Source organism: Musa acuminata, chromosome BXJ3-11 (assembly GCF_036884655.1).
Source record: "Musa acuminata AAA Group cultivar baxijiao chromosome BXJ3-11, Cavendish_Baxijiao_AAA, whole genome shotgun sequence".
NCBI lineage: Eukaryota > Viridiplantae > Streptophyta > Magnoliopsida > Zingiberales > Musaceae > Musa > Musa acuminata.
This window is the reverse complement of record NC_088359.1, coordinates 3,251,873-3,323,335: the sequence shown is the minus strand read 5'-3', so window position 1 is coordinate 3,323,335 and position 71,463 is coordinate 3,251,873. Positions and strand designations below refer to the sequence as shown.

Below are 71,463 nucleotides of genomic sequence, written 5' to 3'. Positions count from 1 at the left end.
AACGTAAAACATTCATCCAATCATCTAGAATTCGAGCTATCAATTTATTTTTGCTTCTTTCTCTTATCTTAGATATTTAAAGATGTATGTTAAGTATTGAAGGACTCTATTAAATATATTTTCAACATTAGTCTTTGGAGAATATGAAATCTAAATTAGTTATGAAGTTGTCATACCCCCATAGTCTCTCGATGTTAGTCTTCGCTTGTATTGCATAAGAAGGTTTCAAAGTTATAAGAAGAATATAAAGTTTGACTCGAAGAAGAAATATTTTTAAGTGAATCAAATGATGAAGCTGGAAGAATGTATTATTGCATTATTAGGTTAGATTTCAGAGTTTCAAGGAGTATATAAAGTTTGGATAAAGAAGAAATATTTTTAAGCGACTGAAAAGATGAAGCTCAAAGGATGTATTATTGCATTATTAGCTTATAAAACACCTCGATTCGATCTAATTAGTTGGGTATGGAGACCAAATATCTAATTTACGTATGAGTCATTATCCAACTAGACTCGAGTCTTACGACCTATGTCACCATGATTCGGTGGCTCTGTACGTCAACCAAATCTTTTATTGTAGATGCATGTCTCATTCCCTCGTTGCTCAAATCTTTTATTGTAAATGCATGTCTCATTCCCTCGTTGCTCTATCATCCATTCAAGTTCATGCATGCTGAGTCAGAGCACTTCACATGAGGCCAACAATTAACAATGACTTGCACCAAGTCTATTCGAAGACTTTGACCTTAAGAGATATTGATTCAAGGTTGCATGAGAGGCAAAAAGATTGTCCTAATATTTGATTTGGATTAGTTTCTAACCTAACTAAAATAACGTATTATCTTATGATTGCAAAGAAAGATACAAAACAATGCATATGCTTGTGGTTTGATCACTTTAATATCTTAATTACCTTAGCTTAGTGACTTTTAGTGGACTTGTCGTTAGGATTCCTAACATGGAACTATTAGGGGTGCCACTTTTAACTGCTAAATATTATTCTACGTCAAGTGCGATCGGACCATAGGCATCATCTTTCGCAAAGGAGGATTGTGAGTTAATTGTGAATATATAATCTTCCGGTTAAGAGTCAAAATCTTTATAAATCAAGTTCTCTGAGTCATTTAATAAAATATATTAAAATATAATATAGAAATAAAGATATGATCGATACTTTAGCATCTTGTGTATGATACCTCAATATCACACGATTGACACGATACATCAATGTCACATAATTAACACCTATTTGATACTTAAGGTTAAAACGATTGACACATTCAAAAAACCTTTGTGTCATATGGATGATTCTTCGACTTCGAATGGATGAGTCGGTGGAACAGTTATCCATTAAGCATAGTAGAATTGTGATCATGCTTGAGAGAAAAGACAACTAAAAGGATGACTCTAATGCTTGTTTGCTTATTTGATGGCCAATGTATAAAAAGATAAAGTTGGGCGCCTCATCCAATCCCTTCGATACTCAAATTAAGATTAAAATAAAAAGTGAAATCATAAGTAAATAGTAATTGATATTGATAATAGTAAATTGAAGAACTTGTGGGACTTAGGTGTCTATCATATGACATAGGTTTGTTCTTTGTGCTGAGCTAATAGTCATGTGATATATGATTGAGGTGGGTTCTCCCTACTAATTTCACTTGAAATTGATGATAACTTGTAATTTTATTATGAAATTATAAATTTGTATATTGAATTTTGATTTTTGGGGAATTTAACCATATTACTATACATATAACATATATAAAAGTAATAAATAAATATTTTTATAATAAAAATAAAAAAAAAACTTATGACAAGTCTATAGTTGTAAATCCATCTTCATCATAGAACAAATTTTAAAAGCTTGACGAAAAGGAAAAAAATAAATGTAATTGAACAATAAATTGTGACATCAAACTTTAAAATAATAATAATAATAATAATAATAATAATAATAATAATAATAATAATAATAATAACCACCGAAAGAGTTGATGACAATAAAAACATGTAGCAGAGCAGTTGCATAATATATATTTGAAGAATACATTCATTATATTTCCAAATAAAATAAATATCCTAAAAAAATTAAATAAAAATAGTAATAATATAAAAATATTATAGTTGATACAGAAAAAAAATCCAAATTAGACATAAAAGATATTCTAAATTCCTTTCATATAATAAAAAAAAGTATTTATGAAGGATTAATTATGTTTTTTTTTTTAAGTGCAACATAAGTATAGGCACACAGTTGTTAATAATTGATAATTCTATACATTAAATCCTTGTTATCTTTTATGCACCATTTAATATTATGTCGGTTCTAAATTATTGAAGTCTGGATAATGATTCAGATATTTAAGATTTTCTAAATATATTAGTGCATCATTGTACTAATGATAAGTTTTAGATCTGAATCCAGTGTTTTTAAATAAATACATCATTAATATGTATGAGATATAATGTTCCACAAAACTCTCATAAATCATCTGTAACAACAAAACCAAAGTTAATAATGATTAAAGTTACAGATTTACTATATACCGTGGAACAAAATACATAAAAGCAAATTACATTCTGAAAATAAGATAAAGTAACTTTAAAAGATGATAAAGGATAAACCATATAAGAATAATGATAGATCATATTATTCTATTATTTGACATATTTAATATATAAACAAACACTAAATAATTTACAATAAGAACTACTCCAAAGATAATTATCATCAACGCGCCCACCACAATCTTCGCGCAGATGGCAACGGCCCTTGTGGGGCCCCCCTGACTTTCTCCTTCTCCATCATTCTTCTTCCAGCATCCACCTTTGCGCAACAAGTATCTGATCGCTCTAAAGCACACCCAAATCATGAAGAGACTGAGAATTCCGAACCAACTCATGAGAAGGATGACAGTGCAGAGCTGATAGGAAAATATTCGCACAATGGCGGTCGAGAATGCTAATGCCGTCGAGAACACCGCCAGCCATAGAATCCACTTTAGGATTCCCGTCACCATTTTAGTCTGTCTGGGCACACAACATATCAACAAGAGGATGATGCTCAAGGATGCAAACAACCCGAACATGTCGAACAGCAGGAATAACTCGAGATCATATTTTAGAACTGCCTCCCCTTCACTTGAACTCTCATCAAAGTTGACTTCTGCATTGGGGGGAGTCGCCCCACCATCATCTTTCTGCTTAAACCCACCAGGGGGGTTCAGCCCAGCTGCGAATGTGATGGTGGCGATCAACGTCGCCACCACCATTAGTGTTTCTGGTTTGTTGTTGTACTTTTCTTTAGGTTCAGAACGATTTGGTCGGCTTCTGTGTGACGCGACAGTGGCAGAGGCTCTGGCATCACCCGGTGACGATTTCGGCCGAGTCTTCCCTTCTTCGGCGGTGGTTCTTCCACCTGCTGCTCGAATCAGTTCTCCCAACAACAGATCTCCATGCTGGCAGGGTGAATCCAGTAGCATATCAAGGACGGTGTCGCCTCTCATGTTTGTGGCGTTAACTTCGATACCTCGCCTTCCCAGAAGCAACTTCACGGTCTGCATTCAATCGTATTACCAGAGCTATGAACAGGAAGTTCCTCGGTATTTCCATTTGCTTTTTTTTGATTGAAATGCAAAGAGTATTTATCTTTTGTTGTGGGAAAGCTCTCGTATCAGGAGGTGCAGAGATGCATAAACACCTGGTGAAAAGAAGAAGACAAATTCATTTCCTCTAATTGGGATCAGGAATACCTACCTGGAGCTGTTTTCTGGCCACAGCAAGGTGCAGGACGGTGTTGCCTTTCGCATCTCCGGAGTTGAGCAGCTCATCGTTTTCATCTGTTCTGTTCAGCAAGAACTGCACGGTCTCGAAGCTGTTCGATTTCACCGTAAGATGAAGGATGGAGTCACCTTGCGATGTCACAGCTCGCAAGGACTCCGGGCACGCATCCAGTAACACTGTCAATACATCAAGCCTGCCTCGTAAGGCTGCAGTGTGGGCGGGCATGAAGCCATCGTTGTCGGTCGCCAAGCAGAGATTGGCAGCGGCTGCGTACTGCAGCAGCTCGTTCACCACGGATAAGTGGCCTTGGGCAGCGGCCAGGTGCAAGGCGGAAAGGCCTTCGCGGTTGCGGCCATGCGCGAGCTCCGGGTTTACGGTAAGGATCTCCCGGACCAGGTCGGAGTGGCCGTGCGATGCAGCGATGTGGAGGGGGCTGTCCGACAGGTGAGCCGCGGCGATGGCTTGCCTGTGGAGCAGGAGCCGGTCTTCTTGTAGCAAACGCCGCAACAAAGTGAGGTCTCCCGCATAAGCTGCTTCCTCTAGTCTCGGATCCATGCTTAGTTACACACACACACACTCTCTCTCTCTCTCGATTTGGTCACAAACAACTCGAAGTTAGGACGCCTATATATAGGCTAAAAATCTCTAACGATTCCTCCCGCTCGGTCTTCTTGTTCCTGTCTACATCAAGACGCCGGCCTTGTTGAAGAAGTCGTCTCCAAAACGTAAGTTGCTTCCTCTGGACTTGCACCCCATTAGTCTGGACTTGGTAGAATACTTTTTCTCAGCTTGCTTTCTCGTTCGCCGAAACTATCTAGAGAATGAAGTGAAGGTGGGACAGTCGATGTGCGGTATTTGTGTTTGAGAATGTTGATGAAACATGATGGACTTATGATATAGCTTTTCCTAACTTTTCTTCACGTAGAAAATGACAGACACGACCTGTCTGCTATCTGATACATATGAATGGTTAACTAACATTGATTTGATCTCTTACACAGAATGCTTAATTCCATTGGAATTCTGCCACTTGTACCATCCAAGTATTCACAATAAATGAAAGATTTCGACTGCTAATATATTGATAAACATTGCTTCAGCGGATCCTTGAAATGGAGACGTCCTGTGCAGATTTTTTGTTCCCACTCCCATTTTTCTTTCGCTGAAACTAGTTGGAAAGTGATGATGGAGCGAGCCATGTCGGCTTGTCCCAAAGCGTGGATGATTTTTTTTTGTTCTTTTGAAAAGTAAAGAAGATTATATTAGATCAGCTAAAGCTGCAAAATCGGAAGAGGTCAAAGTCGTCCAACGAAGACGAGAAAAAAAAAAAAGGTGATTATTCATCCAAAAAAAATTAGCATCGTCATGAGCTACGAGATCGAGAAAGCGATCAAAATATCGCACGCTGTTGCTATCCCACTCGCCGTTCGGCTTTCGTCTCCCTCGCTGCGTTTGCACCGCATCGATTTCATGGGATAAGATGCTTCAAAGGGACTGCAGTGGCCACTGTGAGCTCGATGACCCAGTCGTCTCTTTGGCGTCTGGTGGAGAGGCTCAACAAGAAGGAGGAACTGCTCCAATCACAAGCCTAAAATGGACTGCAGTGGCCTCGGATCCATGCTTAGTTACACACACACACACACACTCTCTCTCTCTCTCTCTCTCTCTCGATTTGGTCACAAACAACTCGAAGTTAGGACGCCTATATATAGGCTAAAAATCTCTAACGATTCCTCCCGCTCGGTCTTCTTGGTCCTGTCTCCATCAAGACACCAGCTTAGTTTGGCAAGTCCCATAGTACATCGGGAAAATCAGATTTTTTGAAACTATAAATAAGGATCTGGGCTTTGAAGTCAGAAGTACCACAGGCAATATAAGAGGCACCACAAGAAGACGCTTCACTAATGCAGCAAAGCTCACCTTTGGGTTCAACTTCTCCATCGGTAACAAAGAAGATAGAAGGAAACGAAAGCAAGAAAAAGAAATCTTTGGGGGATAACTTATGGTGGGGGCAAGCAACGCAGAGGACGGATGACTCTGCATTCATGGGGCGGACAAACCTGCTTGCTTTCTTGTCACCAGCTTATTCTCGGGCCAAACAACGGAGACGTAAAGCATGTTGTTGATGCGTATGGCTCGCAAGCGATCGATTCAGGTACAGAAAGGTAGGTTTATTTTAGGCGCTGTGCTTTGAGAGCCACTGTAGCGGATTCCTCCATTCGTTCTTTTAAGGCACCACGACCTTTTATCTTATTGGGCTTTGCCAGATGGGCTGAGACATAACTGTCACGTTTCATGGACTTGACCAGTGGAGTGGGTTCCACGTGTATATATATATATATATATATATATATATATATATATATATATATATATATATATATATATATATATATATATATATGAGGTGTCATGTTATTTATATAAATATATGATTGATGTGATACTATGTGATAAAAAGTATCGACCCAATGGTCATAATCAGCAAACACATTAGTGCAAACATGGAGCCTATGGTACTTCACGTCGACATGGCACCTCCGAGTCGGGTGGGCGATCACCCCTTCCCGCACCATCCAAAGTTGTACAAGACAACATCGCATAATACAAAGTGACTTCGAAAAGTTCGAAATGACGTCGCGCGACGTAGATCTATACGGGTCGATCGGTACTCGTACAAAAGTATAAGCCGATCGCTTGAGGAGTCGGCTACCATAATCAGATCACTATGACCCTCGCTTGTAAGTATAAAAGCTAACCTCTTAATCAACGTTAGAAGAAGAAAGAATTCCCAAAACTCCATTCAATACTTGACTTCAGAGGAGTCAAGTTGGGAAAAACCCCTCTCGACTTCGATTTATGTGTAGGAACCCGATGAAACACATTGCCATCGACTTCCACTTCGTGCGAGATTAAGTTGTCAGACATCAACTTTGTGTTTCTCACGTACATACAGCTAATCAACATGCAGACTCACTCACAAAGTCTTTTACCCTCAAACTATTTTCATCTCATCGGTCCAAGATCGACATCCTTGATGAAAGCTTAATCTTGCAGGGGGCTTTGAGGAAATCTCTAAGCAGTTGAGAAAAACCTTTCTGACTTAGCGTGTGGGGGTTCTCCCCTTGCCGACCCGGCTATAATGCGACGTGGCATCAATTGTGACATATCTTGGACCCAAAATATATCTTATTATTATGTAAATATTCCTACATTCTAAACCTAAAACTGTGATGATTGATGGCTAGGAAATGAGTAATGTTGATAACGATGCGGTCCAATTTGTGACTCAACCATGCATCACGATTCCGATTCCGAACTTACACTTGTATTGAGGTCCAATTTGTTAGGTATGATGTTGCTGCACTCGTCCTCTCACCACGTCATGATATTGTACGTATGTGATGATACATGGACAGCATCATGTATTGCGCCTTTGCCATATTGCCGATGACGCGTCTTTTGGACTCATGTGGAATCTTATGATGAGTGTTGACCCGATTTATTCCGACACGTAACGTATATATATATATATATATATATATATATATATAAGTATTGTGTAAAAATATTTCATAAAATAAAAATTACTGTATTTTTACAAAAGTATAGTGCCTTTTTAACCCTCTCGAATCGAAATGGCAAAAAAAAATTTCAACCAAAAGGGTTCAAATTAGTTTCTTGTAATTTAAAAAAAAATATCTTTTATAACAAATACTTATACTCGTGTGGAATTATTCATTTTAAGAGAATTCCTACAATTTGATGACCAAAAGGTATTCTAAAGATAGATGGTGACACTAGTAGCTTATAAGGTATTGATTTATCTATTTTCTTAATTGATGTAAGGCTAAATGTATTTATCAATATCCATGAACCATCAATTTAATATTAAAATGATGGGATTGATTATGGATGATGTTTCAATTAGTTTGACGCGGTGTTAGGCCACCTGTGTAAGGAGTTCAAAGATAACTAAAAGGATGACTCTAATGCTTGTTTGCTCATTTGATGGTCAATGTATAAAAAGGATAAAGTGGAACGTCTCGTCTAATCCCTTTGATGTTTAAATTAAGATTGAAATAAAAAATAAAATCATGAGTAAACAGTAATTGATATTGATAATAGTAAATTGAAGAATCTTTATATTAAACTTTTTTGTGTGGGACTTAGGTGTCTATTATATGACATAGGTCTGCTCTTTGTGCCAAGCTAATAGTCATGTGATCTATGATTGAGGTGAGTTCTTCCTACTCATTTCAATTGAAATTGATGATAACTTGTAATTTTATTATGAAATCATAAATTCATATATTGAATTTTGATTTTTGGGGAAGTTAACCATATTACTATACATATAACATATATAAAAATAATAAATACTTATTTTTATAAAAAAAAAAAAAAACATATGACAAGTCTATAGTTGTAAATCCATCTTCATTATAGAACAAATTTTAAAAGCTTGATGAAAAAGAAAAAGAAAATGTAATCGAACAATAAATTGTGACACTAGACTTTAAGAGAAAAAAATAATAATAAGCGAAAGAGTGGATGACAATAAAAACATGTAGCAGAGGGGTTGCATAATGCATATTTGAAGAATACATTCATTATTTTTCCAAATAAAATAAATATCCTAAAAGATTAAAATTAAAACTAATAATATTATTAAAAAATATTATAGTTGATACAGAAAAAAAATCCAAATTAGACATAAAAGATATTCTAAATTCCTTTCATATAATAAAAAAAGTATTTATGAAGGATTAATTACGTTTTTTTTTTAAGTGCAACATAAGTACAGGCACACGCCCTACCTTATATCACACAGTTGTTAATAAGTGATAATTCTATACATTAGATTATTGTTATCTTTTATGCACCATTTAATATTATGTCGGTTCTAATTGATTCAAGTCTGGATAATGATTCAGATATTTAAGATTTTATGAATATATTAGTGCATCATTGAACTATTGATAAGTTTTAGATCTGCTGAATCCAGTGTTTTTAAATAAATACATCATTAATATGTAAGAGATATAATGTTCCACAAAACTCTCATAAATCATCTGTAACAACAAAACCAAAGTTAATAATGATTAAAGTTACAGATTTACTAACTATATACCGTGGAACAAAATACATAAAAGCAAATTACATTCTGAAAATAAGATAAAGTAACTTTAAAAGATGATGAAGGATAAACCATATAAGAATAATGATAGGTCATATTATTCTATTATTGACCTATTTACTGTATAAAAAAAAACACTAATAAATTTACAATAAGAAATCCGCCTAAAAGAATTATTATCAACACCCCCACCACAATCTTCGTGCAGATGGCAACAGCCCTTGTGGGGCCTCCGTGGCTTTCTCCTTCTCCATCTTTCTTCTTCCAGCATCCACCTTTGCGCAACAACCACCTGATCGCTCTAAAGCACACCCAAACCATGAAGAGACTGATGATTCCGAACCAGCTCAGGAGAAGGATGGTAGTGTAGGGCGGATAGAAAAATATTCGCCTAATGGCGCTCAAGAATGCTAACGCCGTCGAGAACACCGCCAGCCATAGAATCCACTTTAGGATTCCCATCACCATTTTCTTCCGTCTTGGCACACAACATATCAACAAAAGAATGATGCTCAAGGATGCAAACAACCCGAACATGTCGAACAGTAGGAATAACTTGAGACTAGAAGTGAAGGGGGACTTCAACTCATCTGGGGGGTTCAACCCAGCTTCGAATGTGATGGTGGCGATCAACGTCGCCACCACCATTAGTGTTGCTGGTTTGTTGTTGTACCTTTCTTTAAGTTCAGACAATACTTTTCGGGGGCTGCGGTCATCCTTAGAAGGTCGAGCCTGGCGTCGGAAGGGGTGCCAACGATTTGGTCGGCTTCCGCGTGAGGCGACAGAGGCTCTGGCGTCGCTCGGTGACGATTTCGGCCGAGTCTTCTCTTCTTCTGCGGTGGTTCTTCCACCTGCTGCCCGAATCAGTTCTCCCAACAATAGATCTCCATGTTGGCAGGGTGAATCCAGTAGCATATCAAGGACGGTGTCGCCTCTCATGTTGGTGGCGTTAGCTTCGATACCTCGCCGTCCCAGAAGCAACTTCACGATCTGCATTCAATGGTATTACCAGAGCTATGAACAGGAAGTTCCTTGGTATTTCCATTTGCTTTTTTTGAATGAAATGCAAAGAGTATTCAACTTTTGTTGTGGGAAAGCTCTCGTCTCAGGAGGTACAGAGATGCATAAACACCTTGTGAAGAAGAAGACATTTAAATCTATTTCCTCTAATCGGGATCAGGAATACCTGCCTGCAGATGTTTTCTGGCCACAGCAAGGTGCAGGACGGTGTTGCCTTTCGCATCTCCAGAGTTGAGTAGCTCATCGTTCTCATCCGTTCTGTCCAGCAAGAACTGCACGGTCTCGAAGCTGTTTGATTTCACAGTAAGATGAAGGATGGAGTCACCTTGAGATGTCACAGCTCGCGAGGACTCCGGGCACGCATCCAGTAACACTGTCAACACATCAAGCCTGCCTTGTAAGGCTGCAGCGTGGGCGGGCATGAAGCCATCGTTGTCGGTCGCCAAGCAGAGATTGGCAGCGGCTGCGTACTGCAGCAGCTCGGTCACCACGGATAAGTGGCCTTGGGCAGCGGCCAGGTGCAAGGCGGAAAGGCCTTCGCGGTTGCGGCCATGCGCGAGCTCCGGGTTTACGGCGAGGATCTCCCGGACCAGGTCGGAGTGGCCGAGCGATGCAGCGATGTGGAGGGGGCTGTCCGACAGGTGAGCCGCGGCGATGCTTTGCCTGTGGAGCAGGAGCCGATCTTCTTGTAGCAAACGCCGCAACAAAGTGAGGTATCCCGCATAAGCTGCTTCCTCTAGTCTCGGATCCATGCAGAGTTACTCTCTCTCTCTCTCTCTCGATTTGGTCACAAACAACTCGAAGTTAGGACGCCTATATATATACTAAAAATGTCGAACGATTCCTCCCGGTCGGTCTTCTTGGTCCTGTCTCCATCAAGACGCCGGCCTTGTTGAAGAAGCCGTCTCCAAAACGGAAGTTGCTCCCTCTAGTCATGCATCCCATTGGTCTGGACTCCATCGAATACGTTTTCTCAGCTTGCTTTCTCGTTCGCCGAAACTACCAAGAGAATGAAGTGAAGCTGGGACAGTCGATGTGCGGTGTTTGTGTTTGAGAATGTTGATGAAACATGAATGACTTATAATGATATAGCTTTTTCTAACTTTTCTTCACGTAGAAAATGACAGACACGACCGATCCATATGATGATAGTGTCCCTTAATATCCCCACTAACAGAAACCCGAGTAAAGGGCAAAGTTAATAGATTGTGGTGTGAAATCGTTGCAATCACCTAAGTTAATAGAACTTAGGTCAAAATTCATAAACTATATAATTTTATCTCATTAAGTAAGATATATCATAGATTTAATTAGATTTTAATTATAATTATTGATGAATAAAAAAGTTTGATTATTCTAAAATCTCTTAAGAGACTCTTTTGATGTGAAGGATTCTTATAATTATAATAATATCTTCTTGCGAAGAAACATAATATTATTTTTTATGCTTACAAACATAATATGATTTCATATCTTCACTTAAATTATTAAGTAGTTTCAGCGAAACAGACCTCATCAACACCCTACTTCACTCTGACTGATACGTTAGGAGGGATGGATGAATGAAAGCAAGCTGAGCAAAAATATTCTACAAAGTCCAGAGCAATGGCTATCATCTCTTGAATCCATCGAATACTAGTACTAATTTCAAGCGTGCATTTAGACTTTTGTAGCTCCCTAATCCAGATGTCAACAATAGTTCTAGGATGTAACTTCACTTTTTTTAGTAGTTTCAATGAAAGAAAGAAAGAGAAGGAATTCTACAAGTCCATATATCTTGAATTGGGCTAGCAGAGCTTACTAATTCGAATGTACAATAGGGTTGTCGTTGACTTGGATTTATTTTTCTTGTAATCCTCATTTAATGATGATGTTACTTGGGAAGGAAACTTGATTTCCAAGTTTGCTGGGTCAACAAGCAAAGGACTCTAATTGGGCCAACACCCTGGCTGATACGTCACCAAGGATCTGATTTTTCTATGTTACTAAAGTGACATCGACAAGGATATATTGACTCAAAGTCATTTAGTTAATATGTAACGTTAATTAGATGATTGACTCGACTTATTGTTATATCATGACCCCCCGAGTTCGACATGGGATCCCATAACTCATCGGTAGTCGGACGATACACAATCATTTTTACCATTCTAGTGATCTCAATCCAATAATTGTCAACTCCATCATAAAAAGGTCCTCTATGTGCATTTTTAGGGAACTTTTGACTAAATATATTTGACTAAACCATCCGAACCCTTTTCAACTTTAAGTATCGTAGGAACCTTATTGAGTATGTCCCAACATAATATTTTATAGTAACTTGGATTCAATCCCCCGGCTTTCCAACACTTGAACTTGGGATGAACTTAAAAATGGATTGCGATAAGATTCGAATCTCATTCACACGTCAGACAATCAAACTCCGACTTAACGAGATCCAACCAACATGCGTCATTCTTTCTTGTCCAGCTGAAAAAATCATTCGATTGCCCACTTCAGGAAATTAACAGTGTTTGACTCTTACCGATGGTCACACGATCGATATGCACAGGTTCATTATACCCCTTAGAAGAGCCATTCGGTTTGAAAAGGCATATTGCTTGATCGTTTAAGTGTATTGTAGTGGTGCAACTCTTTGAGTACATAAGCCACTAAAAAGCTTCCGTCCTTTTAAGTTGCATATTTATTTGTGTTACGTGAACGTTTAATTCCAAATACGAACAAATCCTCAAAGGAAATTTCAGTGCTGTTATACACTCGGCCATTAGAAATATTTTCCTCTAAATGTGTGCTTTCTAATATTTTTTGTGTCAAGTCCTTTCCTAATAGTTTAGACTCTTAGGTTGTGTGGTCATCAATTAATTTTTTGAAGATGGTGCGAGAGTGGACTATGAGTTTGAATCATATATTTATATTTTTTAATATTTAATTAAAAATTATTCGGACAATCACTATTTTTCATTTATGCTTGCACTGTAAACTCGGTTTTTATTCGGACATATCGGACATACATATATTCGGATTTCATTCATTCATATATGAGAGGAGATATTTAAAGTATATATTGAGTTTTTTTTCTAATTATCTAAATTCTTAAGATCTTTGATCATCCAATTCAGTGTTTAAGAATATTACATCGGTATATTGTGTAGTATTTCAAATTTAATCTGAGGTTCTAATTATAAATGTAAAGATTACGGGAATTAAAATATAAAAAGTAAAAAAAAACAAAGGCTAAGTGGGAGCTGTGGGAGATAAAGAAAGACCACAGAGGCAAGGAAGAGAAGAAGAAAAAGAGAAGGGTGAAGAAGAAAGAAATAGGAGAAAGAAAGATGGAAACGGAAACAGAGAAGAACAAAAGAAGAAGAGGTGGGAGAAGGAAAGAGAAAGAGAGGGAGGATCCTGTTTAAGGAGAGAGAGAGAGAGAGAGAGAGAGAGAGAGAGAGAGAGAGAGAGAGGCCATAGATCAAGCTAAGAAAAAGGCTCCTTCTACCCGTCCACGTAGAAATATAATTTTTCTTATCTGATTGGTAGAATTTATCTTTTTCATTCCACGTTGAAATATAATTTTTCTTATCTGATTGGTAGAATTTATCTTATTCATTCCACGTTGAAATATAATTTTTCTTATTTGATTGGTAGACCACGAATTCATAGATTATAGAAAGAGGACAATTACAAATGTCTTATTTCTAGGTCATAAAACACTGAAAATATTTAACTATAAGCCCAAATTATTTAACTAAGTGTGGACTTAAACCCAAAACAAACACTTATGTTTTCTTGTGATGCTTCTTGTGGTACATCTGATTACAATGCCCAGACCTTTATTTATAGTTTAAACAGGAGATACCAAACTTGATTTTCTTGATATGGGACTATATGGGACTTCTAAATTAATAGTATCGGCTGTGAGAATCGAAAAGAGAGAATGAAAGAAAAAGAAGAATAAGAATAAGAAGAACAATGGAAGGAAGGAAAAAATAAAAATAAAAAATCAAGGACTCTGTTTGATTGATATCAGATGAATTCAGATAACTACAGAAAATATTATAGTAAGTATGATTTTGAAATCTCTTATATTCTTATTAATTATATTTGTGTTTTGAATTATAGATTGATACATCCTGATGTACTTAGTTAATTAAATATTTATGTTGTGAGGAAATAAAAGGAGAAAAATTATTATATTAAAAAAATAAGAGAAAAAAGGGAAAGATGAGAGCTATATGTTTGTATAAGGACATGCTATCTAATAAATAATTTTTTTTCTTTCTCCCAAAATATGTATGTTAGGATTGATGTTGAATTGCAAATTTTGTAATCCTCATTTAATGATAATATGTTAATTGAGAAGAAACTTGAATTGTAAGTTTGCTGGGTCAACAAGAATCTTGATCATTTAGGAAGAAGGATTTCTTGCAAATATGGAGTGCAACTTTTAGTACTTTGTGTCTTCTGAAAGATGAAAGAATTCTTTCCTTGTCTCTTGGATGTGTAAGTAGTCAATGTGTGTTTAGAAAGATCAACAAGCTCGGGATGAAATATCCTTGTCCTGATAATTTATTTATTTATTTATTATTATTATATAATCTAATTATTTATAATTTATTGATAATATAGGGCTATTAATCTATCTATAAACATAAATTTTGTTTTTTTTAAATTTTTTCCTATATAAATAGAGAAAAAAATAAATGAATAAATATTATAATAATCTAGTTATTGATCATATCTAATTATACAATCAATACTATGATATGAGAGACATGACCCGTAGGCAATCATCGAATACATCACTCCCATCAAGCCAATACTCCACTCCCATTTGGTTTATATGTCACAAGGGATTTAATCTTATTAGGTTTTTTTTATATGTGTGTGCTTGAACCATCTAATCGATATATCAATTCGGGATGATCCCATAAGATGAATTATATAGCATTGATCAAAAGGCTAATCCAATGAATTATTACTTCATGCTCCTCTAGTCTATACCATGTTACCACAACTTATTAATAGATGATACGTATGACTGTTATAGGTATTCATTATGATCTAATTTCATTGGTTAGATATCACATTATAAAAAGACCCTCTAGTCTATACATAGGGGTCTTATGGCTTAAGATAATCGATTACTTTAGTACTTCGTAAAATCTTTCAAACTTTTATTAACCCTAAGTATTAAAGGAGTTTTATTGGGGACTTCGTGACTTAATCTTTCGTAAAGTCTTGGTCTCAATCTCCTAACTTCTAGACACCTCAATTAGAGATGAACCTAACTTTGGATCCCATCCACATTTTAGCCAATTGATCAAGATGCAAAATTTGTCGGCTAAGGGTTCAAACGAAAATTTCTTCCTAATTTTTAATTTTTTTATGTAATAAATTTCCTAATAAGTCACTAATATGTGTGAGATATAATGTCCCACAAAATTTGCGTAAATAATCTGTGACAGCAAAACAAAAGTTAATAAAGACTAATGTTACATATTACTACATACAATGTCAAAAAATAGAAAACACACTAAAATGAACATCCATTATTTTTTATATAGAACACGACGTACAAGACCAAGTTTACAGAGAAGCAAATTACATTTTGAAAATAAGATAAAATAAACTTAAAAGAAGACAAATATTAAACCATATACGAACAACGATAGGTCATATTATCCTATCGGAATTTTTATTGACCTTGTCGCTATATAAACAAACAGTAATAAATTTACAATAAGAAAAACTCCTAAAAGAATTATTATCAACGCGCCCACCACAATCTTCGTGCAGATGGCAACGGCCCTTCTGGGGCCTCCCTGGCTTTCTCCTTCTCCATCTTTCTTCTTCCAGCATCCACCTTTGCGCAACAAGCACCTGATCGCTCTAAAGCACACCCAAACCATGAAGAGACTGAGGATTCCGAACCAGCTCAGGAGAAGGATGGTAGTGTAGGGCGGATAGAAAAATATTCGCATAATGGCGGTCGAGAATGCTAATGCTGTCGATAACACCGCCAGCCATAGAATCCACTTTAGGATTCCCATCACCATTTTCGTCTGTCTGGGCACACAACATATCAACAAGAGGATGATGCTCAAGGATGCAAACAACCCGAACATGTCGAACAGCAGGAATAACTTGAGACCATGTTTTAGAACTGCCTCCCCTTCACTTGAACTCCCATCAAAATTGACTTCTGTATTGGGGGGAGTCGGCCCACCATCATCTTTCTGCTTAAACCCACCAGGGGGGTTTAGCCCAGCTTGGAATGTGACGGTGGCGATCAACGTCGCCACCAACATTAGTGTTGCTGGTTTGTTGTTGTACCTTTCTTTAAGTTCAGACAATACTTTTCGGGGGCTGCGGTCATCCTTAGAAGGTCGAGCCTGGCGTCGGAAGGGGTTCCAACGATTTGGTCGGCTTCTGTGTGACGCGACAGTGGCAGAGGCTCTGGCATCACTCGGTGACGATTTCGGCTGAGTCTTCCCTTCTTCTGCGGCGGTTCTTTCACCTGCTGCCCGAATCAGTTCTCCCAACAATAGATCTCCATGTTGGCAGGGTGAATCCAGTAGCATATCAAGGACGGTGTCGCCTCTCATGTTTGTGGCGTTTACTTCGATACCTCGCCTTCCCAGAAGCAACTTCACGGTCTGCATTCATTCGAGCTATGTGTCAGAATTAACGTGGCACACATGACTTTTGATTCTTATGATATTAAAGATCGTATCTATTAACGATACAAGATGTAATTCTCAAATAGATTTGTCTTCCTAATGAATATATATTAATTTCAAATTAATATTTTGATGAAAGACATCTTTTGTCACTATAAATTTTGGAACATGATCCTCTCTTTTCATCCATAGCATATGTCAAAACAAGGGAAACTAGAATTATGTCAAGGTATTTTTTTTCAATTAAAGTTGATTTTCTTAAAAAAAAGCATTAAATCTAAAGATCATGAGATTTATGTTGTGCACAATGATGTTTTAGTTGTGCAAGAATTAAACTATTTAGATATGGTATCAGAGTCATGATTTAATATTTATAACTTTTATTTTTAAATTTGTTTATCTTATTATCGTATCAAATTATGTTTTTATTATTTAATATTTATAATCTAAGAGGTATAGATTTTATTCCCAGAATTGTAAAATAAGTGAGACTGGTGAATCACGAAATATAATTATTTAAAAAATTCAAATAGAGGTAGCTTTACTAGTAACTTCTTGTTCCCCAAACTGTTAAACAATTCGATAATGTTCAAGAGCAATAAATCAATAAATGATCAATCATTCCAATAAATATCAATCGATCTACAATAAGTGAATCACAAAAAATAACATTAAGAATATCTCAAAGATAAAGGAGATCTATTATTTCTAATAATTATGACTTAGTTATATTTGATGGTCCAGTTTTATTTTCATAGGCCAGTTTTTTTTATTTAATCTTCAGAAAAGATTTTTTCAGAATTTTTACGATCATAGTAGCTCGTTATAACTTAGAGTTATACAAAATAGATATGAAAAACACATGATATATAAACTTAAGAAATCAATATATAAATTTATACAAACTTCTCGATAATGATATCTTAAGTTTAATGATACATAAAATCCTTTACATTTATGCAAATACTGTTGATCTATGTACATATATGAAGGTTGGCAGGAGCAAGTTTATATTTTGGATTGTAAATGTTGATGATATTTTGCTTGCTGCTAATGATCTTAGTTTATTATATGAAATAAAAAATATCTTTCTGAAAACTTTGAATTAAAAAAATATGAGAGAGGCAACCCATGTATGTGATAGGAATTAAAATATTTTAAGATCAATCATAAGGATTGTTAGGATTATCTCATAAAAAATATATTAATAAAATTTTAAAATAGTAAAAAAAATATTTAGGAGGTATTATTCCAATTTGGAAAGGGGGTAAATTTATCTTATGCAATGTTCAAAGAATGAATTGGAACAAATGAAAAGAATTCCTTATGTATCTATCCTGGAAAGTTAAATGCATGCCTAAATTTGTATTAGGTCATACATCAGTTTTGCTATTGGAATATTGGGCGGATATCAAAGTAATTCTAGATTTGACTATTAAAAAGCTATAAAGAAAGTTATAAGATATTTATGAGGAATGAAGAATTATATACTCGCTCATAGGAGATCAAATAATCTCGAAGTAATTGGATGTTTAGATTCAGATTTTGCTAGATGTGTTGATATAAAAAAATAACACTTGACTATTTGTACCTTTTAGTTGAGGAGCAATTTTGTGGATGAGGGCAAAGCAGTCCATCGTTGCTACATTCATCATAGAAGTTTAGTTTGTGACATGTTTTAAGGCTACAATTCAAAAGCTCAAATCTCGTTTTCATGATTTACTCTTTAAAAAAATTTAAAACTTTATTATGATAATTTTGTAATAGTATTCTTCTTTAAAAGTGAGTGCTATAAAGATGATAAATATATGAAAATGGAATATTTAGCGGTGAAAAAAGAAAGTTTAGAAATAAATAATATTAATTGAATATATTAGCGTTGTCCGTATGATTACAGATCCATTAACGAAAGGATTATCACCCAAGATATTTATTGAACATGTTAAAAGAATAAGCACTATTAGACATCATTATTAATATTATGTCATATTCATAAATAATTATTTAATATGATATTTTCATCGAGAACTTATTTCAAATAAAGGGGGTAATGGAGAAAAACCAGAATTCTGTTTATCTAAGTTATTTTTTAGGAGATTTAAATTTCTAAAATTATTAAATCTAAATATTATGAGATTTATGTTGTACTATGATGATGTTTTATTTGTGTCTGAATTTAATTTGAACATGTAGCTCCTTACTATTTCCATTTGCTTTTCGTGAATGAAATGCAAAATACTTGTATCTTTTTGCTATGACAAGGCTGTGTCTCAAGATGTACGGGACGCATAAAAACCTTGTGAAGAAGAAGAAGACATTTAAATCTATTTCCTCTAATCGGGATCAGGAATACCTACCTGGAGCTGTTTTCTGGCCACAGCAAGGTGCAGGACGGTGTTGCCTTTCGCATCTCCAGAGTTGAGTAGCTCATCGTTCTCATCCGTTCTGTTCAGCAAGAACTGCACGGTCTCGAAGCTGTTTGATTTCACAGTAAGATGAAGGATGGAGTCACCTTGCGATGTCACAGCTCGCGCGGACTCCGGGCACGCATCCAGTAACACAGTCAATACATCAAGCCTGCCTCGTAAGGCTGCAGTGTGGGCCGGCATTAAGCCATCGTTGTCGGTCGCCAAGCAGAGATTGGCAGCGGCTGCGTACTGCAGCAGCTCGTTCACCACGGATAAGTGGCCTTGGGCAGCGGCCAGGTGCAAGGCGGAAAGTCCTTCGCGGTTGCGGCCATGCGCGAGCTCCGGGTTTACGGCGAGGATCTCCCGGACCAGGTCGGAGTGGCCGAGCGATGCAGCGATGTGGAGGGGGCTGTCCGACAGGTGAGCCGCGGCGATGGCTTGGCTGTGGAGCAGGAGCCGGTCTTCTTGTAGCAAACGCCGCAACAAAGTGAGGTCTCCCGCATAAGCTGCTTCCTCTAGTCTCGGATCCATGCTTAGTTACGCGCACACACACACACACACTCTCTCTCTCGATTTGGTCACTGTTAGTTTGGCAAGTCCCATAGTCCCACATCGGGAAAATCAGACAAGAAAACGTGTTTACGGTTTGGGTTTTTCTTGTTTAGTAAGCTAAAGGTGTTTTATGGCCTAGGAATATCTTCCTAAGGCATTTGTAAGTGTCCCTCTTTTATAGTAGTAATTTGCTCCTCTTTCGTCCGTGGATGAAACCCTAAATCAAATTAGGAGGTATAATTGCTTGTTTTGAGAAAGACAAACTACACCAACGTAGAGAAAAATTATAATAATATCTTAATTCCAAAAAAAAAAAGGAGAAAAAGACAGAAAAAAGATTACTCTCCTTAGTTTTGGAAGAAGCTTTGGCGCATGAGTACATCATATGACATAGGTCCACTTGCAAAAATGAGCAAGTCAAAAAGCAGCTACCATTAATTGAAATCAATGAAGAGGCATCTAACTTTAGGAAATGTGAATTATTAATCATAAGTAAAAGAATCCATGGAAACCACAAGATAGAAAGTTGTTCAGTGGTCCAACTTCCTATTCTAGATGTTCCTCCTCATGTCCTTGCATGATATAGACAATGACCAATAGCTTGTGGTGCCAAATTGGTCTTGTAAGTCCTCACTGTGGCTTTCTATCTAACATCACAAAGTTCTAATCTTTTCTTTCCCAAAAGTTGATGCATGATGGCAACGAAAATGAAAGATGATTTCTTTATGATTTCATATTCTTTTGATTTGTTCCTTTTCTTTGTTTACCAATCATCAACTTTCTTGTTCGACATGGGAGTCAATAGGCTAAGAACAAAAAACATTGTCACGTTACTATGGATTGTAACGTAAAACATTCATCCAATCATCTAGAATTCGAGCTATCAATTTCTTTTTGCTTCTTTCTCTTATCTTAGATATTTAAAGATGTATGTTAAGTATTGAAGGACTCTATTAAATATATTTTCAACATTAGTCTTTTGAGAATATGAAATCTAAATTAGGTATCAAGTTTTCATAGCCCCATAGTCTCTCGATGTTAGTCTTCGCTTGTATTGCATAAGAAGGTTTCAAAGTTATAAGAAGAATATAAAGTTTGACTCAAAGAAGAAACATTTTTAAGTGAATCAAATGATGAAGCTCGAAGAATGTATTATTGCATTATTAGGTTAGATTTCAGAGTTTCAAGGAGTATATAAAGTTTGGATAAAGAAGAAATATTTTTAAGCGACCAAAAAGATGAAGCTCAAAGGATGTATTATTGCATTATTAGCTTATAAAACACCTCGATTCGATCTAATTAGTTGGGTATAGAGACTAAATATCTAATTTACGTATGAGTCATTATCCAACTAGACTCGAGTCTTACGACCTATGTCACCATGATTCGGTGGCTCTTTACGTCAACCAAATCTTTTATTGTAGATGCATGTCTCATTCCCTCGTTGCTCAAATCTTTTATTGTAAATGCATGTCTCATTCCCTCGTTGCTCTATCATCCATTCAAGTTCATGCATGCTGAGTCAGAGCACTTCACATGAGGCCAACAATTAACAATGACTTGCACCAAGTCTATTCGAAGACTTTGACCTTAAGAGATATTGATTCAAGGTTGCATGAGAGGTAAAAAGATTGTCCTAATATTTGATTTGGATTAGTTTCTAACCTAACTAAAATAACGTATTATCTTATGATTGCAAAGAAAGATACGAAACAATGCATATGCTTGTGGTTTGATCACTTTAATATCTTAGTTACCTTAGCTTAGTGACTTTTAGTGGACTTCTCATTAGGATTCCTAACATGGAACTATTAGGGGTGCGACTTTTAACTGCTAAATATTATTCTACGTCAAGTACGATCGGACCATAGGCATCATCTTTCGCAAAGGAGGATATATTTATGGGAAAAAACTCAAGCTTATACTTTTTATATTTTCAATTTTTCCTCCATTCTATTTTTTAAATTGTATTTTTTAAAATATTATGAGATTAAAATATATGAGTTGATTGTGAATATATAATCTTCCGATTAAGAGTCAAAATCTTTATAAATAAAGTTATCTGAGTCATTTAATAAAATATAATATAAGAATAAAGATATGATTGATACTTTAGCATGGATGATACCTTAATATCACACGATTGACACGATACATCAATTCCACATAATTAACACCTATTTGACACTTAAGGTTAAAACGGTTCACACATTCCAAAAACCTTTGTGTCATATGGATGATTCTTCGACTTAGAATGGATGGGTTAGTGAAACTGTTATCGATTAAGCATGGTAGAATTGTGATAGAGAAAAAGACAACTAAAAGGATGACTCTAATGTTTGTTGGCTTATTTGATGATCAATGTATAAAAAGATAAAGTTGGGCACCTCATCCAATCCCTTCGATACTCAAATTAAGATTGAAATAAAAAATGAAATCATAAGTAAATAGTAATTGATATTGATAATAGTAAATTGAAGAACCTTTATAGCAAGCCTTTTTTTGTGGGCCTTAGGTATCTATCATATGACATAGGTTTGTTCTTCATGCTGAGCTAATAGTCATGTGATATATGATTGAGGTGAGTTCTCCCTACTAATTTCACTTGAAATTGATGATAACTTGTAATTTTATTATGAAATTATAAATTTGTATATTGAATTTTGATTTTTGGGGGATTTAACCATATTACTATACATATAACATATATAAAAGTAATAAATACTTATTTTTATAATAAAAATAAAAAAAACTTATGACAAGTCTATAGTTGTAAATCCATCTTCATCATAGAACAAATTTTAAAAGCTTGATTAAAAGGAAAAAAAAAATAAATGTAATTGAACAATAAATTGTGACATCAAACTTAAAAAAAAAAAAAAATAATAATAATAATAATAACCACCGAAAGAGTTGATGACAATAAAAACATGTAGCAGAGGGGTTGCATAATACATATTTGAAGAATACATTCATTATATTTCCAAATAAAGTAAATATCCTAAAACAATTAAATAAAAATAGTAATAATATAAAAATATTATAGTTGATACAGAAAAAAAATCCAAATTAGACATAAAAGATATTCTAAATTCCTTTCATACAATAAAAAAAATATTTATGAAGGATTAATTATGTTTTTTGTTTTTTGAAGTGCAACATAAGTATAGGCACACAGTTGTTAATAATTGATAATTCTATACATAAAATCCTTGTTATCTTTTATGCACCATTTAATATTATGTCGGTTCTAAATTATTCAAGTCTGGATAATGATTCAGATATTTAAGATTTTATAAATATATTAGCGCATCATTGTACTATTGATAAGTTTTAGATCTGCTGAATCCAGTGTTTTTAAATAAATACATCATTAATATGTAAGAGATATAATGTTCCACAAAACTCTCATAAATCATCTGTCACAAAAAAACAAAAGTTAATAATGATTAAAGTTACAGATTTACTATATACCGTGGAACAAAATACATAAAAGCAAATTACATTCTGAAAATAAGACAAAGTAACTTTAAAAGATGATAAAGGATAAACCATATAAGAATAATGATAGATCATATTATTCTATTATTTGACATATTTAATATATAAACAAACACTAAATAATTTACAATAAGAACTACTCCAAAAATAATTATCATCAACGCGCCCACCACAATCTTCGTGCGGATGGCAACGGCCCTTGTGGGGACTCCCTGACTTTCTCCTTCTCCATCTTTCTTCTTCCAGCATCCACCTTTGCGCAACAAGCCTCTGATCGCTCTAAAGCACACCCAAATCATGAAGAGACTGAGAATTCCGAACCAACTCATGAGAAGGATGACAGTGCAGAGCTGATAGGAAAATATTCGCACAATGGCGGTCGAGAATGCTAATGCCGTCGAGAACACCGCCAGCCATAGAACCCACTTTAGGATTCCCGTCACCAGTTTAGTCTGTCTGGGCACACAACATATCAACAAGAGGATGATGCTCAAGGATGCAAACAACCCGAACATGTCGAACAGCAGGAATAACTCGAGATCATATTTTAGAACTGCCTCCCCTTCACTTGAACTCTCATCAAAGTTGACTTCTGCATTGCGGGGAGTCGCCCCACCATCATCTTTCTGCTTAAACCCACCAGGGGGGTTCAGCCCAGCTGCGAATGTGATGGTGGCGATCAACGTCGCCACCACCATTAGTGTTTCTGGTTTGTTGTTGTACTTTTCTTTTTCTTTAGGTTCAGAACGATTTGGTCGGCTTCTGTGTGACGCGACAGTGGCAGAGGCTCTGGCATCACCCGGTGACGATTTCGTCCGAGTCTTCCCTTCTTCGGCGGTGGTTCTTCCACCTGCTGCTCGAATCAGTTCTCCCAACAACAGATCTCCATGCTGGCAGGGTGAATCCAGTAGCATATCAAGGACGGTGTCGCCTCTCATGTTTGTGGCGTTAACTTCGATACCTCGCCTTCCCAGAAGCAACTTCACGGTCTGCATTCAATCGTATTACCAGAGCTATGAACAGGAAGTTCCTCGGTATTTCCATTTGCTTTTTTTTTATTGAAATGCAAAGAGTATTTATCTTTTGTTGCGGGAAAGCTCTCGTATCAGGAGGTGCAGAGATGCATAAACACCTGGTGAAAAGAAGAAGACAAATTCATTTCCTCTAATTGGGATCAGGAATACCTACCTGGAGCTGTTTTCTGGCCACAGCAAGGTGCAGGACGGTGTTGCCTTTCGCATCTCCGGAGTTGAGCAGCTCATCGTTTTCATCTGTTCTGTTCAGCAAGAACTGCACGGTCTCGAAGCTGTTTGATTTCACAGTAAGATGAAGGATGGAGTCACCTTGCGATGTCACAGCTAGCAAGGACTCCGGGCACGCATCCAGTAACACTGTCAACGCATCAAGCTTGCCTCGTAAGGCTGCAGTGTGGGCGGGCATGAAGCCATCGTTGTCGGTCGCCAAGCAGAGATTGCCAGCGGCTGCGTACTGCAGCAGTTCGTTCACCACGGATAAGTGGCCTTGGGCAGCGGCCAGGTGCAAGGCGGAAAGGCCTTCGCGGTTGCGGCAATGCGCGAGCTCCGGGTTTACGGCGAGGATCTCCCGGACCAGGTCGGAGTGGCCGAGCGATGCAGCGATGTGGAGGGGGCTGTCCGACAGGTGAGCGGCGGCGATGGCTTGCCTGTGGAGCAGGAGCCGGTCTTCTTGTAGCAAACGACGAAACAAAGTGAGGTCTCCCGCATAAGCTGCTTCCTCTAGTCTTGGATCCATGCTTAGTTACTCTCTCTCTCTCTCTCTCTCTCGATTTGGTTACAAACAACTCGAAGTAAGGACGCCTATATATATGCTAAAAATGTCGAACGATTCCTCCCGGTCGGTCTTCTTGGTCTTGTCTCCATCAAGACGCCAGCCTTGTTGAAGACTTATGATATTGCTTTTCCTAACTTTTCTTCACGTAGAAAATCACAGATACGACATGTCTACTATCCGATACGATCCATATGATGATGTGTTCCCTAATTGGGTCAATCCAATAAAGACGATTGTACGATCTACAACTGAAGCTGAATATCGTGTCATTGCCACCGACATAGCTGAACTCAATTAGGTCACAAATTTGCTGAAGGAACTCAGCGTCAACTTCACGGTTATTCCTATAATATATTTTGATAATTTTAGAGCTACCTACTTATGTGTCAATCTAGTATTTTATTCCCGCACGAAACACATTGCCATCGACTTCCACTTCGTGCGAGATCAAGTTGTTAGACATCAACTTCGTGTTTCTCATGTACATACAGCTGATCAACTAGCAGACTCACTTACAAAACATCTTGCTCGCAAACTATTTTTATCTCATCGATCCAAGATCGACATCCTTGATGGAAGCTTAATCTTGCGGGGGCCTTGAGGAAATCTTTAAGCAATTGAGAAAAACTTCCCTGCTGAATGTGTATAAATAATTATCAAGAGCTCACTATCAAAATGAACTAGGCAATTACATCTCATACATTTCATAGTTTCTTCTATAATTTCTATCTTTTTATCTTCTCCGTTTAATTCTTAACAACTCAAAGCTTCTCCTAATACTATCTTTCGTAGGATGAATCTTCTTTTAATTATAAAAAGGGTCATTCTAAAGTCTTTATGAAAATATCTCGCTTGGAGATTTCTTGAACTAGGCCTTAATTTAGGTGGCTAAAATTAAACTGTGATAGCTCTTTCAATCAATATGGCAAGAAGGGTACCAATCAATATTATCAGTTTAAGTGCTGATGAACCAGCAACTATTCATCATAGCCTCTCTAAAATCTTATTCGATGGTTTTAATCGTAATTGATTTGAAGTGCTTTGTGCACATCCTAAGTTTCACATCTCAATTTTCTTAGAGCGTCTTGATGAGATTTTTTTATTGTTAAGACGTTTTAACTCTTCTTGATCACACATGTATATCATAAATGTGACAGAGTTGCCAATTGGCTAGCAAAGTATGCTAAAGTGCATCTAACTATTATTTTTAGGAGGGGAGTAGCTCTCAGAACTTGTCTTGATTATTAACTCATACATTTGGGGTGACTTTTGTACCCCATGCTATCTAATAAATAATTTTTTTTCTTTCTCCCAAAATATGTATGTTAGGATTGATGTTGACTTGCAAATTTTGTAATCCTCATTTAATGATAATATGTTAATTGAGAAGAAACTTGAATTGTAAGTTTGCTGGGTCAACAAGAATCTTGATCATTTAGGAAGAAGGATTTCTTGCAAATTAACAATTGGATTTTATACAAATATGGAGTGCAACTTTTAGTACTTTGTGTCTTCTGAAAGATGAAAGAATTCTTTCCTTGTCTCTTGGATGTGTAAGTAGTCAATGTGTGTTTTGAAAGATCAACAAGCTCGGGATGAAATATCCTCGTCCTGATAATTTATTTTATTTTATTTTATTTATTATTATTATTATATAATCTAATTATTTATAATTTATTGATAATATAGGGCTATTAATCTATCTATAAACATAAATTTTGTTTTTTTAATTTTTTTCCTATATAAATAGAGAAAAATAAATGAATAAACATTATGATAATCTAGTTAATGATCAAATCTAATTATACAATCAATACTATATATGATACGGGAGACATGAGCTGTAGGCAATTATCGATACATCACTCCCATCAAGCCAATACCCTACTCCCATTTGGTTGATATGTCACGAGGGATTTGATCTTATTAGGTTTTTTAATATGTGTGTGCTCGAACCATCTAATCGATATATCAATTCGGGATATATCAATTCGGGACGATCCCATAAGATGAATTATATAGCATTGATCAAAAGGCTAATTCAATGAATTATTACTTCATGCTCCTCGAGTTCGATGCATGTTACCACAACTTATTAATAGATGATACGTATGAATGTTCTAGGTATTCATTATGATCTAATTCCATTGGTTATCTATCACATTATAAAAAGACTCTCTAGTCTATACATAGGGGTCTTATAGCTCAAGATAATCGATTACTTTAGTACTTCATCAAATCTTTCAAACTTTTATTAACCCTAAGTATTAAAGGAGTTTTATTGGGGACTTCGTGACTTAATCTTTTGTAAGGTCTTGGTCTCAATCTCCTTAACTTCTAGACACCTCAATTAGAGATGGACCTAAAAATGATCTTTATTAGCTTTGGATCCTATCCACATATTAACCAATTGATCAAGATGCAAAATTTGTCGGCTAAGGGTTCAAACGAAAATTTCTTCCTAATTTTTAATTTTTTTATGTAATAAATTTCCTAATAAGTCACTAATATGTGTGAGATATAATGTCCCACAAAATTTGCGTAAATAATCTGTGACAGCAAAACAAAAGTTAATAAAGACTAATGTTACATATTACTACATACAATGTCAAAAAATAGAAAACACACTAAAATGAACATCCATTATTTTTTATATAGAACACGACGTACAAGACCAAGTTTACAGAGAAGCAAATTACATTTTGAAAATAAGATAAAATAAACTTAAAAGAAGACAAATATTAAACCATATACGAACAACGATAGGTCATATTATCCTATCGGAATTTTATTGACCTCGTCGCTATATAAACAAACAGTAATAAATTTACAATAAGAAAAACTCCTAAAAGAATTATTATCAACAAGCCCACCACAATCTTCGTGCAGATGGCAACGGCCCTTCTGGGGCCTCCCTGGCTTTCTCCTTCTCCATCTTTCTTCTTCCAGCATTCACCTTTGCGCAACAAGCACCTGATCGCTCTAAAGCACACCCAAACCATGAAGAGACTGAGGATTCCAAACCAGCTCAGGAGAAGGATGGTAGTGTAGGGCGGAAAAGAAAATATTCGCATAATGGCGGTCGAGAAGGCTAATGCCGTCGAGAACATCGGCAGCCATAGAATCCACTTTAGGAGTCCCATCAGCATTTTAGTCTGTTTGGGCACAACATATCAACAAGAGGATGGTGCTCAAGGATGCAAACAACGCGAACATGTCGAACAGCATGAATAACTTGAGACCATATTGTAGAACTGCCTCCCGTTCTGCACTCGGCCACGGGGAAGTCGGCCCACCGTCATCTTTCTGATTAAACCCCCTTGGGGGGTTCAGCCCAGCTTCGAATGTGATAGTGGCGATGAGCGTCGCCACCACCACCAGCACTTCTGGCTTGTTGGTGTACTTTTCCGTAGAGACATACCCTGCATTTCGGGGGCTGCGGTCATCCTTAGAAGGTCGAGCCTGGCGTCGGAAGGGGTTCCAACGATTTGGTCGGCTTCTGTGTGACGCGATAGTGGCAGAGGCTCTGGCATCACTCGGTGACGATTTCGGCTGAGTCTTCCCTTCTTCTACGGCGGTTCTTCCACCTGCTGCCGGAATCAGTTCTCCCAACAATAGATCTCCATGTTGGCAGGGTGATAGTTTGGCAAGTCCCATAGTCTCACATCGGGAAAATCAGACTTGTTATCTAGTCTCATAGTCCCACATCGGGAAAATCAGACTTGTTATCTCGTCTTAAAACTATAAATAAGGGTCTAGGCTTTGAAGTCAGATGCACCACAAGAGGTACCTAAGTGATTCTGTATCACAAGAAAAACCTAAGTGTTTGCTTTGGTTTAAGTCCTCAGTTAAATAATTTGGACTTATAGTTTGGTTTTTCTTGTTTAGTATTTTCGGGTGTTTTATGGCCTAGGAACATCTTCCTAAGGCATTTATAATTGTCCCTCTTTTGCAGTAGTAATTTGCTCATTTTTCGTCCGTGGATGTAGGTCAAAGTCAATTGACCGAACCACGTATATGTCAAGAAATTCGACAGAAATGTCAACTTCGGCTTGTGGCAACTCAAGATGGAGGCCATTCTAGTTCAAGACGGAGTTGATTTAGTACTACAAGGAACCGAGAGCATTCCAGATGATATGTCAAAAGAAGAGCTTGCGGGTATGGATAAGAAGGCTCGATCAAGCATCATTCTAAATTTCTCTGACGAGGTTTTACGGGAGGTAGCTACGGAGACTACGGCTAAGAGCATGTGGGACAAGCTTAAAGCCTTGTACATAAAGAAGGCCCGCTCGGTCTTCTTGGTCCTGTCTCCATCAAGACACCGGCCCCAAAACGTAAGTTGCTTCCTTCCCATTAGTCTCTGTTAGTTTGGCAAGTCTCATAGTCCCACATCGGGAAAATCAGACAAGAAAACGTGCTTACGGTTTGGGTTTTTCTTGTTTAGTAAGCTGAAGGTGTTTTATGGCCTAGGAATATCTTCCTAAGGCATTTGTAAGTGTCCCTCTTTTATAGTAGTAATTTGCTCCTCTTTCGTCCGTGGATGTAGGTCAATTGACCGAACCACGTATATCTGGTGTTCTGGTGTTCTTGTCTCGCTTTTATTCTTTCCGTTTTATTGTCGCAACGATGACAATAACAAAGATTGTTATCGAGAAATTCGACATAAATGTCAACTTCGGCATGTGGCAACTCAAGATGGAGGCCATTCTGGTTCAAGACGGAGTTGATTTGGCATTTCAGGGTGCTGAGAACATTCCAGATGGTACGTCAAAGGAAGATCTTGCGGGTATGGATAAGAAGACCCGATCTAGCATCATTCTAAATCTCTCTGACGAGGTTTTACGGGAGGTAGCTACGGAGACTACGGCTAAGAGCATGTGGGACAAGCTTAAAGCCTTGTACATAAAGAAGACAGTGGAGAATCATCTCTACTTGAAGCAGAGTCTATATATGCTTCGGATGACTGAAGGTACATCTATACTCTCACATCTTGATAAGTTTGATTCTTTGGTTATGGATTTGGAGAATATAGATGCAAAAATTGATGATGAGGATAAGGCTTTGTTACTCTTGTGTTCTCTTCCCCAATCTTTTAAGCATTTTCGTGATACTTTGATTTATGAAAAAGAAATAGTTTTGTATCAAAAAATTAAATATGCACTGAAATCTAAGGAGCAGATAGACAGGAATATCACTGGGGTAAGTAAAGAGAATCAGGTTGAGGGTCTGGTTGTTAGGGGGAGAATGGATAAAAGAGAATTTGACACTAGTAGATCTAAATCCAGACATAGAAATTTGGAATGCAGATATTGTTATAAAATGGGGCACATTAAATCTGATTGTTTTAAATTAAAAAATAAATTAAAGCAAAAGGGAAAACTTGTTGAGAAAACTATTGAGTCTGCTGAAGTTAGTGTAGCAACTGATGAGAATGTTGGAAATATTTTTTCTGCTATTGATGACAGGACGATGTTTAAAAATGAATGGATTTTAGATTCGGGTTGTTCTTATCACATGTGTCCCAATAGGGATTTGTTTTCCACATATGAATCTTGTAATGGTGGAATTGTTTTGATGGGCAATAATGCCGCATGTGATGTTGTTGGTAGAGGCACAATCCGAATTAAAATGCATGATGGTATTGTGAGGACGCTCACTAATGTTAGACATATTCCTGATTTAAAAAAGAATCTCATCTCTTTAGGCACCCTAGAGGCCCTTGGGTGTAAATACACAGCTGAATGTGGAGTTATAAAAGTTTCTAGAAATGCTCTTGTTGTTATGAAAGCTTGTAGGTCTGGTAGCTTGTATATTCTGCAGGGAACTACTATCACAGGTTCGGTTGCAGTTTCGTCATCATCATTGTCTGATCCTGACATCACCAAATTATGGCATATGCGTTTGGGTCATATGAGCGAAAAAGGTTTGAGCATATTGAGCAAAAGAGGTTTACTTTGCGGACAGAGTACTGGGCCACTTGATTTTTGTGAACACTGCACTTTTGGAAAGCAGAAAAGAGTCAGCTTCACTTCTCCGGCAGTTCACAAAACGAAAGGTACTCTTGACTATATTCATTCAGACCTTTGGGGTTCAGCTCATGTTCAATCTAAGGGTGGTGCTAGGTATATGTTGACTTTCATTGACGATTATTCCAGGAAAGTTTGGGTTTATTTTTTGAAGCATAAAAGTGATGTTTTTCTAACCTTTAAACAATGGAAGACTTTAATTGAGAAGCAAACAGGTAAACAGATTAAGCGGCTTCGAACAGATAATGGCATGGAATTTTGTGAAGGTGACTTTGAAGAATTCTGCAAAAATGAAGGAATCGTTCGATATCGCACTGTTAGGATGATGCCTCAACAAAATGGTGTGGCCGAATGTATGAACAGAACACTCTTGGAGAGAGCAAGGTGTATGATCTCAAATGCAGGGTTGACAAAAGACATTTCGGTAGAGGCGATTAATATGGCCTGTTACGTTGTCAACCGCGCTCCTTCTACAGCACTTGACTTTAAAACTCCGGAGGAAGTTTGGTCAGGTACTCCTGCTGATTACTCTGATTTTAAAATTTTTGGGTGTCCAACATACATGCATGTAAATGAAGGAAAATTAGAGCCTCGAGCTAAAAAATGTATTTTCCTTGGGTATGCTTCTGGGGTGAAAGGATACATATTATGGTGTTCTGATCCCAAATCCCCAAAATTTGTAATCAGTAGAGATGCTACTTTTGATGAATTGTCTATGTTATCTTCTAAAGAGGATTCTACTAGTTGTACAAATGATAGTGCGCAGAAGCAAGTGGAGCTTGAGATTAGTAGTTCAGATTCCTTTAAGTCGAACTCTTCTACTCAAAGAATGCCAGTAGGTGGTCTCGAGTCTACTGACACAGATGATCCAGAGGAAGAGCAATACTCAATAGCCAAAGATAGACCACGGAGAGATATTCGACCACCACAAATATATGCAAATTTGGTTGCATATGCTTTGTCTATTGCAGAAGAGACAAGTGAAGTTGGTGAGCCTATTTCCTACTCAGATGCAGTTTCTTGTGATAATTCTGCGAAGTGGTTGATTGTGATGAATGAAGAAATTGAGTCTCTCCATCCGAATAGAACTTGGGATCTTGTGAAGCCGCCTTCGGATAAGAAAATTGTTGGATGCAAATGGGATACTATTACTGAGGGAAAGGTCCTTGTTCAGAAAATTCATACGAAAGACAATCCAGCTGATATGCTTACGAAGCCTGTTCCAGTTTATAAGTTCAAGCAGTGCTTGGACTTGGTTGGTGTTCATTGTTGGTGATTGCCCGTTGGGGCTTTTATGAAAAAGGTGGAGCAAGTTTTGTTGGGACATGCCAAGGTGGAGATTTGTTAGTTTGACAAGTCCCATAGTCCCACATCGGGAAAATCAGACTTGTTGTCTCGTTTTGGAACTATAAATAAGGGTCTGAGCTTTGAAGTCCGAAGTACCACAGGCAGCACAAGAGGCACCACAAGAAAACGTGCTTACGGTTTGGGTTTTTCTTGTTTAGTAAGCTGAAGGTATTTTATGGCCTAGGAACATCTTCCTAAGACATTTGTAAGTGTCCCTCTTTTATAGTAGTAATTTGTTCCTCTTTCGTCCGTGGATGTAAGTCAATTGACCGAACCACGTATATCTGGTGTTATGGTGTTCTTGTCTCGTTTTTATTCTTTCCGTTTTATTGTCTTGTTGGGTTGTCAAAATTACCTAATGGTAAATTTTCTAGGGCTAGCTCTAACAGTCTGGACTTGGTAGAATACTTTTTCTCAGCTTGCTTTCTCGTTCGCCGAAACTATCGAGAGAATGAAGTGAAGGTGGGACAGTCGATGTGCGGTCTTTGTGTTTGAGAATGTTGATGAAACATGATGGATTTATGATATAGCTTTTCCTAACTTTTCTTCACGTAGAAAATGACAGACACGGCCTGTCTACTATTTGATACGACCGATCCATATGACGATGTGTCCCCTAATATCCACCTACAGAAACCCGAGTAAAGGTCAGGACAAAATTAATAAATTATATAAGTCTATCGGATTAAGTAAGATACATTATAGTATTTAATTATAATTATTGATCAATAAAAAGTTTTGATTAGTCCAAAATTTCTTAGGAGATTATTTTGATGAGAGGGATTCTTCTAATTACAATAATTTCTTCCTAAAACCTATCTTCACTTAAAATTTTAATCGGTAAATGAGTGGGAGATGCCACAAACGACGAGGAGCTATCAAGGCAAGCAGATTTAGTGGATGGAAATCATACATATGAAGGGTTAACTAACATTGATTTGATCTGTTGCACAGAACGCTTAGTTCGATTGGAATTCTGCCACTTGTACCATCCAAATATTCACAATAAATGAAAGATTTCGACTGCTAATATATTGATGAACATTGCTTCAGCGGATCCTTGAAATGGAGACGTCCTGTGTAGATTTTTTGTTCCCACTCCCATCTTTCTTTCGCTGAAACTAGTTGGAAAGTGATGATGGAGCGAGCCATTTCGGCTTGTCCCAAAGCGTGGATGACTTTTTTTTTCTTTTGAAAAGTAAAGAAGATTATATTAGAATGGTCATGAGCTACGAGTCTCGCTGTTAGGGTTGAAGAAGTTGATAAGCCGGACAGGACACCAAGGTGATGTTAGGTTAACGTGTTCAGCATGCAGTCTCGTAAGCACGGCAGTTGACGTCTGCAAAAACATCCAATTTTTCTCCGAACAATTGCGCACGCTGTTGCTATCCCACTCGCCGTTCGGCTTTCGTCTCCCTCGCTGCGTTTACACCGCATCGATTCCTTGGGATAAGATGTTTAAACGGGACTGCAGTGGCCACTGTGAGCTCGATGACCCAGTCGTCTCTTTGGCGTCTGGTGAGGACAGGCGCGACAAGAAGAAACCTCGCCTCCCGAACAGGAGGAACTGCTCCAACCACATGCTTACATGTATATGTGTTCTTGCGTCGAGTTATCTGCAAGCACATCTGGAGACTAATTGAGCATGGATCCGAGACTAGAGGAAGCAGCTTATGCGAGAGACCTCACTTTGCTGCGGCGTTTGTAGAAAATTCAATTGTTAATTTGCTAGAAATCCTTATCATTATTGTTGACCAGCAAACTTGGAAATCAAATTTCTTCTCAATGAACATTATCATTAAATGAGGATTACAAAAATTGCAAGTCAACGTCAATCCTGACATACTTTTTTTTTGTTTTGCAAAAAGGAAAAAAAAAATTATTAGATAGCATAGGGTACAAAAATCACCTAAAAATAGTAATTAGATGCACTCTATCGTAGTTCGCTAGTCAGTTGGCTCATCTATTATATTTATGATATACATTTGTGATCAAGAAAGAGTGAAAATATCTTAACAATAGCATAATCTCATTAGTTCTATCAAAGTCAAGATGTACCACTTAGTATGTCGACGAGGCACTTAGAATCAATTTCGACATGAATACAATTAATATTATCTGATAAGACTTTAGAGAGGCTATGATGAATAGTTGTTACTTCTAACAATTAAAACTCCGGATGAAGTTTGGTCAGGTACTCCTGCTGATTACTCTGATTTTAAAATTTTTGGGTGTCCAGCATACATGCATGTAAATGAAGGAAAATTAAAGCATCGAGCTAAAAAATGTATTTTCCTTGGGTATGCTTCTGGGGTGAAAGGATACAAATTATGGTGTTCTGATCCCAAATCCCCAAAATTTGTAATCAGTAGAGATGTTACTTTTGATGAATTGTTTATGTTATCTTCTAAAGAGGATTCTACTAGTTGTACAAATGATAGTGCGCAGAAGCAGGTGGAGCTTGAGATTAGTAGTTCAGATTCCTTTAAGTCGAACTCTTCTACTCAAAGAATGCTAGTAGGTGGTCCCGAGTCTACTGACACAGATGATCCAGAGGAAGAGCAATATTCCATAGCCAAGGATAAACCATGAAGAGATATTCGACCACCACAAAGATATGCAAATTTGGTTGCATATGTTTTGTCTGTTACAAATTTGGTGAGTCTACTTCCTACTCAGATGCAGTTTCTTGTGATAATTCCGCTAAGTGGTTGATTGCTCACTACTTGTTGCTTCTGCCTAATCTACGATTTACTACAAATTGCTTACTAACACAAAAGTTAATGTCCACAAATCTAAAATTTTCTTCCCTAAGCACACCTCTCCTACTACTACTCGAAGGACAATTTGCAATCGATTTCAAATCTAGAAGAATAAATTTTCCTTCAAATACTTTGGCAACTTGATTGCTCCCCGTCATATTTCGATTTCGAGCATAATAGTGTCACTAAACCTATCACCAACAAGTTGGGTCCTGATAGCACAGGTTTTCCATCCACTAAATCTAATTGTCGTTTTCCATCCGGTTGGGATTGATGGTCTCGTTTATGGCATCTCCCACTTATTTACTGAATCAAATTTTTTTAAACAAAAATTATTGCACCGTCGCCTTTCAACCTCGGACAGACTTGTCGCACTTGATATCTCTAACTCTAATTTGTACTATCTTTGTCTTATTACGGATGAGACTTTTCTCTGTCTCTTCTTCTATAATTGTTTTTCTTTGGAAAGATATCAAAACCAAACTTTTCCTAGCTCTATGAAGATTCAAATCTTGACTTTAAAGCCTCCACTCTAAGAGCCTTGATTCTAGTGGATTTGGAGGGCCAGGAATGATTTGGATCTTTAAGTAACTCAAAACTCCTTTCAATAATCTATCTTAGAATGATTTCTTTTGTTTTTTATTATGAGGAGGCTAATTCTCTTGAAGTCTCTATGAAAAGATCTCGCTTAGAGATTTTTTAGATTAGGCCTCAATCTAAATGGCTAAAATTAAACTGCGATAGCTCTTTCAATCAATACTAGTGGTGTCTCTTTTGCTAGTTGTAGATATTGGAGGAGATGGAGCATTCTCTTATTAGAAACAATGACTATTCATCATAGCCTCTCTAAAGTCTTATCGGATGATATTAATTGTATTCATGTCGAAATTGATTCTAAGTGCCTTGTCGACATCCTAAGTGGTACATCTCGACTTTGATAGAACTAATGAGATTTTGCTATTCTTAAGATGTTTTTCACTCTTTCTTGATCACACATGTATATCATGAATATAATAGAGGAGCCAACTGACTAGCGAACTACTACGTTAGAGTGCATTTAATTACTATTTTTAGGTGAGGAGAGTGGCTCTCAGAACTTTTCTTTTCCTGATTATTATCTCAAATCTTTAAGGTGACTTTTGTACCCTATGCTATCTAATAAATAATTTTTTTCCTTCTTGCAAAACAAAAAAAGTATGTCAGGATTGACGTTGACTTGCAATTTTTGTAATCCTCATTTAATGATAATGTTCATTGAGAAGAAATTTGATTTCCAAGTTTGCTGGTCAACAATTGAACAATTGAATTTTATACAAACGCCGCAGCAAAGTGAGGTCTCTCGCATAAGCTGCTTCCTCTAGTCTCGGATCCATGCTCAATTAGTCTCCAGATGTGCTTGCAGATAACTCGACGCAATAACACATATACATGTAAGCATGTGGTTGGAGCAGTTCCTCCTGGTTCGGGAGGCGAGGTTTCTTCTTGTCGAGCCTGTCCTCACCAGACGCCAAAGAGACGACTGGGTCATCGAGCTCACAGTGGCCACTGCAGTCCCGTTTAAACATCTTATCCCAAGGAATCGATGCGGTGTAAACGCAGCGAGGGAGACGAAAGCCGGACGGCGAGTGGGATAGCAACAGCGTGCGCAATTGTTCGGAGAAAAATTGGATGTTTTTGCAGAAGGCAACATTTCATCAGATTGGATGCCGTGCTTACGAGGCTGCATGCTGAACGCGTTAACCTAACATCACCTTGGTGTCCTGTCCGGTAGGACTCCGTCCGGCCGATCAACTTCTTCAACCCAAACAGCGAGACCAATGGCTATCATCTCTTGAATCCAGCGAACACTAGTGCTAATTTCAAACGTGTATTTTAGACTTTTGTAGCTCCCTAATCCGGATCTCATTAATAGTTCTAGGATGTAACTTCACCTTTTTCAGTAGTTTCAATGAAAGAAAGAAAGGAGAAGGAATTGGCGTTGACTTGGATTTATATTTCTTGTAATCCTCATTTAATGATGATGTTACTTGGGAAGAAAACTTGATTTCCAAGTTTTCTAGGTCAACAAGCAAATGACTCCAATTGGGCCAACACCGTGACCCCCGAGTTCGATATATCATATCCCATAGCTCATCGATAGTCGGACGATACACAGAATCATATTTAGCATTCATAGTGATATCAATCTAATAATTGTCTTATTCCATCATAAAAAGGTCCTCTATGTGCATTCTTAGAGAATTTTTGACTAAATATACTTGACTAAACCATCCAAACTTGACTAAGTTCATACCAGAGGAACCTTGTCGAGTATGTCCCAACGTAATATTTTATAATACCTTGGATTCAATCCCCCGGCTTTCCAACACTTGAACTTGGGATGAACTTAAAAATGGATTACGATTAGATTCGAATCTCATTCACACGTCAGACAATCAAACTCCGACTTAAATATATCCAACCAACATGCATCGTTCTTTCTTGTCCAGCTGAAAAAATCATTCGATTGCCCACTTCAGGAAATTAACATTGTTTGACTCTTACCAATGGTCACACGATCGATATGCACAGAGGTTCATAATACCCCTTAAAAGAGCCATTCGGTTTGAAAAGGCATATTGCTCGATCGATTAAGTGTATTGTAGTGGTGCAACTCTTTGAGTACATAAGCCACTAAAAAGCTTCCGTTCTTTTAAGTTGCATATTTATTTGTGTTACGTGAACGTTTAATTCCAAATACGAACAAATCCTCAAAGGAAATTGCAGTGCTGTTATACACTCAGTCAGCAGAAAGATTTTTCTCTAAATGTGTGCTTTCTAATTTTTTTTTGTTTTGTGTTAAGTCCTTTCCTAATAGTTTGTGTGGTCATCAATTAAATTTTTGAAGATGGTGCGAGAGTAGACTATGAGTTTGAATCATATATTTATATATTTTTTTAATATTTAATTAAAAATTATTCGTACAATCACTATTTTTCATTTATGTTTGTATTCATACATATGGGACATACATATATTCGTATTTCATTCATACATCAAAATTAAATCGTTTTGCTTATGAGAGGAGATATTTAAAGTATATATTGTGTTTTTTTTCTTCTAACTATGTAAATTCTTAAGATCTTTGATCATCCAATTCAGTGTTTAAGAATATTATATCGGTATATTGTGTAGTATTTCAAATTTAATCTGAGGTTCTAATTATAAATGTAAAGATTACCGGAATTAAAATATAAAAAGTAAAAAAAAAAAAAACAAAGGCTAAGTGGGAGCTGTGGGAGATAAAGAAAGAACACAGAGGTAAGGAAGAAAAGAAGAAAAAGAGAAGGGTGAAGAAGAAAGAAATAGGAGAAAGAAAGATGGAAACGGAAACAGAGAAGAACAAAAGAAGAAGAGAGGAAGAAAATAAGAGGAGGGAGAAGGAAAGAGAAAGAGAGGGAGGATCCTGTTTAAGGAGAGAGAGAGAGAGAGGCCATAGATCAAAGCTAAGAAAAAGGCTCCTTCTACCCATCCACGTTGAAATAGATTTTTTCTTATTTGATTGGTAGAATTTATCTTTTTCATTCCACGTTGAAATATAATTTTTCTTATTTGATTGGTAGAGCACGAATTCATAGATTATAGAAATACACAACCATTTCTATTTACGATGAGAATTTACGTATAATATAGGAAAAAGCATCAAAGAAAAACTGATGAGTTCTTTTTGAGAGAGGATAGGGAGGCATCAGCTATGAGAACCTAAACGAGAGAATGAAAGAAAGAAAAGAAGAAGAACAACAACAAAAGGGAAGGAAGGAAAAAAAATAAAATTTAAAAAAAATCAAGGACTCAGTTTGATATCAGATGAGTTCAGATGACTACAGAAAATATTATATTAAGTATGATTTTGAAATCTCTTATATTCTTATTAATTATATTTGTGTATTGAATTATAGATCGATACATCCTGATGTACTACGTTAACTAAATATTTATGTTGTGAAGGAAATAAAAGGAGAAAAATTATTATATTAAAAAAAAAGGAGAAAAAAAGGGAAATTTGAGAGCTATATGTTTGTATAAGAACATGGCTATCAAAGTGAGTATCTGATGATTCCGTCTAGTTTGTTTTGAAAAGTGTTAATGCATTTGTTTGAAATTGATAAAACACATATGATTTACCAGATTTATAAATCTTTATTATTTAAAAGTATAAAAAAAAATTAGATGTTTACAATTTGGAAAAGTATATGGTTTGAATATTTATTTATTATTTTATAAGCATTTTAAAGTTATCTTATCAGAATTTATACAAAAATATATGTTTAACATTATATTTAAAAATGATTAAAGTATATATAATTATTATCGGTTTCAAATGATATATAATTATATCAGTCTTGAAATGAGATACAAAAAGAGACATGTCGAAACCCATAATTTGGTAAACAGTAATTGATATATTATTTTCTTATATGATCAGTATGAGTATGATATGAAACCTATCAATCCGGGTTATATATTAGAATATATTTCAAAGACTAGATTCTTTTGCATCTTGATACAAGGAGATATGCGTTACCTACACATTAAGTGTTAAACATGATTCACGGTTTTATCACAGTAATATAATGTTATCATAGCCATTGATATTATTACGATTTGTATTTTAACATTTACATTCTAACTATATTTATATTTATGAACCCCTAGTTATATTTATATGAATGGTAATTATAATGTCTTATGTTATTGTATGTGACACTAGTTATATTTATGCTTTTATTTTGAAAATATTATTGGCAAGCCATGAATTTAAAATGAATATAAACTGATGTTTTGTAAATTTTGTATAAATACCAAGGAAGACTTGGTATTTATGTATATTTCAAAAGCATATATCGAAAGCATAAAGAATTTATGTATTTCTCAATTTTTAGAGGTGTAATTTATTATATGATTATTTCTTAATTTTTCAGAGTTACGCAAAAGAAGGATGATGGATTGAATTATGTGATTAAATTATTAAATAGTTATAAAATGTCCTATGGATAGATTAGCTATGAATTAAATTATATAATAAATATCCCATGGGTGATTAATTATGAACTAGATTATGCAATAATTATACTCTAAAAGTTTGCATTCCTGCAGACAAACCTTTAATCTTCTCCGGCCACTTTAATGCATGAGTTAGTATTTGGTTTTAGACAGGAAGAGTAATTCAATGTTGCTCTCTTGTTCTTCCTTTCATCTTCTTCTCTCCATACAATTACAATTACTTTATTCATGTACATCATGCATCTCTAATTTATTTATATATAGGAGTCAGATGATAGTCCTAAATCTATTTCCTTGTGAACACCTTGTGAAAAGAAGAAGACATTTAAATCTATTTCCTCTAAATGGGATCAGGAATACCTACCTAGAGGTGTTTTCTGGCCACAGCAAGGTGCAGGATGGTGTTGCCCTTCGCATCTCCAAAGTTGAGTAGCTCATCGTTCTCATCCGTTCTGTTCAGCAAGAACTGCACTGTCTAGAAGCTGTTTGATTTCACAGCAAGATGAAGGATGGAGTCACCTTGCGATGTCACAGCTCGATCGGACTCCGGGCACGCATCCGGTAACACTGTCAACACATCAAGCCTGCCTTGTAAGGCTTGCAGTGTGGGCGGGCATGAAGCCGTCGTTGTCGGTTCTCCAAGCAGAGATTGGCAGCGTCTTGCGTACTGCAGCAACTCTTTAACCACGGATTCATCAATCCATGCTAATTAAATGATTACTCTATGAATCCGGGAGAAATAGAGAAGAAAAAAATAAACTAAAATCATGATGCATATAAATAAACCATATTAAATTATGTGTTCCATATTATATATATAATATGTAAATATTCCTACATTCTAAACCTAAAACTGTGATGATTGATGGCTAGGAAATGAGTACTGTCGATAACGGTGCGGTCCTATTTGCGACTCAACCATGCATCACGATTCCGATTCCAAACTTACACTTGTATTGCGGTACGACCATGGCATGACGTCGTCCAGGAAAAGGGGTGAGTTAGGTATGATGTTGCTGCACTCGTCCTCTCACCACGTCATGATATCGTACGTACGTGATGATACATGGATAGCATCATGTATTGCGCCATTGCCATTTTGCCGATGAAGCCGGTACACACGTCTTTTGGACTCATGTGGAATCTTCATGATGAGTGTTGACCCGATTGATTCTGATAGATGGTGACACTGGGAGTATATAAAGTTTTGATTTTTTCTTTTATTTCTCAATCTTAATATCCATGAACCTTCGATTTAATATCAAAATGATGAGATTGATTATTGATTATATCAAAGTGGATAAGGTGGAGTGTTTGATTCGATTCATAAAATTATGTGCAACATAAGTATAGGCACATAGTTGTTAATAATTGATAATTCTATACATTAAATCCTTGTTATCTTTTATGCACCATTTAATATTATGTCGGTTCTAATTGATTCTGTTAGTTTGGCAAGTCCTATAGTCCAACATCGGAAAAATCAGACTTATTGTCTCGTCTTGGAACTATAAATAAGGGCCTGAGCTTTGAAGTCAGATGTACCACAGGCAGCACAAGAGGCACCACAAAAAAACCTGTTTACGGTTTGAGTTTTTCTTGTTTAGTAAGCTGAAGGTATTTTATGGCCTAGAAACATCTTCCTAAGGCATTTGTAAGTGTTCCTCTTAGTAATTTGCTCTCTTTCATCCGTGGATATAGGTCAATTGATCGAACCACGTATATCTGAAAATTATCTTGTGGTAAATTTCCTGAGGTTAGCTCTTACATATTCAAGTCTGGATAATGATTCAGATATTTAAGATTTTATAAATATATTAGTGCATCATTGTACTATTGATAAGTTTTAGATCTGCTGAATCTAGTGTTTTTAAATAAATACATCATTAATATGTAAGAGATATAATGTTCCACAAAACTCTCATAAATCATCTGTAACAACAAAACCAAAGTTAATAATGATTAAAGCAAATTACATTCTGAAAATAAGATAAAGTAACTTTAAAAGATGATAAAGGATAAACCATATAAGAATAATGATAGGTCATATTATTCTATTATTGACCTATTTACTATATAAATAAACACTAAATAATTTACAAAAGAAAATACTCCTGAAAGAATTATTATCAACACGCCCACCACAATCTTCGTGCGGATGGCAACGGCCCTTGTGGGGCCTCCGTGGCTTTCTCCTTCTCCATCTTTCTTCTTCCAGCATCCACCTTTGCGCAACAAGAACCTGATCGCTCGAAAGCACACCCAAACCATGAAGAGACTGAGGATTCCGAACCAACTCATGAGAAGGATGACAGTGGAGAGCTGATAGGAAAACATTCGCACAATGGCGATCGAGAATGCTACTGCCGTCGAGAACACCGCCAGCCATAGAATCCACTTTAGGATTCCCGTCACAATTTTCTGCTGTCTTGGCACACAACAAATCAACAAAAGAATGATGCTCAAGGACGCAAACAACCCGAACATGTCGAACAGTAGGAATAACTTGACTGCCTCCCTTTCACTTGAACTCCCATCATCTTTCTGCTTAACCCCATCAGGGGGGTTCAGCCCAGCTTCGAATGTGATGGTGGCGATCAACGTCGCCACCACCATTAGTGTTGCTGGTTTGTTGTTGTACCTTTCTTTAGATTCAGACCATACTTTTCGGGGGCTGCAGTCATCCTTAGAAGGTCGAGCCTGGCGTCGGAAGGGGTGCCAACGATTTGGTCGGCTTCTGTGTGACGCGACAGTGGCAGAGGCTCTGGCATCGCTCGGTGACGATTTCGGCTGAGTCTTCCCTTCTTCTGCGGCGGTTCTTCCACCTGCTGCCCGAATCAGTTCTCCCAACAATAGATCTCCATGTTGGCAGGGTGAATCCAATAGCATATCAAGGACGGTGTCGCCTCTCATGTTTGTGGCGTTAACTTCGATACCTCGCCTTCCCAGAAGCAACTTCACGGTCTGCATTCAATCGTATTACCAGAGTTATGAACAGGAAGTTCATCGGTATTACCACTTGCCTTTTTTTTGAATGAAATGCAAAGAGTATTTATCTTTTGTTGTGGGAAAGCTCTCATATCAGGAGGTGCAGAAATGAATAAAGACCTGGTGAAAAGAAGAAGACAAATTCATTTCCTCTAATTGGGATCAGGAATACCTACCTGGAGCTGTTTCCTGGCCACAGCAAGGTGCAGGACGGTGTTGCCTTTCGCATCTCCGGAGTTGAGCAGCTCATCGTTTTCACCAGTTCTGTTCAGCAAGAACTGCACGGTCTCGAAGCTGTTTGATTTCACAGTAAGATGAAGGATGGAATCACCCTGCGATGTCACAGCTCGCGCGGACTCCGGGCACGCATCCAGTAACACAGTCAACACATCAAGCCTGCCTCGTAAGGCTGCAGTGTGGGCGGGCATGAAGCCATCGTTGTCTGTCACCAAGTAGAGTCTGGCAGCGGCTGCGTACTGCAGCAGCTCTTTCACCACAGGTAAGTGGCCTTGGGCAGCGGCCAGGTGCAAGGCGGAATGGCCTTCGCGGTTGCGGCCATGCGCGAGCTCCGGGTTTACGGTGAGGATCTCCCGGACCAGGTCGGAGTGGCCGAGCGATGCAGCGATGTGGAGGGGGCTGTCCGACAGGTGAGCCGCGGCGATGGCTTGCCTGTGGAGCAGGAGCCGGTCTTCTTGTAGCAAACGCCGCAACAAAGTGAGGTCTCCCGCATAAGCTGCTTCCTCTAGTCTCGGATCCATGCTGCGTTACTCTCGTTCTCTCTCTCTCTCTCTCGATTTGGTCACAAACAACTCGACGTTAGGACGCCTATATATAGGCTAAAAATCTCTAACGATTCCTCCCGCTCGGTCTTCTTGGTCCTGTCTCCATCAAGACGCCGGCCTTGTTGACCAAGTCGTCTCCAAAACGTAAGCTGCTTCTTCTCGTCTTGCATCCCATTGGTCTGGACTTCGCAGAATACTTTTGCACAGCTTGCTTTCTCGTTCGCCGAAACTACCTAGAGAATGAAGCGAGACTGGGACAGTCGATGTGCGGTATTTGTGTTTGAGAATGTTGACGAAACATGATGGACTTATGATATAGCTTTTCCTAACTTTTCTTCTAATTACAATAATATCTTCCTAAAACCTATCTTCACTTAAATTTTTAATTAGTTTCAGCGAAACAGACCTCATCAACACCCTATATTTCCATCTGGCTGATGATACATCAGGAGGGAGGGAGGGAGGGATGGATGAATGAAAACAAGCTTGCAGACAAATCGATATGGAGGCTTGTGATTGGAGCAGTTCCTCCTTCTTGTACAGCCTGTCCTCACCAGACGCCAAAGAGACGACTTGGTCATCGAGCTCACAGTGGCCACTGCAGTCCCGTTTAAATAACTTATCCCAAGGAATCGATGCGTTGCAAACGCAGCGAGGGAGACGAAAGCCGAACGGCGAGTGGGATAGCAACAGCGTGCGCAATTGTTCGGATAAAAATTGGATGGATGTTTTTGCCGAAGTCATCATTTCATCGGATTGGATTGCGGTGCTCACGGGACTGCATGCTGAACGCTTTAACGTAACATCACCTTGGTGTCCTGTCCGGCTGATCAACTTCTTCAACCCTAACAGCGAGACTCGTGGGTCTCCACACCATTATCCCGGTCGTCGGTTTCCTTCAAGTTGTCCGGTTTAAATATTTTGATCGCTTTCTCGATCTTGTCGCTTACGAGCATGCTAATTTTTTTTGGATAAATAATCACCTTTTTTTGTTCTCGTCTTCGTTGGACGACTTTGACCTCTTCGGATTTTGCAGCTTTAGCTGATCTAATATAATCTTCTTTACTTTTCAAAAGAAGAAAAAAAAATCATCCACGCTTCGGGACAAGCCGACATGGCTCCATCATCCCTTTCCAAGTAGTTTCAGCGAAAGAAAGATGGGAGCGGAACAAAAAATCTACACAGGACGTCTCCATTTCAATGATCCGCTGAAGAAATGTTTATCGATATATTAGCAGTCGAAATCTTTCATTTATTGTGAATATTTGGATTGTCCCTTGTCACATTTCGATTTCTAGTATAAATAGTATCATTCAACCGATTACCAGCAAGTTTGGTAAATGGCAAGGCTCCCTTCTATCACAAGCTGGTTGTGTCACCTTGATTAATTTGTACTTAAACTCCATCCCTATACACTCCTTAAGTGTCTCCTTCTACTGTTATTAATAAAATCTCTTCATTAACCCACATATTCCTTTGGTCCAACTATGACAACTCTATAAAGGTCTCTTTACTTGCTTTCTTGGGACACCATCACTTTGCCTAAGTTCATCAGTGGCTTGGGCATTAAGGACATGCAACATAACCAAATATGCATTGCATGTCAAAAGAATTTTTTTATCTTCCTAATAGTGCTGATATCGTTTGGGCCAAGGTTGCTTATGGTAAGTATGGCACTATCGAATCTTAGAGTGCCTCTTCCCCTTTCAACTCCAGTTGGTGTTGGAAGCTATTGGGAAGAAACCTGTTAATGCGGAATAATTCTTTCCCTCTTTGTGTATCAAAATAGGTTCCTCATCTAAATACCAACTTGATATCCAAATGAAAATATCAATCAGCACAGCATAAACAATAGAGCAATAAATCAATCACACAGTGAGACCAAATCTTTTTAACGTGGAAAACCCAATGTGGGAAAAACCACGGGACCGTAGTCCACCTCAAACTTCCACTATCAATAATGATGATAACAGGTTTACAGTAGGTCTTCTCTAGAATAACTAGAGGATCAGAATAACATCAAGAACATAGAATCTTGGCTCAAGAATACCATATCTTCATCACATAGGTGAATCTCCTCCAAAGAGAATTCTAGGTCTCACAGAGTGGATATCGCAGGAAAATACCTTAGAGAGGGTAAACCGCAGATCAACACCGTTAGGATTGTAGAGTTTGCTGCAAGGATTCTCCACATAAAATTTGGGTCGAAACTGACAACGTTTGGCCACCGATCGTCAAGCAGAAAACTCAGAAACCTTACTTTCTCTCTCTATTTCTCTCTCCACGTCGTCGTTGTTCACTGTGCACGTACGCTGCACCCTGCACGCTGCACGCTGCACGCTGCATGCTGCACCCTGCTCTGCATTTTCTCTGCATGCCCTAATTTGCCTTACTTCACCTTAATTAGTGATTTGGGCTCAATAGGCCCAATTTGTCCAAGCCCACATATGAGCTGGACCCAACAATTCTCCCCCTCCAGCTCATATGGTGGGCTGTACCAAGCCCGCTCTTCGCCTACATGCTTCAAGCTTCTCCTTAGGCAAAGACTTTGTCAACATATCTGAACCATTCTCACTGGTATGTACTTTTTCCAACTGTAATTCTTTCATCTCAAGCACATCACGAACCCAGTGATATCTCACATCAATATGCTTGGATCTAGAATGGTATGTTGAATTCTTGGAGAGGTGAATGGCGCTCTGACTATCACAGTAAACAGTATATACTTCCTGTTTCAAGCCCAATTCCTGTAGAAACTTTTTCATCCATAAAGTTTCCTTACAGGCTTCAGTAACTGCTATGTATTCTGCTTCTGTGGTTGATAGAGCAACACACTTCTGTAACTTAGACTGCCAAGAGACTGCTCCTCCTGCAAATGTCATCAAGAATCCCGAAGTGGACTTCCTGGAATCAGTATCACCTGCCATGTCTGCATCTGTGTACCCTTCTAACACAGGTTCATCACTGCCAAAACATAAACACAACCTGGAAGTACCTCTTAGATATCTTAATATCCATTTCACTGCTGCCCAATGTTCCTTTCCAGGATTTGAGAGAAATCGGCTAACAACTCCAACTGCATGAGCTATATCTGGCCTAGTACAAACCATAGCATACATCAAACTGCCTACTGCAGATGAGTAAGGCACTCTGGATATTTCTTCTTTTTCTTTCTCACTTGTAGGACATTGTTTTGAACTCAGCTTGAAATGACCTGCAAGTGGAGAACAAACTGCTTTGGCTTTACTCATGTTGAATCTTTCAAGAACCTTTTCAATGTAAGTCTCCTGAGATAGCCAAATCTTCCTTTTCTTCCTATCACGAAGAATCTTCATGCCAAGTATTTGTCTCACCGATCCCAAGTCTTTCATCGCAAAAGACTTACTTAGCTCTCTTTTCAGCTTTTCAATTTTTCCAACATCATGGCCAACAATCAACATATCATCAACATATAGCAGTAAAATAATAAAATCATCATCTGAAAATTTCTTCATAAACACACAATGATCAGATGTGGTTCTATCATACCCTTGGCTCATCATAAAGGAATCAAACTTCTTGTACCACTGTCTAGGTGCCTGTTTGAGTCCATATAAGCTTTTCCTAAGCTTACATACCAGATTTTCTTTTCCCTTGACTTTGAAACCTTCTGGTTGCTCCATGTAAATTTCTTCTTCTAAGTCACCATGAAGAAATGCTGTTTTTACATCAAGTTGCTCAACTTCTAAATTCAAGCGGGCAGCCAAACCAAGAACAACTCGGATAGAGGACATTTTCACAACCGGAGAAAATATTTCTTCAAAGTCAATACCTTTCTTCTGACTGAAACCTTTCACAACTAGTTGTACCTTGTATCTCTGTTGTGAGCTATTGCTTTCAGTCTTCAATTTGTAAACCCACTTATTCTTGAGAGCTTTCTTCTCTTTAGGCAACTTTACCAAGTCATAGGTGTGGTTCTCAAGCAAGGATATCATCTCTTCTTGCATGGCATTAACCCACTCATTCTTATTCTCATGTAGAATAGCTTCTTGGTAAGTTTCTGGCTCTCCCCCGTCAGTAAGCATAACATACTCATGTGGAGGATATCTGGTAGAGGGTTGTCGCTCTCTAGTGGATCTTCTTAATGGAATCTCAACTGGTGGTGGAGGTGCCTGTTCAGTTGGTTCAGCATCATCAACTGTAGGTGTATCATCACTGGTATTCTCACCACTATCTTCCTGTTCATCTCCCCCATGATCATCATGAACTACAGGTGAAGGAACTGGACCCAAACTCCAAGGAATATAAACAGAGGTTTCTGGCTTCTCAACATTATCACCATCATCAAACAATTGGTCTTCAAGAAACACAACATCTCTGCTTCTAATAATCTTCTTGTTCACTGGATCCCATAATCTGTACCCAAACTCTTCATGACCATATCCCAAGAAGATACATGCTTTTGCCTTATTATCAAGCTTGGACCTCTCATCTTTGGGAATATGAACAAATGCTTTACACCCAAAGACTCTCAAATGATTATAAGATATATCTTTTCCTCTCCATACTCTCTCTGGAACATCACCTAGCAGAGGAACTGATGGAGAAAGATTTATCAGATCAACTGTAGTTCTCATAGCCTCCCCCCAAAATGACTTTGGTAACTTGGCATGGGAAAGCATACACCTAATCCTTTCTTCAATGGTTCTGTTCATCCTTTCTGCCACACCGTTCTGCTGAGGAGTTTTAGGAACTGTTTTCTCAAGCCTGATACCATGGAACCTGCAATAATTCTCAAAAGGACCCCTGTACTCGCCACCATTATCTGATCGAACACACTTTAGCTTTCTGCCAGTTTCCCTTTCAACATTGACATGAAACTCCTTGAAAACATCGAGTACCTGGTCTTTAGATTTTAAAGCAAAAGCCCAAACTTTTCTAGAATGGTCATCAATAAAAGTAACAAAATAAAGAGCACCTCCAAGAGTTCTAGTTTGCATAGTACAAACATCAGTATGAACTAAATCAATAACATCAGATCTTCTAGATGATGGATATGTCTGAAATGCAACTCTATGTGTTTTTCCAGCTAAGCAATGATCACAAGATTTAAGAGATGTACCTTGCAACTCTGGTAAGAACTGCTTTCTAGCAAGAGTTTGAAGTCCCTTCTCGCTGATATGTCCAAGCCTCTTATGCCAAAGATCTATACTTTCACCTTTTCGAATTGCATTAATCTCTCATTTGTGTAGCTTAGCTTTCATGACATAAAAAGAGTTAATCTTCTTTCCTTTTGCCACAATTAGAGAACCTTTAGTGAGTTTCCATTTACTTTCACCAAAATAATGTGCAAAGCCCTCATCATCAAGTCTACCTGTAGATATCAAGTTAAGACGAATATCTGGAACATGCCTTACATCTTTGAGTATCAATTTGCTCCCAATACTGGTCTCCAAGCAAATATCTCCAATACCCACAATCTTAGATGTACCATTGTTTCCCATTCTGACATTACCAAAATCACCAACAGTGTAAGATCTAAAGAAATCACCATGAGAAGTAACATGAAATGAAGCACCAGAGTCAATTACCCAATTACTATCCTGAGCTACAAGGCTAACACAACCTTCATCACAGACAATAGTGATATTACCTTCAGCAGCAACTGTATTGGTCTCTTTCTCATTTTTCTTCATTTCATTCTGTTCTCGCTTCCAAAACCTACACTCTTTCTTCATGTGACCTGGTCTGTTACAGTGAAAACATTTGATATCTCTTCTAGACTTGGATCTTCCTCTATAACCATATGGATTTCTACTATGACTTCTTCCACGTCTTTCTTGTTTTTCAGTAACAAATGCACCAGAAGAAGATTCACCCTGTTCTTTCCTTCTTGCATCTTCATTTAGCAAACTGTCTTTAACCATATCTATGGTTAGAGTCCCCTCTGGCGTGGAGTTACAAATAGTCACCACATACGTTTCCCAACTTTCTGGTAAAGAGCTGAGAAGTAATAATCCCTGCATCTCATCATCTATATTCATTTTCATAGCAACCAACTTGTTTGCAAGACTCTGAAATAGGCTTATGTGCTCAATAATGTTACCACCATCTTTATACTTCAAATTTACAAGCCTTCTGAGGAGAGAAATTCTATTTCCCACTGTCTTTTTCGCAAAAAGATTTTCTAACCTTTGCCAAACAACATCAGCTCTGGTTTCATCTGAAATATGCTCATGCAAGTTTATATCCATCCATCTTCTAATATAGGCAATAGCTTTTCTATGTTGAACTTCCCATTCTTCATCGTCCATAATAGAAGGTTTATCTTTAACCTTGATAGGCTTATACAAATCTTTGCAATAGAGCAAATCTTCCATTAGACGCCTCCAAGTGGAATAATTTGATGAGTTCAATTTAATCATACCATCTGACTGCTCCATTTCAATCACACAAGAAAACTAGCACCAAACAACCTGATGCTCTGATATCACTTGTTGGGAAGAAACCTGTTAATGCGGAATAATTCTTTCCCTCTTTGTGTATCAAAATAGGTTCCTCATCTAAATACCAACTTGATATCCAAATGAAAATATCAATCAGCACAGCATAAACAATAGAGCAATAAATCAATCACACAGTGAGACCAAATCTTTTTAACGTGGAAAACCCAATGTGGGAAAAACCACGGGACCGTAGTCCACCTCAAACTTCCACTATCAATAATGATGATAACAGGTTTACAGTAGGTCTTCTCTAGAATAACTAGAGGATCAGAATAACATCAAGAACATAGATCTTGGCTCAAGAATACCATATCTTCATCACATACGTGAATCTCCTCCAAAGAGAATTCTAGGTCTCACAGAGTGGATATCGCAGGAAAATACCTTAGAGAGGGTAAACCGCAGATCAACACCGTTAGGATTGTAGAGTTTGCTGCAAGGATTCTCCACATAAAATTTGGGTCGAAACTGACAACGTTTGGCCACTGATCGTTAAGCAGAAAACTCAGAAACCTTACTTTCTCTCTGCACGTCGTCGTTGTTCACTGTGCACGTACGCTGCACCCTGCACGCTGCACGCTGCACGCTGCACCCTGCTCTGCATTTTCTCTGCATGCCCTAATTTGTCTTACTTCACCTTAATTAGTGATTTGGGCTCAATAGGCCCAATTTGTCCAAGCCCACATATGGGCTGGACCCAACAGAAGCTATTTGTGCTCGCTATGGATTTCTTGAAATTTGAGTTTTGCAAATTTATGGGAGATGGCTATTCTATCAATATGCTCCGTGATTGCTTTCAAACCAGTATTTCAAAAAAATAGATGTATTTGTTCCTAATGTGAAGGATTCTTTTCTCTTAATTAATGGATGTTGGAATTCGAATTTATTCTACTCTTGGTTTAGTACCTCTCTTGTTGACATCTTCTAGTCTTATAAAGATGATTTTTTATTTCTAATAGCACAAGTTTTTCATCCACTAAATCTATTTATCTTTTGATTCTCAACACAGACTTACTCTTCTCCGGTGGGGATTGGTGGTGTCATTTGTGATATCTCCTAGTGATTCACTGAATCAAAACTTTTTCCTGAAAATTGTTGCTTCACCACTTTCCCACAGAAAGACTTGTCACACTTGGTTTCTCTACCTCCAATTTGTATATTTTCTGCCTTGCTAACAATAAGACTTTTGTCTATCTTTTTTTCTCTTGTCTTATAGTTGTTTTTCTTTGGAAAGCTATCAAAATCAAACTTCTCTTCCTCTTTTCCTCCTTCAAATTGGATCTTTTAGCAACTCAAAGCTTCTTCTAATACTATCTTTGTTAGGATAATTTATTATTATTATTATAGGATCATTCTAAAGTTTCTATGAAACGATCTCTTGAACTAGGCCTCAATCTTGGTGGCTAAAATTGAACTGTGGTAACTCTTTCAATCAATATGTCAAGGAGGGTACTAGTTTTTGGCATTTTAATACTAGTGGTGTCCTTTTTGCTAGTTGCATATATTCATCGTAGCCTCTCTAAAATCTTATTCGATGTTTCAGTAGTATTCATATTGAAATTGATTTGAAGTGCTTTGTGGACATCCTAAGTGGCACATCCCAATTTCCTTTAAGCATCCTCCCTTTATCGTTAAGACGTTTTAACTCTTTCTTGATATCATAAATGTAACAGAGTTGCCAATTGGCTAGCAAACTATGCTAAAGTGCATCTAACTACTATTTTAAGGAGAGGAGTACCGAAGAAACGAGAGAACGAAGAAAAACACATTTCAATTAGTATCATATGAAGTCTATTTATACATGGTGAAAGATAAGATTTCTTTAACTGAGCAGAGAGATTGCCTCATACAGTTGAGGAAATCTTATCTGCTATGCAGTTGAGGAAATCTTTCTATTATCAGAGGAAATCTCTCTGTTATCATGCCCCCGCAAGATCGAGCTCCTGTCAAGGATACTTGGTTGATCAGCCATATGGACATGAGAGACACAAAGTTGATGTCTGACAACTTGATCTCGCACGAAGTAAAAGTCAATGACAATGTGTTTCATGCGTGAGTGGAACACTGGATTGACACATAAGTAGGTAGCTCCAACATTGTCACAATATATTGTAGGAGTATGGGTAGAACTAACTTTGAGTTTCTTAAGGAGATTTTTGACCCAATTGAGTTCAGCAGCAGAGGTAGCAATAGCACGATATTCAGCTTCAGTTGTAGACTGGGTTATTATCTTTTGCTTCTTAGAACTCCAACTGATTGGATTAGATCCAAGAAAAATCACATATCCTGACGTGGAGGTTCTATCATCAAAGTTTCCCGCCCAATCAGCATCAGCAAAGGCATGAAGATGAAGTTGAGTGGTTTTGTGGGGAAAGAGACCATGATTAAGGGTCCTTTTAAGATACCGTAAAATTTGTTTAACCGCAGACCAATGCATAGCAGAAGGCTGGTGCATGTATTGAGATAATTTATTGACTGCAAATGAGATATCTGGACGGGTGAGAGCCAAGTACTGTAAGGAGCCAAGTACTTGTCGGTATCGAGTTGAGTCCGTGGTAGGATTGCCATCACATAATTTGAGTGATTCACTAGTAGAGAGAGGAGTAGCAACTTCTTTCGCATCCTACATATTTGTCTTTGATAATAAGTCTTGATTATACTTTCTCTGTGAAAGGAGGAGACCTGAGGATGTAAATATTACTTCCATTCCCAGAAAGTAGCTCAAGAGTCCTAAATCTTTGAGGGAGAATCGATCAGCCAATTGCTTTAAAAATGTCTGAATCTCCAAGGGATCATTGTTTGTAACAATAATATCATCTACATATACTAGAAGATATATTGTATTTCCATGTTGTTGTCGTAGGAATAAAGAGGTATCAGCTTGGAGTTAATGAAGCCAATTGATATCAGAAATGATCCAAGTTCAGTATACCAAGCTCGTGGAGCTTGACGGAGTCCATAAATGACTTTTTGTAATTTGTAGACATGTCTTGGATACTGGTGATAAACAAAACCAGGGGGTTGCTGCATAAAGACATCTTCAGTTAAAGTCCCCTGTAAAAAGGCTATTAATCTATCTATAAACATAAATTATTTATCACTAGTTATCACCTTCAGTTATTATTATTATTATTATTATTATTATTATTATTATTATTATTATTATTATTATAATATAATCTAATTATTTATAATTTATTGATAATACAAGGCTATTAATCTATCTATAAACATAAATTTTATTTTTTAAATTTCTTCCTATATAAATAGAGAAAAATAAATGAATAAACATTATGATAATCTAGTTAATGATCAAATCTAATTATACAATCAACACTATTTCTGATATGAGAGGCATGACATGTAGGCAATCACCTATACATCACTCCCATCAAGCCAATACTCTACTCCCATTTGGTTGATATGTCTTGAGGGATTTGACCTTATTAGGTTAGTAGCCTGACAAGATTTTTTATATGTGTGGGCTTGAACCATATAATCGATATATCGATTCGGTCCCATAAGATCAGTTATATAGCATTGATCGAAAGGCTGATTCAATGAATTATTACTTCATGCTCTTGAGTTCGATGCATGTTACCATAACTTATTAATAGATGATACGTATGACTGTTCTAGGTAATCATTATGATCTAATTCCTTGGTTATCTATCACATTATAAAAAGACCCTCTAGTCTATACATGGGGGCTTATGGCTCAAGATAATTGATTACTTTTATTAACCCTAAGTATCAAAGGAGTCTTACTGGGGACTTCCTGACTTAATCTTCTGTAAGGTCTTGATCTCAATTAGAATGGACTTAAAAGTGATCTTTATTAGCTTTGGATCCCATCCACGTATTAGCCAATCGATCGAACATGTGTCATCCTTTATGTGATCAAGATGCAAAAATTGTTGGCTAAGGGTTCAAACAAATATTTCTTCCTAATTTTTTTTATTATATATATGTCAGTTTTTCCTTCACCGAAATAAATTTCCTAATAAGTCACTAATATGTGTGAGATGTAGCGTTCCACAAAATTTGTATAAATCATCTGTGAGAACAAAACAAAAGTTAATAAAGACTAAAGTTACATATTTACTATATACTGTGTAAAAAAATGGAAAACACACTAAAATGAACTTCCATTAATTTTTATATAGATGATGACGTACAGGAACAAGTTTACAGAAAAGCAAATTACATTCTGAAAATAAGATAAAGTAACTTTAAAAGATGATAAAGGATAAACCATATAAGAATAATGATAGATCATATTATTCTATTATTTGACCTATTTGCTACATAAACAAACACTAAATAATTTACAATAAGAACTACTCCAAAAATAATTATTATCAACACGCCCACCACAATCTTCGCGCCGATGGCAACGGCCCTTCTGGGGCCTCCGTGGCTTCCTCCTTCTCCATCTTTCTTCTTCCAGCATCCACCTTTGCGCAACAACCACCTGATCGCTCTAATGCACACCCAAACCATGAAGAGACTGAGGATTCCCAACCAACTCATGAGAAGGATGACAGTGTCGAGCTGATAGGGAAGTATTCGCATAATGGCGGTCGAGAATGCTAATGGCGTCGAGAACACCGCCAGCCATAGAAACCACTTTAGGGTTCCCGTCACCATTTTAGTCTGTGTGGGCACACAACATATCAACAAGAGGTTGATGCTCAAGGATGCAAACAACGCGAACAAGTCGAACAGCAGGAATAACTTGAGACCATCTTTTAGAACTGCCTCCCCTTCACTTGAACTCCCATCAAAATTGACTTCTGCATTCGGGGGAGTCGGCCCACCATCATCTTTCTGCTTAGACCCACCAGGGGGGGTCAGCCCAGCTTGGAATGTGATGGTGGCGATCAACGTCGCCACCAACATTAGTGTTTCTGGTTTGTTGTTGTACCTTTCTTTAGGTTCAGACCATACTTTTCGGGGGCTGCGGTCATCCTTAGAAGGTCGAGCCTGGCGTCGGAAGGGGTTCCAACGATTTGGTCGGCTTCTGTGTGACGCGACAGTGGCAGAGGCTCTGGCATCACTCGGTGACGATTTCGGCTGAGTCTTCCCTTCTTCTGCGGCGGTTCTTCCACCTGCTGCCCGAATCAGTTCTCCCAACAATAGATCTCCATGTTGGCAGGGTGAATCCAGTAGCATATCGAGGACGGTGTCGCCTCTCATGTTTGTGGCGTTAACTTCGATACCTCGCCTTCCCAGAAGCAACTTCACGGTCTGCATTCATTCGAGCTATGTGTCAGAATTAACGTGGCACACATGACTTTTGATTCTTATGATATTAAATGATCGTATCTATTAACGATAAAAGATGTAATTCTCGGATAGACGTGTCTTCCTAATGAATAGATATTAATTTCAAATTAATATTTTGACGAAAGACATCTTTTGTCCCTGTAAATTTGGAACATGATCCTCTCTCCATCCTTAGATCATATTTTCATCGATAGCATATGTCAAAACAATGGAAACTAGAATTATGTCAAGGTATTTTTTTTTCAATTAAAGTTGATTAAAAAAAACACTAAATCTAAAAATCATGAGATTTATGTCGTGCACAATGATGTTTTAATTGTGCAAGAATTAAACTCTTTAGATATGGTATCAGAGTCATGATTTAATATTTATAACTTTTATTTTTGAATTTGTTTATCTTATTATCGTATCAAATTATGTTTTTATTATTTAATATTTATAATCTAAGAGGTATAGATTTTATTCCCAGAATTGTAAAATAAGTGAGAGTGGTGAATCACGAAATATAATTATTTAAAAAATTCAAATAGAGGTAGCTTTACTAGTAACTTCAATGTTGTTGTTCCCCAAACTGTTAAACAATTCGATAATGTTCAAGAGCAATAAATAAATAAATGATCAATCATTCCAATAAATATCAATCAATCTATAATTAGTGAATCACAAAAAATAACATTAAGAATATCTCAAAGATAAAGGAGATCTATTATTTCTAATAATTATGACTTAGTGATATTTGATGGTCCAGTTTTATTTTCATAGGCCATTGAAACTATAATTTCTATAAAGATAGGTTAATGCAAAAATTAAAATATATGAATGAAAATCAAGTTTGAGACCTTTGATGAATTACCTTAAGGATGTAAAAAAGGTCGATTATTAATAGGCCTTTAATATCAAATATTACTTGAATGATAATATCAATAGACACATGATCATGGTCAGATTTGGTGCTAAAGGTTTCACTCAAAGAGAGAGCATTGATTATAAAAGATTTTTTATTTATTCTTCAGAAAAGATTTTTTCAGAATTTTTACGATCTTAGTAGCTCGTTATAACTTAGAGTTATACAAAATAGATATGAAAAACACATGATATATAAACTTAAGAAATCAATATATAAATTTATACAAACTTCTCGATAGTGATATCTTAAGTTTAATGATACATAAAATCCTTTACATTTATGCAAATACTGTTGATCTATGTACATATATGAAGGTTGGCAGGAGCAAGTTTATATTTTGGATTGTAAATGTTGATGATATTTTGCTTGCTACTAATAATCTTAGTTTATTATATGAAATAAAAAATATCTTTCTAAAAACTTTGAATTAAAAAAATATGAGAGAGGCAACCCATGTATGTGATAGGAATTAAAATATTTTAAGATCAATCATAAGGATTGTTAGGATTATCTCATAAAAAATATATTAATAAAATTTTTAAAAAGTAAAAAAAAATTATTTAGGAGGTATTATTCCAATTTGGAAAGGGGGTAAATTTATCTTATGCAATGTTCAAAGAATGAATTGGAACAAATGAAAAGAATTCCTTATGTATCTATCGTGGAAAGTTAAATGCATGCCTAAATTTGTATTAGGTCATACATCAGTTTTGCTATTGAAATATTGGGCAGATATCAAAGTAATTCTAGATTTGACTATTAAAAAGCTATAAAGAAAGTTATAAGATATTTATGAGGAATGAAGGATTATATACTCGCCCATAGGAGATCAAATAATCTCGAAGTAATTGGATGTTTAGATTCAGATTTTGCTAGATGTGTTGATATAAAAAAATAACACTTGACCATTTGTTCCTTTTAGTTGAGGAGCAATTTTGTGGATGAGGGCAAAGCAGTCCATCATTGCTACATTCATCATAGAAGTTTAGTTTGTGACATGTTTTAAGGCTACAATTCAAAAGCTCAAATCTCGTTTTCATGATTTACTCTTTAAAAAAATTTAGAACTTTATTATGATAATTTTGTAATAGTATTCTTCTTTAAAAGTGAGTGCTATAAAGGTGATAAATATATGAAAATGGAATATTTAGCGGTGAAAAAAGAAAGTTTAGAAATAAATAATATTAATTGAATATATTAGCATTGTCCTTATGATTAGAGATCCATTAACAAAAGGATTATCACCCAAGATATTTATTGAACATGTTAAAAGAATAAGCACTATTAGACATCATTATTAATATTATGTCATATTCATAAATAATTATTTAATATGATATTTTCATCGAGAACTTATTTCAAATAAAGGGGGTAATGGAGAAAAACCAGAATTCTGTTTATCTAAGTTATTTTTTAGGAGATTTAAATTTCTAAAATTATTAAATCTAAATATTATGAGATTTATGTTGTACTATGATGATGTTTTATTTGTGTCTGAATTTAATTTGAACATGTAGCTCCTTACTATTTCCATTTGCTTTTCGTGAATGAAATGCAAAATACTTGTATCTTTTTGCTATGACAAGGCTGTGTCTCAAGATGTACGGGACGCATAAAAACCTTGTGAAGAAGAAGAAGACATTTAAATCTATTTCCTCTAATCGGGATCAGGAATACCTACCTGGAGCTGTTTTCTGGCCACAGCAAGGTGCAGGACGGTGTTGCCTTTCGCATCTCCAGAGTTGAGTAGCTCATCGTTCTCATCCGTTCTGTTCAGCAACAACTGCACGGTCTCGAAGCTGTTTGATTTCACAGTAAGATGAAGGATGGAGTCACCTTGCGATGTCACAGCTCGCGCGGACTCCGGGCACGCATCCAGTAACACAGTCAATACATCAAGCCTGCCTCGTAAGGCTGCATTGTGGGCCGGCATTAAGCCATCGTTGTCGGTCGCCAAGCAGAGATTGGCAGCGGCTGCGTACTGCAGCAGCTCGTTCACCACGGATAAGTGGCCTTGGGCAGCGGCCAGGTGCAAGGCGGAAAGGCCTTCGCTGTTGCGGCCATGCGCGAGCTCCGGGTTTACGGCGCACCAGGTCGGAGTGGCCGAGCGATGCAGCGATGTGGAGGGGGCTGTCCGACAGGTGAGCCGCGGCGATGATTTGCCTGTGGAGCAGGAGCCGGTCTTCTTGTAGCAAACGCCGCAACAAAGTGAGGTCTCCCGCATAAGCTGCTTCCTCTAGTCTCGGATCCATGCTTAGTTACACACACTCTCTCTCTCTCTCTCTCGATTTGGTCACAAACAACTCGAAGTTAGGACGCCTATATATAGGCTAAAAATCTCTAACGATTCCTCCCGTTCGGTCTTCTTGTTCCTGTCTACATCAAGACGCCGGCCTTGTTGAAGAAGTCGTCTCCAAAACGTAAGTTGCTTCCTCTGGACTTGCACCCCATTAGTCTGGACTTGGTAGAATACTTTTTCTCAGCTTGCTTTCTCGTTCGCCGAAACTATCTAGAGAATGAAGTGAAGGTGGGACAGTCGATGTGCGGTATTTGTGTTTGAGAATGTTGATGAAACATGATGGACTTATGATATAGCTTTTCCTAACTTTTCTTTACGTAGAAAATGACAGACACGACCTGTCTGCTATCTGATACATATGAATGGTTAACTAACATTGATTTGATCTCTTACACAGAATGCTTAATTCCATTGGAATTCTGCCACTTGTACCATCCAAATAAATATTCACAATAAATGAAAGATTTCGACTGCTAATATATTGATAAACATTGCTTCAGCGGATCCTTGAAATGGAGACGTCCTGTGCAGATTTTTTGTTCCCACTCCCATTTTTCTTTCGCTGAAACTAGTTGGAAAGTGATGATGGAGCGAGCCATGTCGGCTTGTCCCAAAGCGTGGATGATTTTTTTTTGTTCTTTTGAAAAGTAAAGAAGATTATATTAGATCAGCTAAAGCTGCAAAATCGGAAGAGGTCAAAGTCGTCCAACGAAGACGAGAAAAAAAAAAAAGGTGATTATTCATCCAAAAAAAATTAGCATCGTCATGAGCTACGAGATCGAGAAAGCGATCAAAATATCGCACGCTGTTGCTATCCCACTCGCCGTTCGGCTTTCGTCTCCCTCGCTGCGTTTGCACCGCATCGATTTCATGGGATAAGATGCTTCAAAGGGACTGCAGTGGCCACTGTGAGCTCGATGACCCAGTCGTCTCTTTGGCGTCTGGTGGAGAGGCTCAACAAGAAGGAGGAACTGCTCCAATCACAAGCCTAAAATGGACTGCAGTGGCCACTGTGAGCTCGATGACCCAGTCGTCTCTTTGGCGTCTGGTGGAGAGGCTCAACAAGAAGGAGGAACTGCTCCAATCACAAGCCTAAAATGGACTGCAGTGGCCTCGGATCCATGCTTAGTTACACACACACACACACTCTCTCTCTCTCTCTCTCGATTTGGTCACAAACAACTCGAAGTTAGGACGCCTATATATAGGCTAAAAATCTCTAACGATTCCTCCCGCTCGGTCTTCTTGGTCCTGTCTCCATCAAGACACCAGCTTAGTTTCGCAAGTCCCATAGTACATCGGAAAAATCAGATTTTTTGAAATTATAAATAAGGATCTGAGCTTTGAAGTCAAAAGTACCACAGGCAACATAAGAGGCACCACAAGAAGACGCTTCACTAATGCAGCAAAGCTCACCTTTGGGTTCAACTTCTCCATCGGTAACAAAGAAGATAGAAGGAAACGAAAGCAAGAAAAAGAAATCTTTGGGGGGATAACTTATGGTGGGGGCAAGCAACGCAGAGGACGGACGACTCTGCATTCATGGGACGGACAAACCTGCTTGCTTTCTTGTCACCAGCTTATTCTCGGGCCAAACAACGGAAACGTAAAGCATGTTGTTGATGCGTATGGCTCGCAAGCGATCGATTCAGGTACAGAAAGGTAGGTTTATTTTAGGCGCTGTGCTTTGAGAGCCACTGTAGCGGATTCTTCCATTCGTTCTTTTAAGGCACCACGACCTTTTATCTTATTGGGCTTTGCCAGATGGGCTGAGACATAACTGTCACGTTTCATGGACTTCACCAGTGGAGTGGGTTCCACGTGTATATATATATATATATATATATATATATATATATATGAGGTGTCATGTTATTTATATAAATATATGATTGATGTGATACTATGTGATAAAAAGTATCGACCCAATGGTCATAATCAGCAAACACATTAGTGCAAACATGGAGCCTATGGTACTTCACGTCGACATGGCACCTCCGAGTCGGGTGGGCGATCACCCCTTCCCGCACCATCCAAAGTTGTACAAGACAACATCGCATAATACAAAGTGACTTCGAAAAGTTCGAAATGACGTCGCGCGACGTAGATCTATACGGGTCGATCGGTACTCGTACAAAAGTATAAGCCGATCGCTTGAGGAGTCGGCTACCATAATCAGATCACTATGACCCTCGCTTGTAAGTATAAAAGCTAACCTCTTAATCGACGTTAGAAGAAGAAAGAATTCCCAAAACTCCATTCAATACTTGACTTCAGAGGAGTCAAGTTGGGAAAAACCCCTCTCGACTTCGATTTATGTGTAGGAACCCGATGAAACACATTGCCATCGACTTCCACTTCGTGCGAGATTAAGTTGTCAGACATCAACTTTGTGTTTCTCACGTACATACAACTGATCAACATGCAGACTCACTCACAAAGTCTTTTACCCTCAAACTATTTTCATCTCATCGGTCCAAGATCGACATCCTTGATGAAAGCTTAATCTTGCAGGGGGCTTTGAGGAAATCTCTAAGCAGTTGAGAAAAACCTTTCTGACTTAGCGTGTGGGGGTTCTCCCCTTGCCGACCCGGCTATAATGCGACGTGGCATCAATTGTGACATATCTTGGACCCAAAATATATCTTATTATTATGTAAATATTCCTACATTCTAAACCTAAAACTGTGATGATTGATGGCTAGGAAATGAGTAATGTTGATAACGATGCGGTCCAATTTGTGACTCAACCATGCATCACGATTCCGATTCCGAACTTACACTTGTATTGAGGTCCAATTTGTTAGGTATGATGTTGCTGCACTCGTCCTCTCACCACGTCATGATATTGTACGTATGTGATGATACATGGACAGCATCATGTATTGCGCCTTTGCCATATTGCCGATGACGCGTCTTTTGGACTCATGTGGAATCTTATGATGAGTGTTGACCCGATTTATTCCGACACGTAACGTATATATATATATATATATATATAAGTATTGTGTAAAAATATTTCATAAAATAAAAATTACTGTATTTTTACAAAAGTATAGTGCCTTTTTAACCCTCTCGAATCGAAATGGCAAAAAAAAATTTCAACCAAAAGGGTTCAAATTAGTTTCTTGTAATTTAGAAAAAAATATCTTTTATAACAAATACTTATACTCGTGTGGAATTATTCATTTTAAGAGAATTCCTACAATTTGATGACCAAAAGGTATTCTAAAGATAGATGGTGACACTAGTAGCTTATAAGGTATTGATTTATCTATTTTCTTAATTGATGTAAGGCTAAATGTATTTATCAATATCCATGAACCATCAATTTAATATTAAAATGATGGGATTGATTATGGATGATGTTTCAATTAGTTTGACGCGGTGTTAGGCCACCTGTGTAAGGAGTTCAAAGATAACTAAAAGGATGACTCTAATGCTTGTTTGCTCATTTGATGGTCAATGTATAAAAAGGATAAAGTGGAACGTCTCGTCTAATCCCTTTGATGTTTAAATTAAGATTGAAATAAAAAATAAAATCATGAGTAAACAGTAATTGATATTGATAATAGTAAATTGAAGAATCTTTATATTAAACTTTTTTGTGTGGGACTTAGGTGTCTATTATATGACATAGGTCTGCTCTTTGTGCCAAGCTAATAGTCATGTGATCTATGATTGAGGTGAGTTCTTCCTACTCATTTCAATTGAAATTGATGATAACTTGTAATTTTATTATGAAATCATAAATTCATATATTGAATTTTGATTTTTGGGGAAGTTAACCATATTACTATACATATAACATATATAAAAATAATAAATACTTATTTTTATAAAAAAAAAAAAAACATATGACAAGTCTATAGTTGTAAATCCATCTTCATTATAGAACAAATTTTAAAAGCTTGATGAAAAAGAAAAAGAAAATGTAATCGAACAATAAATTGTGACACTAGACTTTAAGAGAAAAAAATAATAATAAGCGAAAGAGTGGATGACAATAAAAACATGTAGCAGAGGGGTTGCATAATGCATATTTGAAGAATACATTCATTATTTTTCCAAATAAAATAAATATCCTAAAAGATTAAAATTAAAACTAATAATATTATTAAAAAATATTATAGTTGATACAGAAAAAAAATCCAAATTAGACATAAAAGATATTCTAAATTCCTTTCATATAATAAAAAAAGTATTTATGAAGGATTAATTACGTTTTTTTTTTAAGTGCAACATAAGTACAGGCACACGCCCTACCTTATATCACACAGTTGTTAATAAGTGATAATTCTATACATTAGATTATTGTTATCTTTTATGCACCATTTAATATTATGTCGGTTCTAATTGATTCAAGTCTGGATAATGATTCAGATATTTAAGATTTTATGAATATATTAGTGCATCATTGAACTATTGATAAGTTTTAGATCTGCTGAATCCAGTGTTTTTAAATAAATACATCATTAATATGTAAGAGATATAATGTTCCACAAAACTCTCATAAATCATCTGTAACAACAAAACCAAAGTTAATAATGATTAAAGTTACAGATTTACTAACTATATACCGTGGAACAAAATACATAAAAGCAAATTACATTCTGAAAATAAGATAAAGTAACTTTAAAAGATGATGAAGGATAAACCATATAAGAATAATGATAGGTCATATTATTCTATTATTGACCTATTTACTGTATAAAAAAAAACACTAATAAATTTACAATAAGAAATCCGCCTAAAAGAATTATTATCAACACCCCCACCACAATCTTCGTGCAGATGGCAACAGCCCTTGTGGGGCCTCCGTGGCTTTCTCCTTCTCCATCTTTCTTCTTCCAGCATCCACCTTTGCGCAACAACCACCTGATCGCTCTAAAGCACACCCAAACCATGAAGAGACTGATGATTCCGAACCAGCTCAGGAGAAGGATGGTAGTGTAGGGCGGATAGAAAAATATTCGCCTAATGGCGCTCAAGAATGCTAACGCCGTCGAGAACACCGCCAGCCATAGAATCCACTTTAGGATTCCCATCACCATTTTCTTCCGTCTTGGCACACAACATATCAACAAAAGAATGATGCTCAAGGATGCAAACAACCCGAACATGTCGAACAGTAGGAATAACTTGAGACTAGAAGTGAAGGGGGACTTCAACTCATCTGGGGGGTTCAACCCAGCTTCGAATGTGATGGTGGCGATCAACGTCGCCACCACCATTAGTGTTGCTGGTTTGTTGTTGTACCTTTCTTTAAGTTCAGACAATACTTTTCGGGGGCTGCGGTCATCCTTAGAAGGTCGAGCCTGGCGTCGGAAGGGGTGCCAACGATTTGGTCGGCTTCCGCGTGAGGCGACAGAGGCTCTGGCGTCGCTCGGTGACGATTTCGGCCGAGTCTTCTCTTCTTCTGCGGTGGTTCTTCCACCTGCTGCCCGAATCAGTTCTCCCAACAATAGATCTCCATGTTGGCAGGGTGAATCCAGTAGCATATCAAGGACGGTGTCGCCTCTCATGTTGGTGGCGTTAGCTTCGATACCTCGCCGTCCCAGAAGCAACTTCACGATCTGCATTCAATGGTATTACCAGAGCTATGAACAGGAAGTTCCTTGGTATTTCCATTTGCTTTTTTTGAATGAAATGCAAAGAGTATTCAACTTTTGTTGTGGGAAAGCTCTCGTCTCAGGAGGTACAGAGATGCATAAACACCTTGTGAAGAAGAAGACATTTAAATCTATTTCCTCTAATCGGGATCAGGAATACCTGCCTGCAGATGTTTTCTGGCCACAGCAAGGTGCAGGACGGTGTTGCCTTTCGCATCTCCAGAGTTGAGTAGCTCATCGTTCTCATCCGTTCTGTCCAGCAAGAACTGCACGGTCTCGAAGCTGTTTGATTTCACAGTAAGATGAAGGATGGAGTCACCTTGAGATGTCACAGCTCGCGAGGACTCCGGGCACGCATCCAGTAACACTGTCAACACATCAAGCCTGCCTTGTAAGGCTGCAGCGTGGGCGGGCATGAAGCCATCGTTGTCGGTCGCCAAGCAGAGATTGGCAGCGGCTGCGTACTGCAGCAGCTCGGTCACCACGGATAAGTGGCCTTGGGCAGCGGCCAGGTGCAAGGCGGAAAGGCCTTCGCGGTTGCGGCCATGCGCGAGCTCCGGGTTTACGGCGAGGATCTCCCGGACCAGGTCGGAGTGGCCGAGCGATGCAGCGATGTGGAGGGGGCTGTCCGACAGGTGAGCCGCGGCGATGCTTTGCCTGTGGAGCAGGAGCCGATCTTCTTGTAGCAAACGCCGCAACAAAGTGAGGTATCCCGCATAAGCTGCTTCCTCTAGTCTCGGATCCATGCAGAGTTACTCTCTCTCTCTCTCTCTCTCTCTCGATTTGGTCACAAACAACTCGAAGTTAGGACGCCTATATATATACTAAAAATGTCGAACGATTCCTCCCGGTCGGTCTTCTTGGTCCTGTCTCCATCAAGACGCCGGCCTTGTTGAAGAAGCCGTCTCCAAAACGGAAGTTGCTCCCTCTAGTCATGCATCCCATTGGTCTGGACTCCATCGAATACGTTTTCTCAGCTTGCTTTCTCGTTCGCCGAAACTACCAAGAGAATGAAGTGAAGCTGGGACAGTCGATGTGCGGTGTTTGTGTTTGAGAATGTTGATGAAACATGAATGACTTATAATGATATAGCTTTTTCTAACTTTTCTTCACGTAGAAAATGACAGACACGACCGATCCATATGATGATAGTGTCCCCACTAACAGAAACCCGAGTAAAGGGCAAAGTTAATAGATTGTGGTGTGAAATCGTTGCAATCACCTAAGTTAATAGAACTTAGGTCAAAATTCATAAACTATATAATTTTATCTCATTAAGTAAGATATATCATAGATTTAATTAGATTTTAATTATAATTATTGATGAATAAAAAAGTTTGATTATTCTAAAATCTCTTAAGAGACTCTTTTGATGTGAAGGATTCTTATAATTATAATAATATCTTCTTGCGAAGAAACATAATATTATTTTTTATGCTTACAAACATAATATGATTTCATATCTTCACTTAAATTATTAAGTAGTTTCAGCGAAACAGACCTCATCAACACCCTACTTCACTCTGACTGATACGTTAGGAGGGATGGATGAATGAAAGCAAGCTGAGCAAAAATATTCTACAAAGTCCAGAGCAATGGCTATCATCTCTTGAATCCATCGAATACTAGTACTAATTTCAAGCGTGCATTTAGACTTTTGAAGCTCCCTAATCCAGATGTCAACAATAGTTCTAGGATGTAACTTCACTTTTTTTAGTAGTTTCAATGAAAGAAAGAAAGAGAAGGAATTCTACAAGTCCATATATCTTGAATTGGGCTAGCAGAGCTTACTAATTCGAATGTACAATAGGGTTGTCGTTGACTTGGATTTATTTTTCTTGTAATCCTCATTTAATGATGATGTTACTTGGGAAGGAAACTTGATTTCCAAGTTTGCTGGGTCAACAAGCAAAGGACTCTAATTGGGCCAACACCCTGGCTGATACGTCACCAAGGATCTGATTTTTCTATGTTACTAAAGTGACATCGACAAGGATATATTGACTCAAAGTCATTTAGTTAATATGTAACGTTAATTAGATGATTGACTCGACTTATTGTTATATCATGACCCCCCGAGTTCGACATGGGATCCCATAACTCATCGGTAGTCGGACGATACACAATCATTTTTACCATTCTAGTGATCTCAATCCAATAATTGTCAACTCCATCATAAAAAGGTCCTCTATGTGCATTTTTAGGGAACTTTTGACTAAATATATTTGACTAAACCATCCGAACCCTTTTCAACTTTTAAGTATCGTAGGAACCTTATTGAGTATGTCCCAACATAATATTTTATAGTAACTTGGATTCAATCCCCCGGCTTTCCAACACTTGAACTTGGGATGAACTTAAAAAATGGATTCGAATCTCATTCGCACGTCAGACAATCAAACTCTGACTTAACGAGATCCAACCAACATGCGTCATTCTTTCTTGTCCAGCTGAAAAAATCATTCGATTGCCCACTTCAGGAAATTAACAGTGTTTGACTCTTACCGATGGTCACACGATCGATATGCACAGGTTCATTATACCCCTTAGAAGAGCCATTCGGTTTGAAAAGGCATATTGCTTGATCGATTAAGTGTATTGTAGTGGTGCAACTCTTTGAGTACATAAGCCACTAAAAAGCTTCCGTCCTTTTAAGTTGCATATTTATTTGTGTTACGTGAACGTTTAATTCCAAATACGAACAAATCCTCAAAGGAAATTTCAGTGCTGTTATACACTCGGCCATTAGAAATATTTTCCTCTAAATGTGTGCTTTCTAATATTTTTTGTGTCAAGTCCTTTCCTAATAGTTTAGACTCTTAGGTTGTGTGGTCATCAATTAATTTTTTGAAGATGGTGCGAGAGTGGACTATGAGTTTGAATCATATATTTATATTTTTTAATATTTAATTAAAAATTATTCGTGTTACGGCAAGTAACTTTTTTTAGCCGTGACCTCGGGGTCGACACGGCTGGTTCAGGGGTCCGAACGGCCAGGATCAGGTGAGGCTCCTCTCGGGATCTCCGGGCGGCTGGTCACGGGGAATCAGGCTGAAATGCTTCGCGTCGCCGGGTCGGGTCGGCTTCGGTCGAATACCTGCACACTGGTCGGGTCGGTGATTCAGCCCGACCCCTCCAACGATCAAGTTGGTGATGAAGAGGGGAGTCTTAGGTGGAATCGTGTGTTTGTCTGCTTACCTTGCCCGCTTGGAGCCCAAGGGTATTTATAGGTGAGCTCGATGTTACCTGACGCGCCATCCTGCCGGGGCAGGGCCGTGCACCTGATCGCGTCCATTGTCATTGTGGGCATTGCGTGGAAGGCCGAGTCGCCACAGGGTATGGCAAGCCTTGGTCGACGCCTTCCCCTGCCCTGTCCGGTCGTGCGGGGTCAGCATGATGAGGTCGTTCGGGTACGGTTAGTGAGGGTGCACGTTACGTTGGTGTTAATGCTCGTCTCTTGGTGCAGTGTGCCGTTCGGGGGTGGCTGACGTTGGGTGGTGCTACGTCAAATCTGGTGCGTCATGTCCTATTTGTTTTTACCCCTATCATATTCCCCCCCGGAAGGAGCTATGCGTCAGTTTTCGCATGTAGGGGGGTTTGAGGCATGGCTCCTGTCTTCTAGTGACTTGGCCACGCGAGTCCGAGGGGTAAGTCGTCGACGGGTCGGTCGGGCGGAGCCGAACTTGATGATCATAGGCCCGACAAGGGCCGAGGAACATGATGCGGGCGGGTTACCGCGCAGGTGTGGTCTCGGTAGCCGAGGGCCGAGGAGCACGACACAGGCGGGTTACCGCGCAGGCGTGGTCTCGGGTGGCGTGCAGCCGAGGGCCGAGGAGCACGACGCAGGCGGGTTACCGCGCAGGTGTGTTCTCGGGAGGCATGCAGCCGAGTGCCGAGGAGCACGACGCAGGCGGGTTATCGCGCAGGCGTGGTCTCGGGAGGCATGCAGTCGAGGGCCGAGGAGCACGACACAGGCGGGTTACCGCATAGGCGTGGTCTCGGGAGGTGTGCAGCCGAGGGGGGAGGAGCACGACGCAGGCGGGTTACCGCGCAGGCATGGTCTCGGGAGGCGTGCAACCGAGGGCCGAGGAGCACGACGCAGGCGGGTTACCACGTAGGCGTGGTCTCGGGAGGCGTGCAACCGAGGGCCGAGGAGCACAACGCAGTCGGGTTACCACGCAGGCGTGGTCTCGGGAGGCGTGCAGTCGAGGGCCGAGGAACACGACACAGGCGGGTTACCGCGCAGGCGTGGTCTCGGGAGGCGTGCAGCCGAGGGCCCTGCTTTTAATTTTTGGCGGCGGTGGGGGTCGAAAAGTTACCGCATTTAATTTCATCCTCAGAAAGGGCGAGTTGGCCTGTCGTCGAGGTCGAGGCGTCCAGTCGCTGCCGCTTCAGCTGGGTCGCCACGTCAGACCTTCATTAAGGCGGAGGGCCTTTGGGTGTCTTCCGATGCGACGCGACGGCTGCGCACGTGCGTGGGTGAGCTGTTGCCCACTCTAGGGAGGCGAAGGGGCCTTGATTCTGGCGGGACATCACCTTTAAATAGCGGACGCCGAAGCTTGTCTCTATCTTCTGCTGCAGCGTTTCATGCTTCGAGTTTTGCTGTTGCCTCCCCAATTCTCTTCCCGGCCCCCTGCGTAGTTTTTCCCTCCTCCTAAGGTCAGTTGAGATGTCGTCCTCTTCTCCTTCTTCCTCCTCTCCATCCCCTTCTCCTTCCCCTATCCTCGGGGCTGGGGAGGGGAACCCTGCTTCGTCCCCCGTTGAATCTTCGAGGTCAACATAATGGCGGTCGAGAAGGCTAATGCCGTCGAGAACATCGCCAGCCATAGAATCCACTTTAGGAGTCCCATCAGCATTTTAGTCTGTTTGGGCACACAACATATCAACAAGAGGATGGTGCTCAAGGATGCAAACAACGCGAACATGTCGAACAGCATGAATAACTTGAGACCATATTGTAGAACTGCCTCCCGTTCTGCACTCGGCCACGGGGAAGTCGGCCCACCGTCATCTTTCTGATTAAACCCCCTTGGGGGGTTCAGCCCAGCTTCGAATGTGATAGTGGCGATGAGCGTCGCCACCACCACCAGCACTTCTGGCTTGTTGGTGTACTTTTCCGTAGAGACATACCCTGCATTTCGGGGGCTGCGGTCATCCTTAGAAGGTCGAGCCTGGCGTCGGAAGGGGTTCCAACGATTTGGTCGGCTTCTGTGCGACGCGACAGTGGCAGAGGCTCTGGCATCACTCGGTGACGATTTCGGCTGAGTCTTCCCTTCTTCTGCGGCGGTTCTTCCACCTGCTGCCCGAATCAGTTCTCCCAACAATAGATCTCCATGTTGGCAGGGTGAATCCAGTAGCATATCGAGGACGGTGTTGCCTTTCGCATCTCCAGAGTTGAGTAGCTCATCGTTCTCATCCGTCCTGTTCAGCAACAACTGCACGGTCTCGAAGCTGTTTGATTTCACAGTAAGATGAAGGATGGAGTCACCTTGCGATGTCACAGCTCGCGCGGACTCCGGGCACGCATCCAGGAACACAGTCAATACATCAAGCCTGCCTCGTAAGGCTGCAGTGTGGGCCGGCATTAAGCCATCGTTGTCGGTGGCCAAGCAGAGATTGGCAGCGGCTGCGTACTGCAGCAGCTCGTTCTCCACGGATAAGTGGCCTTGGGCAGCGGCCAGGTGCAAGGCGGAAAGGCCTTCGCTGTTGCGGCCATGCGCGAGCTCCGGGTTTACGGCGAGGATCTCCCGGACCAGGTCGGAGTGGCCGAGCGATGCAGCGATGTGGAGGGGGCTGTCCGACAGGTGAGCCGCGGCGATGGCTTGCCTGTGGAGCAGGAGCCTGTTGGGCTGATGGCCCATATTCAGCCCATGTGGGCTTTATCAGCCCACAGCCCATACCCTCTCTTAACCTAACCCTAATTAAGATTAGGGGGGTGTGGTGGCTGCGTTTTAGAGGCAGATTAAGGCTATAAAAAGGCAGCAACAAGGCAGATCTTTGAGGCCACGGGATTCCAAAGAGAAGAAGGAGATCAAGGCAGAAAAGGAAGAGAAAGAAAGGGAAGAAGACAAGGACAACGCAGAGAGACTGTTCACAATCATCTAGCAGTGTTCTCATCTCAGATTAGATCAAATCTACAGTAGACTCTTGCTGTGATTACTTGGGGAGGTTTTAGATATTGTGGGCAGTGACGTGATCCTTGTATCCCAGTTATTCTCTTGTGGTTGTTGCTAGGGTTTTGGGCAAGAGATTGAGATTTGTATATTCATTATTCTCATAGTGGATTATCTCTAGTTTGCCCCGTGGTTTTTACCCTTCACATTGAAGGGGTTTTCCACGTATATCTTGGTGTTCTGTTTGATTGTGTTTCCATTTTATTCCGCTGCGTATTTTGGTCTTCTAGTATTTGTTCCTATACAAAGGTTATTCCTTTTTTTATCCCCATCAACTGGTATCAGAGCGGGGTTTTGGTGATTTAATTTTTGTATTTAAACATGGAGGCCAGTAATATTTCTCGCATGATTAGTTTAAATGGAAATAATTGGATGATATGGAAACCAAGAATGGAAGATCTCTTGTATTGCAAAGATTTGTATGGACCTTTGCAGGGGGATAGTGCAAAACCTACAACTATGACAGATGATGAGTGGAAGAGGTTAGATCGAAAAACAATTGGGTTTATTAGACAGTGGCTTGATGATAGTGTCTTTCACCATGTTTCTACTGAAATTTCTGCATATTCTCTTTGGAAAAAATTGGAAAGTCTCTATGAGAGAAAAACAGCTGGCAACAAAGCTTTTTTGATCAGAAAACTTGTGAACCTAAAATATAGAGAGGGTGCTTCTATTGCTGAGCATTTGAATGAAATGCAGAGTATTACTAACCAGTTATCCTCTATGAAAATGTCTCTTGATGATGAGTTGCAGGCATTGTTACTTCTCAGTTCATTACCAGAAAGTTGGGAGAAACTGGTGGTTTCCCTCAGTAATTCTGCGCCAGATGGTATTGTCACTATGAGTCAAGTAACAAG

The 71,463-nt window shown here is 38.3% G+C and overlaps 9 protein-coding genes across 9 annotated transcripts; all 9 read right to left on the bottom strand.

Annotated features, from left to right (window-relative positions):
* Positions 1–2,519: 2,519 nt before the first annotated feature.
* LOC135652311 (ankyrin repeat-containing protein At5g02620-like) lies at positions 2,520–10,903 on the bottom strand. The gene is made up of 3 exons (XM_065173151.1): positions 10,113–10,903; positions 3,760–4,349; positions 2,520–3,560 (listed from the first exon to the last, which is right to left on the bottom strand). Exons 1-3 carry the CDS (start codon positions 10,696–10,698, stop codon positions 2,649–2,651), a joined length of 2,088 nt encoding a protein of 695 aa, XP_065029223.1. The 5' UTR covers positions 10,699–10,903; the 3' UTR covers positions 2,520–2,648.
* A 4,562-nt stretch (positions 10,904–15,465) lies between these two features.
* Positions 15,466–16,732, bottom strand: LOC135652253 (uncharacterized). The gene has a single exon (XM_065173075.1). The coding sequence runs from the start codon at positions 16,603–16,605 to the stop codon at positions 15,622–15,624; it is 984 nt and encodes a 327-aa protein (XP_065029147.1). The 5' UTR covers positions 16,606–16,732; the 3' UTR covers positions 15,466–15,621.
* A 2,224-nt stretch (positions 16,733–18,956) lies between these two features.
* LOC135652310 (ankyrin repeat-containing protein BDA1-like) lies at positions 18,957–19,562 on the bottom strand. Its single transcript, XM_065173150.1, has one exon. The coding sequence runs from the start codon at positions 19,560–19,562 to the stop codon at positions 18,957–18,959; it is 606 nt and encodes a 201-aa protein (XP_065029222.1).
* A 3,464-nt stretch (positions 19,563–23,026) lies between these two features.
* Positions 23,027–24,080, bottom strand: LOC135652488 (uncharacterized). The gene has a single exon (XM_065173447.1). The coding sequence runs from the start codon at positions 24,077–24,079 to the stop codon at positions 23,156–23,158; it is 924 nt and encodes a 307-aa protein (XP_065029519.1). The 5' UTR covers position 24,080; the 3' UTR covers positions 23,027–23,155.
* A 168-nt stretch (positions 24,081–24,248) lies between these two features.
* Positions 24,249–24,854, bottom strand: LOC135652309 (ankyrin repeat-containing protein BDA1-like). Its single transcript, XM_065173149.1, has one exon. The coding sequence runs from the start codon at positions 24,852–24,854 to the stop codon at positions 24,249–24,251; it is 606 nt and encodes a 201-aa protein (XP_065029221.1).
* A 17,143-nt stretch (positions 24,855–41,997) lies between these two features.
* On the bottom strand, positions 41,998–43,871 carry LOC135652884 (ankyrin repeat-containing protein BDA1-like). The gene is made up of 2 exons (XM_065174198.1): positions 43,236–43,871; positions 41,998–43,035 (listed from the first exon to the last, which is right to left on the bottom strand). Exons 1-2 carry the CDS (start codon positions 43,815–43,817, stop codon positions 42,121–42,123), a joined length of 1,497 nt encoding a protein of 498 aa, XP_065030270.1. The 5' UTR covers positions 43,818–43,871; the 3' UTR covers positions 41,998–42,120.
* A 9,361-nt stretch (positions 43,872–53,232) lies between these two features.
* LOC135652308 (ankyrin repeat-containing protein At5g02620-like) lies at positions 53,233–55,582 on the bottom strand. Its single transcript, XM_065173148.1, has 2 exons — positions 54,693–55,582; positions 53,233–53,350 (listed from the first exon to the last, which is right to left on the bottom strand). The coding sequence occupies exons 1-2, from the start codon at positions 55,580–55,582 to the stop codon at positions 53,233–53,235; spliced, it is 1,008 nt and encodes a 335-aa protein (XP_065029220.1).
* Positions 55,583–58,179: 2,597 nt separating this feature from the next.
* On the bottom strand, positions 58,180–58,746 carry LOC135652307 (ankyrin repeat-containing protein BDA1-like). Its single transcript, XM_065173147.1, has one exon. It carries the CDS (start codon positions 58,744–58,746, stop codon positions 58,180–58,182), a length of 567 nt encoding a protein of 188 aa, XP_065029219.1.
* A 5,827-nt stretch (positions 58,747–64,573) lies between these two features.
* Positions 64,574–65,179, bottom strand: LOC135652305 (ankyrin repeat-containing protein BDA1-like). Its single transcript, XM_065173144.1, has one exon. The coding sequence runs from the start codon at positions 65,177–65,179 to the stop codon at positions 64,574–64,576; it is 606 nt and encodes a 201-aa protein (XP_065029216.1).
* Between the last annotated feature and the right edge of the window lie 6,284 nt (positions 65,180–71,463).

What these genes read in the sequence shown, in the direction of transcription:
- LOC135652311 (XM_065173151.1), bottom strand. Translation starts at nt 10,698, where the DNA reads ATGGATCCGAGACTAGAGGAAGCAGCTTATGCGGGATACCTCACTTTG. An exon ending in CAGAAAACATCTGCAGGCAG is followed by an intron (nt 4,350 to 10,112) that starts GTATTCCTGATC and finishes GTGTGTGTGTGT; the next exon opens with AACTAAGCATGGATCCGAGA. An exon ending in TGGCCAGAAAACAGCTCCAG is followed by an intron (nt 3,561 to 3,759) that starts GTAGGTATTCCT and finishes GATTGAATGCAG; the next exon opens with ACCGTGAAGTTGCTTCTGGG.
- LOC135652253 (XM_065173075.1), bottom strand. Translation starts at nt 16,605, where the DNA reads ATGCAGACCGTGAAGTTGCTTCTGGGAAGGCGAGGTATCGAAGTAAAC.
- LOC135652310 (XM_065173150.1), bottom strand. Translation starts at nt 19,562, where the DNA reads ATGGATCCGAGACTAGAGGAAGCAGCTTATGCGGGAGACCTCACTTTG.
- LOC135652488 (XM_065173447.1), bottom strand. Translation starts at nt 24,079, where the DNA reads ATGCAGACCGTGAAGTTGCTTCTGGGAAGGCGAGGTATCGAAGTTAAC.
- LOC135652309 (XM_065173149.1), bottom strand. Translation starts at nt 24,854, where the DNA reads ATGGATCCAAGACTAGAGGAAGCAGCTTATGCGGGAGACCTCACTTTG.
- LOC135652884 (XM_065174198.1), bottom strand. Translation starts at nt 43,817, where the DNA reads ATGGATCCGAGACTAGAGGAAGCAGCTTATGCGGGAGACCTCACTTTG. An exon ending in TGGCCAGGAAACAGCTCCAG is followed by an intron (nt 43,036 to 43,235) that starts GTAGGTATTCCT and finishes GATTGAATGCAG; the next exon opens with ACCGTGAAGTTGCTTCTGGG.
- LOC135652308 (XM_065173148.1), bottom strand. Translation starts at nt 55,582, where the DNA reads ATGCAGACCGTGAAGTTGCTTCTGGGAAGGCGAGGTATCGAAGTTAAC. An exon ending in GCGAAGATTGTGGTGGGCGT is followed by an intron (nt 53,351 to 54,692) that starts GTTGATAATAAT and finishes GTCTTTATGCAG; the next exon opens with CAACCCCCTGGTTTTGTTTA.
- LOC135652307 (XM_065173147.1), bottom strand. Translation starts at nt 58,746, where the DNA reads ATGCGGGAGACCTCACTTTGTTGCGGCGTTTGCTACAAGAAGACCGGC.
- LOC135652305 (XM_065173144.1), bottom strand. Translation starts at nt 65,179, where the DNA reads ATGGATCCGAGACTAGAGGAAGCAGCTTATGCGGGATACCTCACTTTG.